The sequence below is a fragment of the Mesoplodon densirostris genome, chromosome 1 (assembly GCF_025265405.1).
Source record: "Mesoplodon densirostris isolate mMesDen1 chromosome 1, mMesDen1 primary haplotype, whole genome shotgun sequence".
Taxonomy (NCBI): Eukaryota; Metazoa; Chordata; class Mammalia; order Artiodactyla; family Ziphiidae; genus Mesoplodon; species Mesoplodon densirostris.
Window position 1 is genome coordinate 132,028,827 of NC_082661.1, and position 72,089 is coordinate 132,100,915.

The window sequence follows — 72,089 nt, forward strand, 5'->3', positions numbered from 1 at the left end:
TGGGGGTATAGATATCTTTTCAAGTTAGTTTTCATTTCCTTCTATAAATATTCAGAAGTGGTATTGTTGGATCATATGGTAGTTCTATTTCTTATTTTTTGAGGAACCTCCATATTGTTTTCCATAGCAGCTGTACCAATTTACATTCCTACCAACATTGCACAAGGGTTCCCTTTTCTCCACATCCTCTTCAACGTTTATCTTTTATTTTTTTGGTAACAGTCAAGAGGTGTGAGGTAATTGCTCAGTGTGGTTTTGATTTTCATTTCTTTGATGATTAGTGTCGTTGAACACCTTTGCATGTATCTGTTGGCCATCTGTCTGTCTTTGGAAAAATGTCATTTCAGATCCTTTGCCCATTTTCATTCATATTGTTTGTATTTTTGCTACTAAGTTGTATAAGTTTTCATATATTTTGGATATTAACCCCTTATCAGATATATGATTTGCAAATATTTTCTCCCATATGATAGGTTGCCTTTTTATTTTGTTGATAGTTTCCTTTTTTGTGCAGAAGCTTTTTAGTTTGATGTAGTCCTACTTGTTTATTTTTGCTTTTGTTACTTTTGCTTTTGGTAGTAAATCCAAAAAACATCATCAAGACCTATGTCAAGGAGTTTAGTGCCTATGTTTTCTTCTAGGAGTTTTGTGGTTTCAGTTCAAACCACAAAAGTCTTTAAACCATTTCAAGCTAATTTTTGTACGTGATGTAAGATAGGGGTCCAGTTTCATTCTTTCACATGTGGTTGTGCAGTTTTTCCAACATGATTTATTGAAGAGCCTGTCTTCTCCACTGTATATTCTTGGCTCCTTTGTTATAAATTAATTGACAGTATATGAGTGGGTTTATGGGTGAGGAGTATTAAGAGGGATGTAAGTTACAACTGGCTCATCATATTCTCTGGATATATTAAATAGTTGCCCCCAAACTCAAAAACAGATATTTATCTCCTGGAATCCAAACAAAAGTCTACCTGTTCTGGTTCTTAGAGAGAATAAGCTCAGCTACTATGACAATCGTGAACTACCCTATGAAGATAAAAGTGAATGGTTAACATCATAGGGCTAAAACTGGGCCTTAAAAATTAAGAAAGAGACAAAGAAATGGCAATTTTATAAGGCAGCAAACCTGTCAAGATTTTGAAAACTCTTTAATCTCCTCATGCATGTAGTAAACTAACAGTGACATCTGAACATGTGCAGAATCTCAGTTAATGAACTAGAGGAATGTACATGGAGAGGTCCTTGGTCAGAGTATGTGTCTACATTTTCATCTCATCACTTATTTTTTTATCAACTACTTGTTCTCAACTTGAGGTAATAATTATCAGGATTATGATGTTCTTTATTTATGTTGGTGAAATTATCCCTAGATAAACTTTATCCATGCTGGCAATCTCAAAATCACATGTTTCATTTTATTTTGCTTGTAATTTAATACTGGTAATAAAACCACACTATTTTCCCATCTTAAGAAATTAGAACAATCTTTCTTAACAATTTGTTCATGGGAATGTAATGAAGATTTCTAGAAAGGTTCTTACCCTCTGATTTTGATAATCTCATGTTTCTAATCAAATTACACTCTTCCGACTTAGAATGGCTATTTAAACTTTGTTTTACTGAAACACAATATTCTTATTGATGTCCAGGCACTTGAGCACTCATATTCAAAAGGTCAGGTAAGAAATAAAAGTACTGACATGACAGGGTAATTTATTTTTTTGCAAGACTTTGTACATGTGGAATGATAAATGAAGATGATGAACGGAACTGACTTGGAAAAAGAACTTATTTCCAATTTGTAATTTGAATTTATCTTTTAATTTAGCTTGACTGCTCTAATCAAAGTCATTGCAACAAATCCATATCTACTCAGTTCTCAAACTGTCACAGCTGAGTAAATAAATAGAGGACAACTTTCTTTCTATAAGATTATTTTTCTGCAGTGGTATGCTATAAGACCTCAGAGTGAGTCCATCTCTGCTAATTGCTAGGAATTGGATATTATCATGTGAAAATTACTTCTTTTATTTCAGGTAACAGGTATTTGGTTGAAACACGTGGATATCATTATAGTAAGAGCAGGCAATATTTGTTGATAAGTACTTCACATGTAATATATACCTTAATCCTTGCAATGAACTTGTGAAGAAAAATCTAATATCACAAATGAGAATATTGAGGCTTAGAAATAGTGAACTTGTTAAAATCAAATCATAGAGCTACTAGGTTGAGAGAATTTTCAAACAATTCTTTCTGACACCAAAGCGTCTAGAACAATTTTTCTCTCCTTTAAAATCTTCAGGTACAAATTCATTAATTATTCAGAATATTTTAGGTTTAAACTTTCTTGGGTACTTTTCTTCTTCCTTTCAATATATTTAGTTTTTACAATTTGCTATTCTATTTCTCACCTATTTAATTTGCGAATTGAATTTAATTGGGCCATGTTATCACTAGGCACCTTGTTATTCCTTTAGGCATAGCAATTCTGTTGCCTTGGGTAATTTGCCTGAGGAGAGCTTTCTGGTCATAAGAGAGCTTCACTTTAACTGAAAGTTAGAAACGGTTTCTGCAGATTTCAACTATATTTGTCTAAAGATGATCCAGGTAAATTTTATTTTTGTTTATATTAACAACAAAAAAGCTGCCACCAAAATTGGGGAAACATTTAGGGAAATGATAATGTAGCATTTTAATGCCAGTAAAAATATTTATAATCCATAAATATTACTTCTTGATACCAACAGTTTTACCCTGTGGTCACTATAAAAACAAACATTTTTTTTGTGAGTAACTTTTACATATTAGATTTATATAAATATACAATGTATTTTTATATATGAATAATCTCTAAAAACGAATGCCATCTATAATAACAATAGACAATCATGCAAATATATTTAGTTCAATAGGAAAAACAGTAGACCTTCATAAAAGAAAAAAGCTTGACCGTAGTATTCAGATCTTCACATGAACGACGTACTCACTAAGCACAGGTAATGAATGTAAAATAAAGCGCTAGAAACGAGACATATTTGAGTGTGTGTATCTGCACAGTGCTTGATTTCCAGTTGTCATTTTAAAGGAGAAAAAATATATTGGAATATACTCTTCTTTTCCCTGAAGAGTAATACATTTTGGTTTGGAACATTCTTTTTCTTTCTCTTATTCTCTTTCTGTCTTTCCTTTGCTTCCCTCTCTCCTTCCTTCCTTTCTTCTTCTATTTCAAAATTTAAGTTAATCTTGATTGGTTAGAATTTTTCAAATCACCACTGGTAGCATTCCCTTTTACACAATTACCCATCAGCCAGATGATAGCCATAGGCGGCGTGACAACCAAGATGGAACTTGCTGTGGGACATGCACAATTCCCAGAAAGAGCTTTCACTCTTTTTTGCTCCCACTCAATTAAAGGGAATGAATGTTATAATCTTTGTAGGTATAATCTTTAGCTTTATATCTGTGTATTTCTTAAATCATTTTTGAACTTTGCAACTGAATATATTGTTAGTGATAGATCATTTGTGATGTGCCTGGATATTGAACATGACTGACACTTGTGGAGAAAATTGCAAGTGTTTGGGAACATCTGCACTAAAGCTCAGGTGCCCCAGGGGGCCATTGTCTGAGGAGTGGAAGAGGGGAGGTGGGTCTAAGTGATGAGATCTAGGTGATCTGATCTGGTTAAATTGATCATTTTAAGTCAGATTCTCTCCCTACAATATCAAATATAGCTAACATTTATTGAGTGCAAATGCTATTCTGAATAATTTACATGCATTGTTTCATTCAGTCCTCATAACTACAGAAAATAAGCATCATCATTCTCCTCTATTTTGTAATGATGCTGAGTAACTTGCCTGAGGTTACAATCAAGGAAGTGGTGAAAGATTTAATGCCAGACCCAGGGCGAAAAAGAAAGCTTTAGACAATATTCAGTGTATACAGGGTAAAACAAAGGGAAAAAAAGAAAGTTCACCTAAGTTTAAAATTTCAAATTAGATTTCTGTGTATTAATTTTATATCTGTTATTAATCATGTTATTCACATGATTATTTCCCAAGACATTTGAAATGTGTGCTATTATCACTGCGCATATATACCAACTACTGCGGGTTTTGAATAAGGTAACTGTCTATAAATAGGGAGATGTAAAAAATAAAATGGTGAAGGGCCTTGCAAAACACAGGAGATTCTGGGTTCAAGTTCCATTTGCTAAATGTGTGATCTCAGGCAGGTAAACTCGAGTCACAGCACATCCTTCTCTTTAAAATGGGGAAATTATTTCACAGTACTCTTTAGGATGATCATATGACACTTTATGGATGGAAATGTTATGTCAATTATGAAGGATTATACTTATGCTGAATATTATTTACACCAAACTACACAAGAACTCTGTAATGACAATGCCCTAATTATACTATCATGGGGCTATGTACATAGAATGTAGTTAGTACATATTTGTAGAAAATAAATGGCCTCTGGGATATACTAAATCTCCCTTCTCAAAGGAAACCATGACAAATTATATAACGTGTGAAAAAGCCTTTGTGAAACAGAATGTTCCCAACTTCTCATTTGCACAGTATACTAATCTAGCTTCAGAAATCCCACATATTAAGAAATTAAATATTTTATTTACTTAAATCCTTTAGGCTCCTCATGTTACTAAATGTAGTTGAACAACAAATAACTACCTTGAATATTTTATTTCAAATCAAGCTATATTTCCAAGAAGAACTGGTAAAATCTAATTTGTCTTTTGTTTTCAATTACATTCTTAAAGTATTAGAGACACCTGTTAACTGTAAACTGACACTGAAATAGGGCAGGTACCTTATATTTGATATTATTATCTTTGAACACGAGATTTCATAACGTCAAATTTCTGAGAAGTTTCCATTTCAATGACTGTTCTTCAGTTCTGTGAGAAAAATAGACTAGAAAAATAGCATGCTTAAATGTGGTTAAAAAACAAACAAAAACCCTCGAAAATCTATTCTGAAAGAAATAGAAGTAAGTAACAAGGAAATATCTAACTGCATTGGTTAAAAATCCTGTTTTCTTTATCAGTGAAGAAATCTTTTATGAATGAAGTAAATTAAAATGATCATCAATTCAATTTTAAATACGCTTCTAACACCTAATGGAACAGGCATATCTGGGAATATGCCGATATTGTTATTCATATTAAGGAGTGAATCTATTAATAAATCTTGCCCTGGCTAATTGTTCTGCAAGGCATTTTCAAATTGCACTGAGCCGGATCTCTCCCCCAACCTCAGAGAGATTTGCTATACATATAGCACATAGGTAGTTCTCATGTGGGAAGGATTTGAGACTAGCCTTTGCTACAGCTATAGGAAGGCCAAGGACTTGAATGTTGTAATGAAAATAGTTAAACCGGTAAAGAAACTGAATAGTCCCATTTTGTCTGTGTCTTTTGGTTTCCTGATCTGTATCCATTTTTCCCATCACACTGCAGACAGGAGAGAGGAAAGCTCAGTACTAATCTATGTAACACTCAACCAGTGTAGCCTGCTTTTACCTCTAAGTACCATAGTACCATGTGGGTTCCATGTTGGTCCCTCTTTCCCTACTGCTAAATTTTAGATGGATTCCCTAGAACTAACCCTACCTTTTCCCAGACGATTAAAATAAATAAATTAATTAATTAAATAAGCCTCATAACATTTCCCATCTACCCCACTTGACTGAAACTGGGCTAGGTTACTCACTACATTTTTTTTTTTTTTTTTTTTTTTTTTGTGGTACGTGGGCCTATCACTGTTGTGGCCTCTCCCGTTACGGAGCACAGGCTCCGGACGCGCAGGCCCAGCGGCCATGGCTCACGGCCCAGCCGCTCCGTGGCATGTGGGATCTTCCCGGACCCGGGGCACGAACCCGCATCCCCTGCATCGGCAGGCGGACTCTCAACCACTGCGCCACCAGGGAAGCCCCCTCACTACATTTTTTACATTTGATTTCTGGCTCCCTTTCTGGGCCCAATATTTTTTAATTTGTTTTTCTGTAACTCACTCCCATTCTAATCCTCATTGCCAACATCTCATCCTTTCCCTGGAAAATTTGGATTTCTGTTAATCTGCTCTCACTTAGGCTTTTTTTTTTTTTTTTTTTTGGGGTACGTGGGCCTCTCACTGTTGTGGCCTCTCCCATTGAGGAGCACAGGCTCCGGATGCGCAGGCTCAGTGGCCATGGTTCACGGGCCCAGCCGCTCTGCGGCATGTGGGATCTTCCCGGACCAGGGCATGAACCCGTGTCCCCTGCATCAGCAGGCGGACTCTCAACCACTGCGCCACCAGGGAATCCCTCATGTAGGCTTTTAATTTCTTCTCACATACGGTTTTCCTGTGGCCAGTGCTGTGACATTTTTAAAATTCTCTGTAACCTTTCTTTGGAGGTAAACCATAAATCATAAATTGTACAGCTCATTGCAGTTTCACAATATAAAGCCACTGATGCAACCAGCACCTAAGCCAGTACGCAAAACATTATTATACCCATAACGTCTTATACCTCCTCACATCAGTCCCTACAACTCTAAGGGTAACGACTTTCTTGACCTCGAACTCCACAGATTAAATTTGCCTGATTTTAAACTGTATAACTGAACCACACATTATGGCTCTTTTGTATTTTGCTCCTTTTATTTAACATCATGTTTTTTTTTTTATTTGTCCAAGTTGTTGTACATATAGTATGTTCATTCTCAAATTTGTCTATTGAATTTATATACATTTTATTTATCTATTCTACTGTTGATGGTCATGTAGGCTATCTTGGTTTTGGTTATGTATGATAAACACTGCTATGAACATTCTTGTACATGTCTTTTGGTGAATACATGTATGTCATAGTATGGTGTATATACATAAGAGTGGAATTGCTAAGTCATAGGTTATGTATCTGTTTAGCTTTAGAAGATACTGCTAAAGTTTAGATTCTCAAGCACTTGTACAGATTGATAAGCTCATCAGCTATTTACTAGGATTCCAAGTGTTCTCCATTTTCATCTCACTGGGCATTTTCTTTTTTTCTTTTATTTTAATTGTAACCATATTGTTGATGTGCTCATTATTATTTTTTATTAATGGTTAATTTACATGTTGTTTTTTTTAAAAGTACATAAAGCACAGAATGCTTTGTTTTTATCAGATGTATATACCTTTGTAACAAACATGTCAATCTCTAAGATCCATTTCTAACATGGCAGCTGTCCAGAACTTTTTAGACACTTATCAGACTGAATAACTCCTACCATTTAGTTCAGTTTTCTTATTTACTTCCATTTTTCTTTTTTTATTGAACTATAATTGATTTACAATATTATAATATATTTGTTTCAGGTGTATGACATAGTGATTCAATAGTTTTATAGATGATACCCCATTTAAAGTTGTAAAACACTGGCTATATTCTCTGTGCTGTACAATATATCCTTATTGCTTATTTATTTTACATATAGTAGTTTGTATCTCTTAATCCCACTTCCCCCTCCCCACTGGTAACCACTGGTTTGTTCTCTATATCTGTGAGTCTGTTTGTTTTGTTATGTACATTCGTTTGTTTTATTTTTTAGATTCCAAATATAAGTGATAACTTAGAGCATTTGTCTTTCTCTGTCCAACTTATTTTACTAAGCATAATATCCTCTAGGTCCATCCACATTGTTGCAAATGGCAGATTTCACTCTTTTTATGGCTGAGTAATATTCCATTGTGTGTATGTATGTGTGTGTATATATATATACACATCACATCTTCTTTATCCATTCTTCTGTTGGTGAACACTTAGATTACTTCCATAACTTGACTATTGTAAATAATGCTACTATGAACATTGGGGTGCATATATCTTTTTGAATTAGTGTTTTTGTTTTCTTTGGACTTCCATTTTTCTTTTTTGAGCTTTTTAATACACCCTATAATCATTTTAACTGTAAAAGTAACATAATTACATAGTCACTCATGTTCAATTTGTGATCCATCAAGCATCTCTGGTCTAGTTTTCTATTCAGTGATTTGGCAGCTAATGCCCTTCCTAGATTTACCAAGTGTACATCTAAATGTGAGTGGACTAGAATACCTAGAGAAGGTGTAACCAAGGGAACAGCAGAGGTGATGCTTGTAATCCCAGCAACTCAGCCCCAGAGAACATGGTTACAGCAGGGAAGGCAATGCACACAACTCAGGCCTCCTGGCTGCAATGGTGCTTGCAGCCACAGGTAACCGGGCAGCAGTGGGAGCAGTGTCTATGACTCTGTCCCTCTAACCATGGAGACACCCACAACTCCAGGCCCTCGCCCCTGCCTCCAGTGGTAGTGCCTGTGAATCCAATACCCCTGAACACAGAAGAGGAACCTGTGACCCCCCCACTTCCCTCCATCTTCCACCACCCCCTGTGGAGAACAAACCCGTGTGTGACTCAGGAGATGGCAGACAGAGCAGAAGCACCCAATATCCTGGAGCCTCAGGCAGCAATGCCAGTGACATCAGCAGCAGCAAGGCACCAAGGACTCCAAAGTAGCGACAATGCCAGCTCTAGGCAACACCCATGACAGAGTTAGCAGAGGGTGGAAAGTGCCTACTCTCAAATATAACCAGTCAGCACAGGTAAGAGAAACGAAATACCTTTGCTATAGTGCCACGTACTGGAAAACAATAGAAAGACATTCACTACTTCGAATGTGCCAGCAGAAGAACAACTCATCAAGCTCCATGAAGATCCACAGTAACATTGTACCACAAAAAGAAAATGACAGTTGTCCAGAAACCAATCTTAAAATCACTAAATATCACAATCTGATAGAGAATTCAAAATAGCTATCATGAAGAAACCCCAACAAGTTACAAGAGTACTCTGAAAGTCAATTCAATGAGCTCAGGATAAAATTAATGAATTAATTAACAGAAAGAATAATTTACCAAGGAGATTTAAACTCTTAAAAGAATCAAACAGAAATTCTGGAGCTGAAGAATTCAATACACTGGAGGTACCACACTCCCTGATTTCAAACTATACAAAGCTATAATAATCAAGACAGCATGGAATTGACTGAAAAACAGATACATAAATCAATGGAACAGAATTGAGAGGCCAGAAATAAACCCACACATATATGGAGAATTAATTTACGACAAAGGAGCAAAGAATGTACAATCTAGAAAGGATGCTCTCTTCAATAAATGGGTACAGGAAAAACATTTTACACAGAAATTTACATTGCAATATTGAATTACACTTTGTTTTATTGAATTATCCATAATGTTTTATTATTCTTACTGTTTTTCTAATTCCAAAATTATCAATATTATATATATGTGTGTGTGTCTATGTTGATATTGATGTTGTAGATATTGTTTAAAGTTGAACATATGCATCTATCTATATAAAGTGGTATTATATATTATACAATATATATAGTGTATATTATGAGATATCAACTTTTTTTCAGTTTATCAAAACATTTTTATTAATGTCTTTTTTTTACTTTTTAAAAAATTTATTGAGGTATAGTTATTTTACAATATTATACAGGTTTCAGGTGTACAGCATAGTAATTCACAATTTTTAAAGCTTATACTCAATTTATAGTTATTATAAAATATTAGCTATATTTTCTGTGCTGTACAATATATCCTTATAGCTTATTTTATACATAGTAGATTGTATCACTTAATCCCCTACCCTTATCTTGTCTCTCCTCCCTTCCCTCTCCCTAAAAAGAATTTTATTTTTAACAGTCTGCACTGACTCCCTGAATGAGCATTAATATGGAAGTTGGTTTATCAAATGATGAACTCAATCTCCCCATTCAATGTAGGAACCTTTCATATTTAAACAATAAGTGGACCAGGTTTTTTTTTGGCCCTGTTCAAGCTAAACGTTATACATGAAGGACCAGGAGATTGGTAATTCTTTGCATAGGGAGTCAAAGTTGAGCTAATTCTTTTTTTTTTCTTTTCATAAGATGGCATTTATTACCGCCAGTAAAATATAACACTAAAGACACTAAGTACAAAATAGGTTAAATATGTCACCTCCCCACCCAATTAAGAGCTGACCCACAAGATCCAAGTGGACGATAGCTCTGAGGAAGCAGAAGGGCCATTCATTCTACAGGAACCAAACTAGACATATCAACTTAAAAACATTACATATATATAATATATATGTTTGTGTATGCAATATTATACTATGGATATGTTCAAGTTTGTAAAACATTACATATGCAGAACATCTCTCTATACACTATATATAATATTATATATATATATGTATAAGTTGAAAGTTTGTCTCCCCAAGTGCAGAGCTGTAACTTGGCAGTGGCTATATGTTTCTTTGAATTTCAATATAGATAACTATAGCATTTGAAAGTTATGGCAGTTTTATTTTCTTTTTTTTTTCCCATAGTGCATCCTCTTTTAAATACAATTTTTAAAAGTTACTTCCCATTTACAGTTATTACAAAATATTGGCTACATTCCCCATGTTGTTATGTGAGTATTAGTATGTGCAAGTATATTTACTAACTTTGTCTTCTGAATAAGACTAAAACCCCAGTAGCACTGAACACACCTAATATATCTTGATTTTTAAGTCCATTCTCTAATAAAATAAACAAGCATTCACTGAAGAAATGGTTGATTTTAAGGTTGGGGCTGTGAAAATAGTAGAAGTTCCTGAAACATTTTGTGGTATCAGAAAGTAAAGAGTGCTTGAAAATGATGGGGTCATATCAAAAGGACATAGGAACTAATATATGAAAAACTTTCCAAAATCTGTGACAATTTGAGCAATAAAATAATGATAATAAATTAGATAGAATCTATAAAAATAAATTTTTGAGTTATAGTGATGTAAGTAAATAAATGAATAAGTAGGAAATTCTTTAAATTCTAATTAATAAATATAGAAGGAATAATTGAATTTTTTAATTGACTGGGTTTTTAATATTACATTTACACAACCATAATAAAGTTATCAAAACTAGGAATTCTTATTAAAACATTGTCAATTATCCTGATGATACCCTTTTTTCTTTCCAATATACAATCCAGGTTTCCCCCTTTTGTTTACTTGTCCAGTCTCCCTACTCTTAAATTTGTGACAGTTCCCACAGTCTTTCTTTGTTTTTTCCTTTATGAAGAGTACTGGCTAATCATTTTTCAGAATATCCCTCAATTTTTTTTCTGGTATTCTCTTGTGATTAGGGTGAGATGATGCATTTGGGGTAAGAATACTACTGAAGCAATCTTGTGTCCTTCACAGTGTGACATAGCAGAGGTACATCATAGAGATAGGTTATTACTAGTGACCATATTTTGATCACTTAGTTAAGATGGTGTCTGCCAGGATTCTCCCTATTTCACCCTTTGTAATTAATAAGTATCTTGAAGGGAGATACTGTGAGACTATGCAAATCATGCTATTCATATGTTTGCACATATTTTTACAATCCTTTACAGTAAATTTCCAATTAATAGTTACAGAAGGAGTAATGGAAATAGAAAATCACTATTAGGCAAACACATAGTAATAACTACTGCAGGGTATACAGAAATCTCTATACTTAATTTGAAACTTTTTATGTCTAAAATGATTATTTAGTTAAAAATTTAAAGTAATTGAAAGATTTTGTTAAAGGAACATAAATGTAAGGCTTAATTGTGCAGACTGGTTGCATAAAAAATGCACAAGCTTTAAAGAGTGAAAAAAGACTTGAGAGAGGAGGCACCAAGTAGGCAAAACCACTAACTAGATTCAAGTCTTAAGTCTATTCTCCAAGCCTCTTCACCATTCTATCATATTTCCTATTTCATTGTTTTAATTCAGAACTTAATTCTACATAACATCTTCTGATTTCTCTTTTGGGTCACTGTTCATTTGTACAGTTGCATTTAATCTGCTCTTCAGTCAAAATTGACTTTTAAATTTTATTTGTTGAATTCTTAATTTCCTGAAATTCACTTTATTTCTTTAGCAAATTTTCACAATTATTCTTTTTAATCTCTTGTTCCTTGCCCATATTTTCGGACTTCACTTTCATAGCCTTAAATATATTGTACAAAATACTTTTATTTTTCATTTCAAATTATTGTGCTAATATTTCTGGTCTCTGTTGCTTTTTCTGGTTCTCAGTCCTGAAGCCTTGTTTCCTTGTGAAAAGGAGCTGTTTATTTCCCTTGAAATTTTATCTGTGGGGACCTTTGAAGCTGAGGTCAAAGTTTCTTCAAAGAGCTTTTTCTAGTTTGAGCTGGAAATCCATACAGAAGCTGACTGTGTTAATTCTAAGGGAAGATTTTTTTCATCCATACAATGCCAAGTCAAAAATAGCAATTTTCCTTGTTGTAAACTTCTGTGTAAAGGAATTATTCATAAAAGTGAGGCCATATCGTGAGAATCTAACATTACATGAACATACGCAGGGCGTGGGGTCTTAGGCAAACCTTCAGACTTTCCTTCTCCCTACTCCTGCCCTATACTGTGTATTCTTCAAAGAAATGACAAGCTTGAACATCAGAATTCCTGCTTTGACTTTGTTTAGGGATTCTGCTGCCTTTTTACTTTCTTGCCAAATCAAAAATGAATTTTAATGGGGCAATTTTATATTTTATCTAGAATTTTAAATGTTACAGTTTGACATAAGTGAAAAAATGCCTATACTTTTAAATGTATGCAAATAAATCCTTCTTCAAAATCTGAGTTCTACCTTAGTTTTCTCATATAATAATAGAACTTAGAAATATTTCTCTACCAAATTACACATGTATGTTATGGTCAATTTCTGAACTGTATTATATATCTCTGCTCTCTCTTTGACTTTGTTTAAGCTGTTTACAGCATATGAATTTTGTCATAGTGAGTAGATAAATTTATCAGTCTTTTTTCTCAAATCACTTCTGGGTTACTTATCCTGTGTAAAAGGACCTTCCTCCTTTAAGATTATAATGTTATCTCAATTTTTCTTTTCGTGGATATATGGTTCTGTCCTATCTTCTTGTTTTCTGACTCTCTTTTGGATTCTGCTTTTTACCAATTACTACCAGAACTTAGCCTAACTGTGCAACACAGCACAACCCTCAATCCTTGGTCCTGGATTTATCTTGGCATCTTCTAAGCAAACCTACTCTGTGTTTTCATTTTAGCAAAACAGATAAGCTCTCAAGGGGTTTGGAATTTCAATATATCTTTTTCAAATTATTGAAATCAGTATAATTTTGTAAATGAATATGACCCTTGATATAACTATGCCACACTTCTTAGAACACAGATACATTAATATTATCTTTTACTTCTAAGTGATACTTTTCAACCTGCTAAATAGACTCTTAAAGACTTAGCTAACTCATAATTCCATCATTCCCTTCCTCCACTAAGCAACCTCCTTCATGGGCTTTGCCCTTCCTCAATTCATCTCTACCTTATATGATCCATCTCCTTTATACTTGTAGAATAAGTATTAGTTAACTGGTTAACTTATTTTCTCCAATAATCTGTGGGATCATTTTGAATTAGAACTGTATCTTACTTGTCTCTTTATGCCCTGCCAATAATATAGAATCTGGTATATAATAAGTGCTAAAAATTGCTTGTTGAAGGTATGAAATATCAAGAATTTGGAGAAGAATTGGAATTGGATTGAAATACGGATGGATGATTGGACACAAAATCTGTACTTCTAAATTTTACCCCTCTCTTGGATTCACAGACATGTCCAGTCTTTAACTTATGCACTGCAGGTAAAAAATTCTTCTGATAGCTACTCTTCCTTTAGTGCTTCATGGTTTTGCTAGTGCCATTATCACACTCTGGTTGCTCAAAATATAAACCAAGCACTTCCTTGTTAACTACTGGTCACTTTTCTCTTCCCATCAGTCATCAAGACTTTCATTCTATGCTCTCCATTCACAAATCGATATTATATTCTCCCTGATACTCTCATCAAATCTTGCTTTCTGAATATTTAATTTTTAACCACTTACATATTCTTTTTTCTCTACAACTCAAATCCTACTTAGAGGCCAGAATAGTTTTATTAAAGGATATATATGATCATTTTCTGAACCTGATTTGAAAATTTGAGTAGACATATTTTTATGGAGACTAAAAGTGAACCCAGAGTATAGCATTCAAGGCTCTCCAAAGTGTCTTATTTTAACTAATATTTTCCTTTTCTGCACAGTTCTTTTGTGATAGCCTCTGCTCCATACATACTGAGCTAATAACTGTATACTTAAATGACCATGACTTACATATTCATCTTTTTCTCCTGCTCTTCTATTCACCTTCAGAACCCTTCTCCTGTAATCTTTGCTTCTGGGCTCAGCTGAAATGTCCCCTCCATCTTGAAGCTTTGTCTGATTTTCTTCACAATACAGTGACAGCATTTTCTGAGGCCCTGAAACTCTGTACCTTTGAACAGTATTTAATATATTCCTTCTATATTATGTGATGTATGTGTTTTATCCACATACTACCATGTGACCAACCTTATGACAAGACCTACATTTTATGTTTCCCCAAATTGTTAATCATCATGTTCCAAAAGATATACCATATTATTTACTAGACTCACTTAAATGGCTTCTTCCATCACATTTTAAAATTGTCATTTAAAAATATCTTTTCTATTTTAACATATTTAAAACAAACTCCTAGAATGTGGCAATCATTTCCTCCAAAATATATAAATATTTCATATCTCCTCCTGAACAAATTTCATATAGTACTGTGCACAGTTAAAAACACTGGCAAAGTTCTCTGCATGTAAGTGCCATTTCCTAACTCTAGAAATTAATTTTTGACTTGATCTATGTCTAAATTGTCACTTCATTTCTGTGCCCAGCAAATAGTCAAACTTTGTAGAGCAATGAGTGAGACAGCTGCTGTCATGGTGTCTGAGAAATGGGTTTCAGCAATTCTACTGCTGCAGCTCAGCTACACTGGCTGTGGATTCTGTGAGAAGGTCCTGGTGTGGCCCTGTGACATGAGCCATTGGCTCAATCTAAAGGTTATTTTGGAGAAACTCACAAAAAGGGTCTACGAAGTAACTGTGTTGGTGTCTCCACAAAATCTCATCACTGATCACAACAAGCCTTCCACACTGAACTTTGAGGTGGTCCCTGTGCCACAGGACAGAGAGACTGCTGAAAATACACTAAATGACTTTTCAGACCTGTCTGTTAACGTCATGCCATCATTGTCACCCTAACAATCAACAAAACAACTGCAAGAATTTTTTCTTCAAATAAGTAGACATTTAACACTTTTGCGTGAGAGTGTTGCCTACAACTAGTCAATCAAGAAGAAACTCCAGGAAACCAACTATAATGTTATGATTATAGACCCTGTGATGCCCTGTGGAGAGCTGATTGCTGAGTTTCTGGGAGTCTCTTTTGTGTACACGTTAAGGCTCTCCTTGGGTAGCACAATGGAGGAATATTGTGGGAAACTTCCAGCTCCGCCTTCCTATGTGCCTGTTGCCATGGTAGGACTAACAGACAAAATGACATTTCCAGAAAGGGTAAAAAATTTAATGCTTTCCATTTTCTTTGACTTCTGGCTCCAACAATATGACTGACACTCAGCTTTGGGACCAGTTTTACAGTAAAGTATTAGGTAAGAGACTCTGCTTTTCATTCTAAAGTAGATATCAGAAGAAACTAAGGAGGTTTAAGAAAAGTCTAGGAAGATGAAAGGAATATATTTTTAAAACTTTCACTTCCACATAAAATTCCACAACTGATAACAATGAACAATTATTCAATAAATAATTGTGAAGGGGAGGCAAGAAATATCTTGCTATGCTTACTCTTTCTTTACAGTCATCTATTTTGTAGGATACCTCAATACTTAAAAGATTGTTACCAAAACAAAATGAAATATAAAACATGCTATTAAATGTCAATCCAGTGGAAGATGTATTTTTGTCAGATGCAGGATATCACAAATAAGTCTAGTACACTGAGTTTTCATAAAGGAGGATATTTGACTTCTTATTGGTAAAGAGAGTGTAATGTTTGTTGAAAGAGGAAGATAATCTTCTTGCCTGGTTCCAGTAATAAACTGAAACCTAAGCTATATTAACAATGGGATTAAATTTGTTATTTAACTTTCTTTGAATTTTGCTCTACAAATTTTGAAAATCATAGATTATTAGATTTAAATTTTATACCATTCTCCTGTTGGACTAGAGTACCTTCTATTCCTATCTCTCTCATAAATTTGGGATGAAATTTCATGAATGAAATATGTGAACTGCTTCATCATAGCTGGTCATACTGAAAAGTTTCCTAGTATGTTTTATGTTTGTTGGGGGAACATAATACAGAAACCTGGAAAATTAAGTAGAAACTTAAAAGAGTTTACAGCTTGAGGTGTTAAAAACAGCATATTTTTCACTTCAGTAGTTACATACATTCTATTTTTAATCACTTGCCTTTTCTAATAAAGAATGGTTTTGCTTTACAATTTTCACAAATCTAGCTCTTATCTGATCCCATCAGCTGAGGCTGGCTTTCACTTCAAATTTTTTTTTTTTTTACTGAAGTATAGTTGATTTACAATGTTGTGTTAATTTCTGCTGTATAGCAAAGTGATTCAGTTATATATATGTATGCATTCTTTTTTATATTCTTTTTCCATTATGGTTTATTTCAGGATACTGAATATAGTTCTCATGCTATACAGTAGGACCTTGTTCTTTATCCATTCTATATATAATAGTGCATCTGTTAACACAGAATTCCCACTCTATCTCTTCCCCACCTCCCTCCCCCTTGGCAACCACAAGTCTGTTCTCTATATCTGTGAATCTGTTTCTGTTTCATAGATAGGTTCATATGTGTCATATTTTAGATTCCACATATAAGTGATATCATATTGTATTTGCCTTTCTCTTTCTGACTTACTTAGGATGATAATCTCTAGTTCCAGCCATGTTGCTGCAAATGGCATTATTTCATTCTTTTTTATGGCTGAGTAGTCTTCCATTGTATATATGTACTACATCTTCTTTATCCATTCATCTGTCGATGGACATTTAGGTTGTTTCCATGTCTTGGCTATTGTGAATAGTGCTGCTATGAATATTGGGATGCATGTATCTTTTCAAATTATGGTTTTCTCTAGATATATGCCCAGGAGTGGGATTGCTGGACCATATGGTTCTAATTTTCATTTTTTGAGGAAACTTCATACTGTTTTCCATAGTGGCTGCACCAACTTACATTGCCACCAACAATGTAGGAGGGTTCCCTTTTCTCCACACCCTCTCCAGCATTTGTTATCACTCCAAATATTTTTGAGAGTCATGAAGAAACATGAACTAACAAACAAAAGATCATACTGGGTATTAGAAATATTTTAACTAATTTAACTTCTTTAATGTAGTAGTTCGCTAGGGATGCTATAACTAAATCTAAAAGACTAGATGGCATAAAAAAACAGAAGTTTATTTTCTCACAGATCTGGAAGCTAGAAGTCCAAGACCAAGGTGTTGTCAAGGCTGGTTTCCCTTGAGGCCTATCTCTCTGGCTTGTAGATGGTCACCTTCTTGCTATGTCCTCTCATGGTCTTTCCTCTGTATATGTACATTCATAGTGTCTCTTCCTCTTCTTATAAGGTGATCTGTCATGTTGGATTAGGGCCCTACTCTTATAACCTCATTTAATTTTAATTACCTCTTTAAAGGACCTATCTTCAAATACAGTCAGACTTCAATATATTAATGTTAGAGGAACATAGTTCAGTCCATAACACTGATTTTTAATAGAAACATTGTTTCACAGAACTAATACTCAAAAGAACCCACTTTAAAAATCCTTAGATTTACACACGATTTTGAATTTACACTGAATTGATTTCACAATAAATAATTTAACAACTGATAAGAACTTCCTGGGTATAGGCAATGTGTGGATTTAAGGTAAATTAGACTAGGGCCTTGGCCTCATTTCTTCCCTCACAAATAAACACAAAACACAGAATTAGAAATATACTCTGATTATTAGAGATGTTGCCCTAGTTCTAATCAATAACTTTCTAGAACATTTGTCATATTATACATAAATAGAGGAGAGGTATAGGATTCTGTATGTATACATATTATGAAACAAATATAATCCTTAGGATCAATGGCAAATTTTTAACTCTAACATCTTTAATAGGTTTTTCTTTTACTGTAAGTACTGTCATTGATTTTCATTGCTGTACTCTCATGTTCTTTATTAAGCAATTCTGAGTGCACTATGAGTATAATTTCATTCCTGATGTCATGATAAAAATAACTAATACAAATTGCTAAATAATTCGAATGGAACAAAAGTATATATAATGAATGATAATTAGCTTCATGTTTCTCCTACATAAGCACTATTAACTTTTCTTGTTTTTACATCAAGATATTGTCTATGTATTATTAAACATAAATATACATTTTTTTTCTTTCTTTTACCATTAGGAATGATGACTAAATATTCATGTTTACCTATTTTTTCACTTAATATAGATTTGACATCTTTCCACACAACATTTTAAAATCTACATTATCCTTTATATTGATTTAGTGATATTCATATGAATAGGTATAACAAATCATTGAACTGGTCTAGTGTGAAAGCTATATACTTCAATTGTTCCAGCTCTCGTGTTACAAAAAAAAAAAAAAAAAAATTGCCCTAAACTTTGGTACTTATATCTCTGCTACAATGTCCTCTAAAATTTTTGAAACATTTAACCTTTATCTTCAGACCTTTTCTTAAGTGGCCAGCAATTATTCCATTTTCTTATGGGCTGTTTATTCTATTGATCTCTAACTGGTCTGGAATTTTAGGGAATCTAAAGCCTTTTTTTCTATGATATGCATTACAAACATATTTTTAAGCCCATCAATTGGCTTAGGAATGTTTAACTAATTTACATCAACATAAAAATATTTTTATAAATTTTAAAAGATTACACAGGAAGTTTCAGATTTTAGAAAATATCATTCCAATAAAAAGTGAAAAAATGTAAGTATACAGTTGATGTAAATAATAAAATAAACTTCTGTGTGCCCTACAAGCAAGTTAAGAAATAGATAGTCATCAGTTTCTTAGAAACATGCTTCTTCCAGTAAAAACCACAAGTCTGACTTTGGTGAACATTTTCTTGGAAATTGGATGTCTACCATTATATGTGATTTCCTCAACACTATTGTTTAGTTTATTTAAATATTATACAAATACAAGCATAGATGTGCTACTTATGCTCAATACTCTTAAAGATGCAATCATGTTTTGTTTTTTTTTTAAGTTCTATAGATAATGTTCTGTTGTGTGACTACATCATGACATTCTGTGGATGGACAACTATCTATTTACAATTTTTTAAAATATAATGCTGCTATTATGAACATTTTTGTATATGTCCTCTGTTGTAATAACAGAGCAATAGTATCAATAGGATGTAAATTGTATATATATATATATATATATATAATTTTTTCCCCTACTAGGTATTTTCAGACTTTTCTCAAAAAATTATACTCCAACCAAGACTATACAAAATTTTACCTTAACCAACACAGCATTTTAGTACTCACAGTACCACATCCTTACTTAGCATATGATTGAATGACTTTTATTAACAGTCATCAGCAACTGTCACCATGTTCTAATTTTATAATTCCTCAAAATATTGATTTTTTTTAAGTTTGGTCAATATGGTAAGTCTGAAAATGCATCTTAGGTTTTATTTAGATTTCTATTACTAAGATTAAGTAACTTTTCATATTTTATAGGCCATTTTTATTTCTTTTTCAGTGATTATCCTTCTCATGTCTTTTGCCCATTTTTTCTAGTGGGTTTGCTTGTGCTTTCATTATGGATTCAATAAATTCCTTGTATACTCTATATAAGCCTTTGTTAGTTTCATGTATTGCAAACATCTTCTTGGCAGTTTATGATGTGCTTCTCATTCTCCTAAATATCATATGAAGACCTTCAGGTTTTAAACTTAATGGAGTCAAATTAATTAACCATTTCTTTATGCACTTGAGGAAATCCTTTCTTACTCTGAAAGCATAAAGATTGCCTTTTATATTGTCTCCAAAGAAGCTATGGTCTTGCTTTGCTTTTGAAGATTTTAATTTACTTACTAATTTATTTTTGTGTATTTTGTAGGTTGGGCTCAATTTCTTTTCTTTTTTTTATTTTTGTTTATTTATTTATTGCTGTACGTGGGCCTCTCACTGTTGTGGCCTCTCCCATTGCGGAGCACAGGCTCCGGACACGCAGGCTCAGCGGCCATGGCTCACGGGCCTAGCCGCTCCGCGTCATGTGGGATCTTCCCGGACCAGGGCACGAACCCACGTCCCCTGCATCGGCAGACGGACTCTCAACCACTGAGCCACCAGGGAAGCTCGCAGTTTATTTTCTTTTCACCTTCCTTCCTTTGTTGTTCCTCCTACTTCCTTCTTTCCTGCCTCCTTCCCTCTCTTCTTCTCGCCTCTCCTTTCTTTCTTCTTACCCTTGCCCAGGGATATGGAGTTGTACCATTACTATTTATTCAAGGCTTCTTCTTTTCCCTAGTTAACTACAATGTTTGCTTTATCATTCAGAAATTTCACTACTTAAGTGGTTTTTCTTCTATTCATTATCTTTCTTTTTTGTACTTGTTCTTTTCTCTAGCTTTATTAAGACATAATTGACATATAACATTGTGTAAGTTTAAAGCGCACACCATGATGACTTGATACACACAGAAGTATAGCGAAATGTTTACTACAGTATTGTTAGTTAGCACATCCATCACCCCACCTATTTACTATTTTTGTGGTGAGAACATTTAATATCTACTCTCTTAGCAGCTTTCAAGTATATAGTACAGTATTGTTAACCATAGTCATCATGCTGACTATTAGATCCCCAGAACTTATTCATCTTATAACTGAAAGTTCATACCCTTTGACCAACATCTCCCTAAGCCTCCCACACCCATCCCTGACAATCACCAATCCACTTCCCATTTCTTTGAATTTAGCCTTTTTTTTTAAGATTCCACATTTCAGTGAGATCATATAGTATTTGTTTTTCTCTGACTTATTTCACTTAGAATGTTTCATTCATTTTGTCACAAATGTCAAGATTTTCTTCTTTTTCATGGCTGAATAATATTCCATTATGTATGTGTGTGTGTGTGTGTGTGTGTGTGTGTGTGTGTGTGTATACCACATTCTCTTTACCCACCCATCAAAAATTAGACTTATGGACTGTGGCTGGGAGGGGTTGGAACTAAGTGTATGGCCCTTTCAGTATCTCTGAGAGCACAGACAGGAGTGTCTCCTACTGGGTCCCTGTGTGGCAGATCTGCTAATGGACTGTAACTGTGATGGAGTTGCAGCTAAGTAGGGAACTCTCTGGGACCTCTGGGGACACAGCCTTGAGCGTATTTTGCTAGGTCTGCAAGTTAGCAGAATTTTTCACAGATTGTGGCTAGAAGGGGCTAGAGCCAAGTTAGGGACCCTTCAGAATCTCCAGGTTGTAGGTCAAAGTGTCTCCCTCTGGGACCCTGAAACCTCAGGACAGCAGGCAGACTGTGGCTGTGAGCAGGCTGGAGTTAAGTATAGGAGCCTTTCAGGATCTCCTGGGGTGCAGACAGGAGTGTCTCCTGCCTGGTTGCTGTGCCAGCAAGGCTACTTGAGGACTGTGGCTGGGAGGGGCTGCAGCCCAGTTACAGGGCCCTTTCAGAATCTACAGTCTGACCAAGTTTAGCAAACTTGCCTCCAGGGATCCCATAGGTGCTCGAGCCAGTCCATGAGCCACTTCAGAACCCACAGCTGAGACTGAGGTTTGTGTGTTTATTACTCGACATGCAGGTGGGCATGACTCTTCTTGGGTTCCTTGGCCTATGGTGTTGGTGACAGAACCAAAGAGAAACAGGCTGTAGTTGAGTTCTCAGGGGTACAGAGCTTTTTCCATGTCTGCAACCAGAATCACACTCTATGGGTCAGTCACCTGATTGCAAACTTGCCTTCTCAAAAGGTCTTTGTCTGTCTTGTACTGCACCTGGATTTCACAATCTCCTATCTGTATCCTGAATCTCCCACAAAGGCACATTTGTCTGTGGATAAATGCCAAATCATTGTTGTTGAGGAGTAGGGGGATACATGAGAGACATCTTATTTGGTCATCCTGCTCAAAATACCTGGAAGGGTGATACCCTCTCCCCTTGTATCTCTTCTAAAGCACCTTGGTTATCCTTAGCTCTTTGCTCTTCTATTATAGATTTTAAAAATTCAATGTAAAATTCTACAAAAATTATTGTTTCATGAACCTTGGGATTTTGAGATTTTAATAAGAATTACAAGGAATCTGTAGATTGATTTGGAGAGAATGGACATCTTTGTGAATTTTGATTTTCCTATCAATGAACATGATAGCTCTATTTATTTTTCTACAATGGGTTTTAATAAGAATTTATAATTCTAATCAGACATAGTTTATACAACTCTTATACAATTATTCAACAATTAGAAGTTGAGGTATATATTTTACTTATATTTTCTTTTATTCATACACACAAATTGCAGTTGCCATTTCACAATATTTTGTATCCATTGAAATTATCAAACTCTATTCTAATAATGTATCTGTATATTCTTTTGGAATATACAGAGAGTTTCAGCTTATCTGAACACTCAAGAGCAGAGACTCAGGATTGGAAATCACCACAGGAACCAATCCCTGGGTAGGAACACCTGAACTATAATTGGTGAATTGCTGGAGGTTCAGTGTGGACAAATCTGAGAGTTAAAAAATCCAGTGGGACTCAGTCATAGGGGAGTCCCCACAGTATTGTGAGATTTACTTCCAGGAGCTCAACCAATTTTCCATAGTAAATATCAAAGAAAAATCCCTTAATGCCAGTTAAGGGAGGGGAAAATGAATCATTTTGAAAGAAGCTAGAGCACTCTGTTCTTCCTAAAAAGGTCTGTTCTCAGGGTAAACTAGTTAACCAGTGCACAATGTGTTGGGGATATTATCAGAGCCTAACTGACCTGCAGAAGAAAAATACCCAACTCCAGGTCCCTCTAGACTACCACATGGAAAGGGGATATACCCAACTCTAGACCATCCTTCCCCAAATAAAGTGGGAGAAAAAATTGAGAAAGAGTTGTGACGAGTCCAGAGGCATTGACTCAGTAAAATACTGAGACCAATCTTAGGGCTGTAGACTGCTTCTCTCCCCAAAATTCACCACCACATTTAAAAGGCCTATTTACAATAGTTTATTTTACCCAGTACATCATGACTGGCTATGAAGAAAAATTACAAGGCATACCAAAAGGCAGAAACATAGTTTGAGTAGTCAGAACAATCATCAGAACCAGAGATGGCAAGAATGTTGTAATTTTCAAAACAAGGACCTAAAACAACTCTGATTAACATGCTAAAGGCTCTAAATGGATAAAGTGGACAGCATGTAAAAACAGATGAACTGTGTAAGCAGAGAGATGCAAATCCTAAGAAAAACCAAAAAAGGAGAGACAAAAAATTGTAACAAAAATGAATTCAAAGATGAAATTATACTAATTCTTTATAGTCATTTTTAGAGGATAAAAGCTGAGGGAATAAGTTCTAACTCATTTTATGAGGATAGCATTACCTAAATGTCAAAACCAGACAAAGACATTACAAGGGAAGAAAGCCACAGATCAATATTTCTCATAAACATAGAGGCAGAGGTCCTCAACAAAATGTTAGAAAATTCTGCTCGGTGAAAGACAATGTCAAGAGAATGAAAAGACAAGGCACAGACTGGGAGATAATATTTGCAAAAGACAGGTCTGATAAAGAGCTGTTATCCAAAATGTTTTTTAAAAACACTTAAAACTCCACAAGAAGAAATCATGAAACCTGATTAAAAAGTAGACCAAAGACAATAACAGATACTGCACAAAGGAGATATATATAGTTGGCAAATAAGCATATAAAAAGATGCTCCATGTCATTTGTTTTGAGGGAAATGCAAATTAAAATAATAATGAGATACCACTACACATCTATCAGAATGGCCAAAATGCAAAACACTGACAACACCAAAAGATGGAAAGTTGTGGAACAGGGACTCTCCTATTGCTAGTGGGAAAGTAAAATGGTACAGCCACTTGGGAAACACTTTGATGGCTTCTTATAAAAGTAAACATACTCTTACCATACTACTACACTCCTTGGTATTTAACTAAAGGAGTTAAAAACATGTTTACATGAAAATGTGCACGTGGATATTTATAGAAGCTTTAGTCATAATTGGCAAAACTTGGAAGCAATCACATTGCCCTTCAGTAGGTGAATGGATAAACTTGGAAGCAACCAAGGTGCAGATCCAAAAAAGGAATATTATTCAGCTCTAAAAAATGAGTTATTGAGCCACAAAGAGACGTGTAACAATGGAAGAACCTTAAGTCCCTATTATTAAGGAAAAAATCCAATCTGAAAAGTTTACCTACTGTACGATTCAAACTCTGACATTCTGGAAAAGGCAAAACTGTGGAGACCATAAAAAAAAAAAAATCAGTGGTTGCTAGGGGGTTAGATGGGGATGGGGGATTTATAGGCAGAGCATGAAAGAATTTTGGGGTAGTGAAAATACTCTGTATGATACCATAATGATTGATCATGTCTTTATTATTTGTCCAAAACCACAGAATTTATAATACTAGGAGTTAATTATAATGTAAACAACAGACTTTGGATGATTATAATGTTTCAGTGTGCGTTCACCAATTGCAACAAATGTACGATTCTGTTGGGGGATGTTGATATTGAGGGAGTCTATGCATGTGTGAAGACAAGGGTACATGGGAAATATCTCCACTTTCCCCTCAGTTTTGCTGTGATACAAAAATTGCTCTAAAAAAGTAAAGTATTAATTTTCTAAAAGTGATACAGAAATTATGCATATTAGTTTCCTCACATGCCTTTGAAAGAAATGAATAAAGTAAAGAACCTAGAAGAGTTATTTCTAGGTTGATATCTGTGGCTTGCATGACTTACCACTGAGAGATTGGTAACTGTCCTCTGCTGAATTCCCTCCATCCAACTCACCTACATTAAGGCTTTTGCCATACATTCAGGCTACCTCTAAGTATTCTTTGAAATTGAAAGGCATCTCAGTAGACTCACCATGTAGGATTAAAGTAATAGATTCAAACAATAACAATATTTATATGGTAATTTTAAATTTAATGGCTATTTATCAATTATTTATATAATTTTCCACTGTGTTCATAACTCATTTTGTGTAATAATATAACTATAGGAAAAAGATTGGTGGTAAAGTTTAATTCCATATTTTTGTTTTACAAGTCCTCAGCATAACATTTAGAATGTCTTATGAAAGTATTTAACAACTTTTGCATACTTTTGCTCAGTTTTGTTCTCACATTTGATTGGCTTTGTATTTCATACTGCACATAACTGTTTCAAGTATAGAAGTTTAGTGAATACTTTAAGCTAGGTCTTTCTTAAAATGTGGTCTACAGGTTTACACAATAATTTCACCTAAGTACTTAGTAATCAAGGCAGGATGTCACACGCATGGAACAAGACATCTAAAGAACAATAACATATTGGGGGGAAACTGTGAGGCAGTGTTCTCATCCAGTCTCTGGCAATTTCACGCTGAGTGTCCTTGGAATTTGCTTCTTTATTATCAAATTAAATCATTGTCTATATAACTTCAGACATATATCCAAGCACTACAAAGTAGTATGATTCTAAAAAGAGGCTATCCAACCTGGGGTATACATGATCACCAATTCTGAATAGAATCCTTAAGAAAGGAAGATTCTCATCTGAATTTTTCTTTACTTAGATGCAAAACACGTTTTCTGTGTATATGAATGATTGACTTGGTAATTTGCAAATACTCTTTCTTTTCCACAAATCTCCTAAAATGAATACTTAGAATCTGTTCCTTTCAAAAAACATCATTTAAAGGTAACACTAAAATAAGTGTGTGATATTAATAATGCATGCATGTGTACTCTACATTCCAAAAGGGGTTGTATTAGGTAGAAATTACTCAGGGATTTCCCACTGAGAAAATAATGGCAAATCATTATTTGCCATTAGTGATGAGATTTGACTCAGCAAGATAAGGTAAACTGATATTGGTGGGATTCTTCAACAATACGAGTGAACCAGGAATTGTAACAAGCTGAAAGGTAGAAATACAGTCCTGACTGGAAATTAGAAAGCCACTGAGAGTTGATCTGGTGTTAATATGTTGTGGCTAATCTGTCATCTGTCCTTTAATTGGAGAAAAACAGTGAGTATTAAATCCATCAGTACTTGGAGTTGTGGCTAAAATTTTTGATCAAATGTATTTCCTGAAAGAACTTATTTTTGTAAAAGAATTTTATTTTTATTTGATTTTATTGATTTTATTTTTATTTTAAATATTACTGTTCTTTCACTACTCAAACATTCTTTCTCCCCCCTTCCCACCTCCCACCTTCCTCTCTTCTTTCCTATCCTCTTTCCTTTCTTCCTTCCCTCCCTTTCTTCCTCCTTCCTTATTACTTTAAATTCCCTTTCCTTTTAACATCTAGACGTGATAAGTAATCTAGAGAAACTAGAATTATTTTTTTCCTTAATAGCACATCAGAAAATTAATGGCGCAATTTTTCCCCAGCAAATATTTATGCTAATAACTTCTAGACAACTTTCTTCATTTTCTCCAGGAAGACCCACTACGTTATGTGAGACTATGGGGAAAGCGGAAATTTGGCTTATCAGGACATATTGGGATTTTGAATTTCCTCGTCCATACTTACCTAATTTTGAGTTTGTAGGAGGATTGCATTGTAAGCCTGCCAAACCATTACCTAAGGTAAGTCTATTACAGTGGAGGGCTTTTTTGTATCTTATGATAAAATCCTGATTTTCCCTTAAAGCTTACAGTGTCAATAACAGAGCTATGCTGCTGGATGTCTTCAGTTTGCTACACCAAATCTAATTTCAAAATCATAGGGGTCTTTTATGAATGATATTACTTCTTTTTTTTTTACTTTACTTTGATATTTAAGCAGAGAATGAAGTCTGCCATGTGACATGTTAAAAATATCATTGTGTCCATAGTATAGATATTGGATTGAAGAACAGGAAGCTAGAGCCTTGGAAATCACTAAGAAGACTGCTGTAGTCTTCCTAACAAGCATGATAGAGTTATGAATAGGGACATTTACTATGATCATTTGAGTGATAAAGATGCTTTCGTGAGTCTTGGGCAGACTCTTACTGACAGGCTTTGGTCAGTAAGAAGAAGTTAAGTGCTTATGGAAGATATGGAATCAGACAGGGCCTCTTGGAGAGCAATGAGATTTACTGAGTCAGGAAACTGTTAGTTGAAAAAGTTTTTTTGAGATGGCAGTGATGAGTTCAATTTCAAATTCACTTTAAGAAGTCTAAAGAGTTTTCAGGTGGAGATTTCTAGGAATCATCTGTTAATACAAGTTTTCAGTCTCAGCAGAGAGCATTAGAAATAAATTGGGAGTCATCAACATAAAGTAGAAATCATAAAACTGAGAAACCCAAACGCTGAATTGGTTCTTTATGACCATGATATCAGGGGATTTTTTGGAGTAAAAGAGAAAATCATATACCCATATTCCAATGTTATCAAAGAATAAATATGGACTGCCATAAATATTGGAAGCAAACAATATTGAGAAACAAAGGAAAATAATAGGTAAATACAGTAAGAATATTGTATTTAAATATCTTTATCAATAGGCAGTGAAGAGACAGATATTCATTTGCTTGGGTTGTGGGTAAACAAACATAATCTCTGTAGAAGATAGCAGGTTAAATGGTGTTCCCAGGAGAGGTCTTGATTTCTGTTTAGGGTAAGATGGATATTGAAGTTTAAAACTTTACTTCAGGATTCTGAATATGCTTTTCATACCAACTAAGGTATAGCTGAAGACAAGCTCTATTGAGTGTTATTACTGGAGATAGTAAACCAATATCTAAAATAAATAAAGGTACAGAAAGAGATAGGACATATCCCATGGCTCATTAGGTAATACCTTGCCACACTACTATGTTTATCCTTCCAACCCCACTTTTCACATGCAGACAATTTCACAAAAATGACTCAGACATGTTTCACAAGGTAGGAAAATTATTCCATCCCAAACCCAATTATTAATATAGATATTTGGGCAATACCAATCTTGGCTTATATCTCTGATGAAAGAATTATGCCAGTCACTGGATACACAGAATAGAAAAGAAATGAGAGTTAAATCAAGAATCCAAATCAAACAGGTAAGTGTGTAAAACTTAATATACCTGTGTGTATATGTGCATATGTGTTTGTGTGTGTGTCATGTTTTTTTTATTCAATCACTATCTGTTTAGGGAGTTGAATCAAAATGGTAAAATACCAATTCTTGGAACATCAGATATTCTCTTAACATTAACTAAGTAAAAATAGCAGTCTACTTTCATTTATGGCATTGTCCTTCCCCTTGTAATTTTACTAGCCTTAAACTGAGAAACATAGTCATTGCAGGGTGACCACAAATAGTTACAAAAAGATGACATATCTCTAGAGGGTGACATTTACATTGATTATGTGAAACACCCCAATCCCAGACTTTGCTATGCTTAGTTTGCACAACTGTAAGTGATGATCAAGAGAATTTTATTTGCAGAGAATCTGTGCTAAGGCTCAAATTTTGGGCACGCAGTTAGTGTCACACTCCTGTGGGAAGGCAGAGAAGCACTGTTTCATATGTGTTATCATGATTGTAGCAGGAATTTAACTGCATTATCATCTTTTCAAATGTATTACTATATATACCATTTCTTAAAAAATCTTTTTTAGTCCTATTAATCAGGGAAATAATAAACATGAGAAAAATATTCTGAACGCCTAACAGGAAGTTAGATCAAGTTATTCATAATTTATTGGATGTAAACTGGCATGCTAAAAATTTTTAAAGCCTCATTCAGAACTCTTCTTTGAGTTTCCTTCCAAGGTATATTTTTACAAGTTTGCAAACAGCTCTGTTGGTTCATAAAGTTAAACCTTGTGAGTAACAGTTCCATGTACCATGAGAACATCTGCCTCTTATCGCCTATTCATTTTGTATAATGGTTTGGTCCCATGTCCTTATGTGTAATCACTCATTATATAAGCCATAGTTTTCAGAAATACATTTCCTCTGAAAGAGACTAGATGGTTCTATGTGGCAGAAGACAGAATCCGTCTAACAATGTCCCTGACACTTCTCTTGAGTCTGCCTATTTAGAAATGTAAGAGAGCCTTTTCCCCCCTGTGATTCTGCACTTGTGTAAGAGAGAGAATTTTATCTCTGCAGGAAATGGAAGAATTTGTCCAAAGTTCAGGCAAAGATGGTATTGTGGTGTTTTCTTTGGGGTCAATGGTCAAAAACCTCACAGAAGAAAAAGCCAATCTCATTGTCTCAGCCCTTGCCCAGATTCCACAGAAGGTTAGTACAAACTCCAGTCATGGTAGGCAGCCACTCTGCCAACTGGAAAGAGTGTGTGGCTAATAGTACTCTTTCTAGATGAAAGTTGTAACTCATCATACACTGAGCAGAACTGGCACCACCTTTAAGCAAAAATGTCTCAAAACATTAAAATGTATTTTGGGCACATTTTACCATTTGCCTATTGAGACTTCTCATTACTATGAAAATACATCTTTTTATGAAGTCACTTATTTTCAATGAAATACTGATGAAAATGTTAAGATTCTAATAACTTTTTTACTCTTTGAAACCTTATGACTTGCACTGACTCTTCCCAAAAGTTCTAAAGTGTGTTAGCTTCAAGGTGCAGGAAAAGAGAGATTACACATAGAGTAGAGTAGAATCATATTCAAGAATATACTTTATGTTTCTAGGCTTTATTAGGATTCAATTAAAATATAGTTGGTTTAGAAATAGAAGCCTAATCTTTCTAAGATAAATTTTCTACAGTTAAAACAATTAAAGATCCTAATGTTATTGTCAAACAGTATATATTTTTAATTTATGACATTCAATTAACTTTAACTTTGTTAATTCTATATTTCTACTCTTTATATACTTCCATTCACAAAATACCCTGTCTCTTTATATTTTTAAATTAAAGTACATAAAACTCTATAATTGTAAGTGTACTATTTAGGCCTGTTAAAACTCTGGAGTTTTATTTTTAAACTTTTCTGTTAAAGAGTTCGCCATCTATTAGTATTTAATCTGAAAATCGTCATACAGAAAAGAAAAAAAAAGAAAGAAAAAATTATGTAACTAAAGGTTAGCATCCTAACAAGATACTTCATTAAATAATAGAGTATAAACAAATCCTCTATCTCATTCCCCCTCAAAAACCGAAAAGGAAGCCTAAGCAAGACCTGAAGCACCTCGGAGCTCCGGCCTCCTGTTCTCGTCCACCACCACCCCCGCACTGCCCTCCTCTTCATCCCACCCACCCCCTTCTCCTTTCAAGGGTGTCCTGGACGGCTGCAACCTACTGGTCGATTTAATAGACAGCGCCCCGCTACCGCTCCTGTCCTGGTCCGTCTCCTCCTCCCCACTCTCGCTCTCGCCTCCTCTTCCAGTCGGGGCGCCCAGACGTGGCGTAACGCAGCACCTGACGCCCTGCGCGCCGCGCTCCCGGCTCCTTCCCGCCACAGCCCAGGGTCACCGCGAGGGCAAAGGGCGCCCGAGGGGTCAGCGCCCAGGCTCGACGCGCCCCGAAGCCAGGTGCCGTGAGAAGCAGCTCTTTGGTAAAGCTCGAGAGAAAAAGGAGAGGTTCGGAGTGAGACTGCTGGAACCACCGGACGCCCGAGTTTGCCCAGTGCGCAGTGGCTGCGCGCACCATCCACAAGATACATCAGAAGTTCATCTACACGTGGAACAACTCCTACAGAACACCTACTGAACACTGACAGAAGACCTCAGACCCCCCAAAAGGCAAGAAACTCCCCACATACCTGGGTAGGACAAAAGAAAAAAGAATAAACAGAGGGCCTCCCTGGTGGCGCAAGTGGTTGGGAGTCCGCCTGCCGATGCAGGGGATACGGGTTCGTGCCCCGGTCTGGGAGGATCCCATATGCCGCGGAGCGGCTGGGCCCGTGAGCCATGGCCGCTGGGCCTGCGCGTCCGGAGCCTGTGCTCCGCAACGGGAGAGGCCACAACAGTGAGAGGCCCACATACCGCAAAAAGAAAAAAAAAAAAAAAAAAAAAAAAAAAAAAAAAAAAAAAGAATAAACAGAGACAAAAGGAGAGGGATGGGACCTGCACCAGTGGGAGGGAGCCGTGAAGGAGGAAAGGTTTCCACACACTAGGAAGCCCCATCACAGGCGGAGATTGCGGGTGGCGGAAGGGGAAAGCTTCGGAGTAGCGGAGGAGAGCGCAGCAACAGGGGTGCAGAGGGCAAAGCGGAGAGATTCCCGCACAGTGGATCGGTGACAACAGGCACTCACCAGCCCGAGAGGCTTGTCTGCTCGGCCGCAGGCGGGTGGGGCTGGGAGCTGAGGCTCAGGCTTCGGTCGGAGCACAGGGAGAGGACTGGGGTTGGCAGCGTGAACACAGCCTGAAGGGGTTAGTGCACCACGGTTAGCCCGGAGGGAGTCCGGGGGAAAAAGTCTGGAGCTGCCGAAGAGGCAAGAGACTTATTCTTCCCTCTTTGTTTCCTGGTGCGCGATGAGAGGGGATTAAGAGCGCTGCTTAAAGGAGCTCCAGAGATGGGCGCGAGCCGCGGCTAAAGGCACGGACCCCACAGACGGGCATGGGACGCTGGGGCTGCTGCTGCCGCTGCCAAGAGGCCTGTGTGCGAGCGCAGGTCACTGCCCATGCCCCCTTTCCGGGGAGCCTGTGCAGCCCGCAACTGCTGGGGTCCCGGGATCCAGGGACGGCTTCTGCGGGAAAGCGCACGGAGCCCCTCGGGCTGGTGCAACGTCACGCTGGCCTCGGCCACCGCAGGCTTGCCCCGCACTCGGTGCCCCTCCCTCCCCTCGGCCTGAGTGAGCCAGAGCCCCCGAATCAGCGGCTCCTTTAAACCCGTCCTGTCTGAGCGAAGGACAGACGCCCTCCGGCAACCTACACGGAGAGGCGGGGCCGAGTCCAAAGCTGAGACCCGGGAGCTGTGAGAACAAAGAGACAGGGAAATCTCTCTGTGCAGCCTCGGAAGCAGCGGATTGAAGCTCCACAATCAACTTGATATACCCTGTATCTGTGGAATACTTGAGTGGACAGCGAATCGTCCCAAATTGAGGAGGTGGACTTTAAGAACAAGATTTAAGATATTTTCCCCTTTTTTCTCTTTTTACAATGAACTATCCCAAAATGAGGAGGTGGACTTTGAGAGCAAGATTTAAGACTCTTTGCCCTTTTCCTCTTTTTACAACGAATTATCCCAAATTGAGGAGGTGGACGTTGAGAGCAAGATTTTCGAATTTTTCCCCCTGCTCTCTTTTTGTGAATGTGTATGTGTATGCGTCTGTGTAAGATTTTCTCCGTATAGCTTTGCTTCCACCATAGGTCCCAGGGTTCTATCCGTCCATTTTTTTCAATAATTACTTTTTTATTTTTAATAACGCTACTATATTTTATACTTTACTCTATTTTACTTTACCTGCTCTTTCTTTTTTTCCTACTTTCCCTTCCTCCCTCCCTCCATCCCTTCTTCCTTTCACTCTTTCTTTTTCTTTGATTCCTCCCTCCCTCCCTCCTTTCTTTCTTTCCATCCTTCCTCCCTCCCTCCCTCCTTCCTTCCTTCCTTCCTTTCTTTCCTTCTTCCTTTCTTTCTCTCTCTCTCGTTCTTTCTTCTCCTAATACTTTCTTTCTACTTTTTCTCCCTTTTATTCTGATCCAGGTAGATGAAAGGCTCTTGGTGCTGCAGCCAGGAGTCAGTGCTGTGCCTCTGAAGTGGGAGAGCCAACTTCAGGACACGGGTCCACAAGAGACCTCCCAGCTCCACATAATATCAAGCAGCGAAAATCTCCCAGAGATCTCCATCTCAACACCAGCACCCAGCTTCAGTCAACGACCAGCAAGCTACAGTGCTGGTCACCCTATGCCAAGCAACTAGCAAGGCAGGAACACAACCCCACCCATTAGCAGAGAGGCTGCCTAAAAACATAATAAGGCCACAGGCACCCCAAAACACACAACCAGACATGGACCTGTCCACCAGAAACACAAGATCGAGCCTCAACCACCAGAACACAGGCACTAGTCCCCCCCACCAGGAAGCCTACAAAACCTACTGAAACAACCTTAGCCACTGGGGACAGACACCAAAAACAACGTGAACTACGAATCTGCAGCCTGCAAAAAGGAGACCCCAAACACAGGAAGATAAGCAAAATGAGAAGACAGAAAAACACACAGCAGGTGAAGGAGCAAGATAAAAACCTACCAGACCTAACAAATGTAGAGGTAATAGGCAGTCTACCTGAAAAAGAATTCAGAATAATGATAGTAAAGTTGATCCATGATTCTATTTCCAAGATCCAAAATCTTGGAAATAGAATAGACAAAATGCAAGAAAATGTTAACAAGGACCTAGAAGAACTAAAGATGAAACAAGCATCAATTAAAAACACAATAAATGAAATGAAAAATACTCTAGATGGGATCAATAGCAGAATAACTGAGGCAGAAGAACGGATAAGTGAGGTGGAAGATAAAATAGTGGAAATAACTGATGCAGAGCAAAATAAAGAAAAAAAGAATGAAAAGAACCGAGGACAGTCTCAGAGACTTCTGGGACAACATTAAATGCACCAACATTCGAATTATAGAGGTTCCAGAAGAATAAGAGAAAAAGAAAGGGACTGAGAAAATATTTGAAGAGATTATAGTTGAAAACTTCCCTAATATGGGAAAGGAAATAGTTAATGAAGTCCAGGAGGCACAGAGAGTCCCATACAGAATAAATCCAAGGAGAAATAAGCCAAGACACATATTAATCAAACTGTCAAAAATTAAACACAAAGAAATCATATTAAAAGCAGCAAGGGAGGGCCTCCCTGGTGGCGCAGTGGTTGAGAGTCCGCCTGCCGATGCAGGGGATACGGGTTCGTGCCCCGGTCTGGGAGGATCCCATATGCCGCGGAGCGGCTGGGCCCGTGAGCCATGGCCGCTGGGCCTGCGCATCCGGAGCCTGTGCTCCGCAACGGGAGAGGCCACAACAGTGAGAGGCCCGCATACCGCAAAAAGAAAAAAAAAAAAAAAAAAAAAAAGCAGCCAGGGAAAAACAACAAATAACACACAAGGGAATCCCCATCAGGTTAACAGCTGACCTCTCAGCAGAAACTCTACAAGCTAGAAGGGAGTGGCAGGACAAAATTAAAGTGATGAAGGAGAAAAACCTGCAACCAAGATTACTCTACCTAGCAAGGATCTCTTTCAGATTTGATGGAGAAATTAAAATCTTTACAGACAAGCAAAAGCTGAGAGAGTTCAGCACCACCAAACCAGCTTTACAACAAATGCTAAAGGAACTTCTCTAGGCAAGAAACACAACAGAAGGAAAATACCTACAATAACGAACCCAAAACAATTAAGGAAATGGGAATAGGAACATACATATCAATAATTACCTTAAATGTAAATGGACTGAATGCTCCCACCAAAAGACACAGGTTGGCTGAATGGATACAAAAACAAGAACTATATATATGCTGTCTACAAGAAACCGACTTCAGACCAAGAGACACATACAGACTGAAAGCAAGGGGATGGAAAAAGATATTCCATGCAAATGGAAACCAAAAAAAGCTGGAGTAGCAATTCTCATATCAGACAAAATAGACTTTAAAATAAAGACTATTAGAAGAGACAAAGAAGGACACTATATAACGATAAAGGGATCGATCCAAGAAGAAGATATAACAATTGTAAATATGTATGCACCCAACATAGGAGCACCTCAATACATAAGGCAAATACTAACAGCCATAAAAGGGGAAATCGACAGTAACACACTCATAGTAGGGGACTTTAACACCCCACTTTCACCAATGGACAGACCATCCAAAATGAAAATAAATAAGGAAACACAAGCTTTAAATGATACATTAAACAAGATGGACTTAGTTGATATTTATAGGACATTCCATCCAAAAACAACAGAATACACATTTTTCTCAAGTGCTCATGGAACATTCTCCAGGATAGATCATATCTTGGGTCACAAATCAAGCCCTGGTAAACTTAAGAAAATTGAAATTGTATCAAGCATCTTTTCCGACCACAATGCTATGAGACTAGACATCAATTACAGGAAGAGATCTGTAAAAAATACAAACACATGGAGGCTAAACAATACACTACTCAATAACGAAGTGATCACTGAAGAAATCAAAGAGGAAATTAAAAAATACATAGAAACAAAGGACAATGGAGACACGATGACCCAAAACCTATGGGACGCAGCAAAAGCAGTTCTATGGGGGAAGTTTATAGCAGTAAAATCCCACCTTAAGAAACAGGAAACATCTCGAGTAAACAACCTGACCCTGCACCTAAAACAATTAGAAAAAGAAGAACAAAAATCCCCCAAAGTTAGCAGAAGGAAAGAAATCATAAAGATCAGATCAGAAATAAATTAAAAAGAAATGAAGGAAATAATAGCAAATATCAATAAAACTAAAAGCTGGTTCTTTGAGAAGATAAACAAAATTGATAAACCATTAGCCAGACTCATCAAGAAAAAAAGGGAGAAGACTCAAATCAATAGAATTAGAAATGAAAAAGAAGAATTAACAAATGACACTGCAGAAATACAAAAGATCATGAGAGATTACTACAAGCAACTCTATGCCAATAAAATGGACAACCTGGAAAAAATGGACAAATTCTTAGAAATGCACAAGCTGCTAAGACTGAATCAGGAAGAAATAGAAAATATGAATAGACCAATCACAAGCACTGAAATTGAAACTGTGATTAAAAATCTTCCAACAAACAAAAGCCCAGGACCAGATGGCTTCACAGGCAAATTCTATCAAACATTTAGAGAAGAGCTAACACCTATCCTTCTCAAACACTTCCAAAATATAGCAGAGGGAGGAACACTCCCAAACTCATTCTACGAGGCCACCATCACCTTGATACCAAAACCAGACAAGGATGTCACAAAGAAAGAAAACTACAGGCCAATATCACTGATGAACATAGAAGCAAAAATCTTCAACAAAATACTAGCAAACAGAATCCAACAGCACATTAAAAGGATCATACACCATGATCAAGTGGGGCTTATTCAAGGAATGCAAGGATTCTTCAATATATGCAAATCAATCAATGTGATACACCATATTAACAGATTGAAGGAGAAAAACCATATGATCATCTCAAAGGATGCAGAGAAAGCTTTCAACAAAATTCAACACTGATTTATGATAAAAACCCTGCAGAAAGTAGGCATAGAGGGAACTTTCCTCAACATAATAAAGGCCATATATGACAAACCCACAGCCAACATTGTCCTCAATGGTGAAAAACTGAAACCATTTCCACTAAGATCAGGAACCAGACAAGGCTGCGCACTCTCACCACTCTTATTCAACATAGTTTTGGAAGTTTTAGCCACAGCAATCAGAGAAGAAAAGGAAATAAAAGGAATCCAAATTAGGAAAAGAAGAAGTAAAGATGTCACTGTTTGCAGATGACATGATACTATACATAGAGAATCCTAAAGATTCTACCAGAAAACTACTAGATCTAATCAATGAATTTGGTAAAGTAGCAGGATACAAAATTAATACACAGAAATCTCTGGCATTCCTGTACATTAATGATGAAAAATCTGAAAATGAAATCAAGAAAACACTCCCATTTACCATTGCAACAAAAAGAATAAAATATCTAGGAATAAACCTACCTAAGGAGACAAAACACCTGTATGCAGAAAATTATAAGACACTGATGAAAGAAATTAAAGATGATACATATAGATGGAGAGATATACCATGCTCCTGGATTGGAAGAATCAATATTGTGAAAATGACTCTACTACCCAAAGCAATCTACAGATTCAATGCAATCCCTATCAAACTACCACTGGCATTTTTCACAGAACTAGAACAAAAAATTTCAAAATTTGTTTGGAAAAACAAAAGACCCCGAATAGCCAAAGCAATCTTGAGAACGAAAAACGGATCTGGAGGAATCAGGCTCCCTGACTTCAGACTATACTACAAAGCTACAGTCATCAAGACAGTGTGGTACTGGCACAAAAACAGAAAGATAGATCAATGGAACAGGATAGAGAGCCCAGAGGTAAACCCACGCACATATGGTCAACTTATCTTTGATAAAGGAGGCAGGAATGTACAGTGGCGAAAGGACAGCCTCTTCAATAAGTGGTGCTGGGAAAACTGGACAGGGACATGTAAAAGTATGAGATTAGATCATTCCCTAACACCATACACAAAAATAAGCTCAAAATGGATTAAAGACCTAAATGTAAGGCCAGAAACTATCAAACTCTTAGAGGAAAACATAGGCAGAACACTCTATGACATAAGTCACAGCAAGATCCTTTTGGACCCACCTCCTCGAGAAATGGAAATAAAAACAAAGATAAACAAATGGGACCTAATGAAACTTCAAAGCTTTTGCACAGCAAAGGAAACCATAAACAAGACCAAAAGACAACCCTCAGAATGGGAGAAAATATTTGCGAATGAAGCAACTGACAAAGGATTAATCTCTAAAATTTATAAGCAGCTCATGCAGCTCAATAGCAAAAAAACAAACAACCCAATCCAAAAATGGGCAGAAGACTTAAGTAGGCATTTCTCCAAGGAAGATATACAGACTGCCAACAAACACATGAAAGAATGCTCAACATCATTAATCATTAGAGAAATGCAAATCAAAACTACAATGAGATATCATCTCACACCAGTCAGGATGGCCATCATCAAGAAATCTAGAAACAATAAATGCTGGAGAGGGTGTGGAGAAAAGGGTACACCCTTGCACTGCTGGTGGGAATGTGAATTGGTACAGCCACTATGGAGAACAGTATGGAGGTTCCTTAAAAAACTAAAAATAGAACTACCATATGACCCAGAAATCCCACTACTTGGCATATATCCTGAGAAAACCATAATTCAAAAAGAGACATGTTCCAAAATGTTCATAGCAGCTCTATTCACAATAGCCCAGAGATGGAAACAACCTAAGTGTCCATCATCGGATGAATGGATAAAGAAGATGTGGCACATATATACAATGGAATATTACTCAGCCTTATAAAGAAATGAAACTAAGCTATTTGTAATGATGTGGATAGACCTGGAGTCTGTCCTACAGAGTGAAGTAAGTCAGAAAGAGAAAGACAAATACCGTATGCTAACACATATATATGGAATTTAAGAAAAAAAATGTCATGAAGAACCTAGTGGTAAAACAGGAATAAAGACACAGACCTACTTGATAATGGACTTGAAGATATGGGGAGGCGGAAAGGTAAGCTGTGACAAAGCGAAAGAGAGGCATGGACATATATACAGTACCAAACGTAAGGTAGATAGATAGTGGGAAGCAGCTTCATAGCACAGGGAGGTCAGCTCGGGGCTTTGTGACCGCCTGGAGGGGTGGGATAGGGAGGGTGGGAGGGAGGGAGACGCAAGAGGGAAGGGATGTGGGAACAGATGTATATGTATGACAGATTCACATTGTTATAAAGCAGAAACTAATAATAAAAAATAATAAATAAATAAAAAACTAAAAAGGGAGAAAGAGAGAAAAAGAGAGCAAGAAAGGAAGGAAGGAAGAAAGAAAGAAGGAAAAAGAAAGGGAGGAAGGAAGGGAGGGAGGGCAGAAAGGCAACAAATCATTCAAAAAGCAGCCAAAAATTTTTTAAAGCTAATTATATTTTTGGAAAACATTACATTTGAAACTTAAGAACTAGGATGACCTCATGACAAGTAAAGTTACGTAGTATTCATGTTCATTTTAATGCTTTTTAACCCTCATATTCTTCCTAAACTAGTCCTATTTATTTTCTATTTCTTCACTCATAATCTCACTTCCAAAAGCTTTTAAGTGATAATACTATATTTAAAAGACTATTAGTACAAGCCCTTTCAAAAAAGGTAAGGGCAAACAGTTTTACCTTATCTCTCAATGTTTGCAAACTCCCTCTTTTGTATGTTCCTCTCAACTATCACATAAAGGAGGATGGGCTCAGAAAGGGCTGGTTTGTGCACCACCTGCCGGCCATTGAGTGCAGAACAGGATGCTTAGAACTCAGAATTTGGAGGACATGTGCACCCCTCACACCCACCTGGCTGGGATGTTAAGTCATTCAATATGTCAATGTCCCAGACTCTTTGCTGATGACACTGGTGATGCTCTGCTCCAGTCATGCCTGGTTTCCTGCCTGGGACGTGCCTCACTCCTTGGAGACATAACCTGGGGAACAAGAGAGTCAGCCTTTTATGCTACCTGAAAAAAAAAAAAAAAAAAAAAAAACCTCTATCCTGTCCCTAGAAAAGAGCTTCTGGTTTCCACCATCAGATTCTCCACTGGATCTTCAGCCTGTTAGGCACAGAGGACTGCAGCTCTGCTTAGAATAAAATCTTCCTTGATAAACTACTATGCAACCTGGATCAGTTTCACAAATAATTGAAACAGAAGATGAAAGTGAAAAATGTTTGGACTTGTCTCCATTTGGGAATTGAGGCCCAGAGTTGATTCCAAGAAAGCAGGAGCTATTTGAAGCATGTGGAATACAACTGTCATGCCTTGGAACTTGTCAGGGAGGGAAGCAAACTGCACTTTTCTCTCATTTATCAATTCCTCTCAAAATACAAAGAAATAAGGAAGAACATTGTGCTCATGATCCTCTCTATTCAATTATATTTTTATGCAAGAAAAGTAATCTGCACTCATACCAGCTATAAAACATCTGAAAAAAAAATAATGGTTATAGATTTAAATATGATACATTATATCTTGAATATCCAACAAATTATTTAGAACACAATCTATGTTTCTTAAATTAATAAAACTTACAAATTATAATTTTTATCCTTTCAGAACATCAAGTGGTATTTGCTGTTTTCAGATTTTAGTATACTTTTTCTTGAAAAACTTTCTTCACAATATTCTTTTGTTTATGACTTAAAGTTAACTGCTGTAACAGATATACGTGAACATCAGTTGTTTGAACTTTTTATGAACTTCTGTATACTTCATGTAATACCTCAACACAGGCTTTCAAATAGTCAAAAAAAAAAAAAACCTAAGATGGACTATATGATTTCTACATAACTCTATGGCCTTAAAATGCCTTAATTTTGTGTTTTTACTTGCAAAATTAAAGCATTGTCTTCCACAGGTTTTATGGAGATACAAAGGAAAGAAACCAGCCACATTAGGAGCTAATACTCAGCTCTATGATTGGATACCACAGAATGATCTTCTTGGTAAGACCAAGAAAAAAAAGCTGTACAGTTGGATGATGAGCAAGTAACTGTTTAACAGCAAGTAAATTCAATAAACATTTTAAATATTTAAATTTCCACATTTTACTTGCAGTTTTAAAGCAGATATAATTAAAGAATTGGCCATTAATTTTATAGATTGATGCTTACTCTGGTTCATAAAAGAGAATCTTCAGTTAAGACTCTCATCACTCTCCAAGTTTCAATTTCAGTTCTGATATATGGCCTCCTCAGTAAATCTTTCTAGACAATGCAGAGGAAGTTAATTTCACCTTTTTCAGGGATCACGATTTTCTGAGATAGCAATTCCCCATGTTCTTGGCTTTTGTAGAAAACACTACCTTCTTCATTGAGTTATCCAATAGTTTTTTCCCCATCTCTCTCTGAAATTCTGTTAATGTATTATGTATCATGAAATCCTCACCTGCTTCTCATCCAATCCCCAAACTAGGTCATCCCAAAGCAAAAGGTTTTATCACTCATGGTGGAACCAATGGGATCTATGAAGCTATCTATCATGGTGTGCCTATGGTGGGAGTTCCCATGTTTGCTGATCAGCCTGACAACATTGCTCACATGAAGGCCAAAGGAGCGGCTGTGGAGGTGAACATAAACACAGTGACAAGTGGAGATTTGCTCAATGCCTTGAGAACAGTCATTAATGAACCTTTGTAAGTACGACTACTTTTAAAGGCTTGTCATTAATTATGCTACCCATCATACTCAAAAATGTCCAATGTTTCATGCATTTCTAACTAGTGTAGTTTCAAATAACAACTATAACATGACCATTTAAAAACCATTTTATTATTTCATTTCCCAAATTCCTGAAGTGATTATCTGAGATGAAAAAACAAAGATTTCAAATATTATATTAATGTTTTTTCAAAATAAATAATGGTGATTACACAAATTCTTAGATATTTTTCTGGATAATCTGCTTTTTTAATAAATAATATATATGTTTATTTAAATGTTATAACCATTCAGTAAGTACAAAAATGAAAGGGATAATTCACCCAATATTGATCATTCAAAAATAATCATTGTTAACACTCGGTGTATACCATTAATCAGTATATGCATATATACAGGGAGTAGTTAAAGTAGTTAATATTTTTATAAATATCAATTGATACTATATATGTATTTTTAAACTAAATTTTATCTGATTTAGCTAAAGATAAAATAAATTTGTAAACTACATTTATAAACTATATGAACTTTAGATATAGATCATTATATCTTAATATTTTTCTCTGAAAGGTCTCACCAAGGTTAAGAATTAATATATGTATACACAGTGTTTATTTTTAACAATGTGTTTTAATTTTAGCCACTAACAGTTGAAATTGGAAGTTATTTCATCTCTAATATATGTTACTTAAATTTTTAATTTGTCAATATTTCTGGCACTTATTTTCCTCACAGTAATTTAATCTTTTCACATATTTTAAGAGAATCAATGTTCACCATTGAATCAGAGATTCTTCAAAATATTTTTAATTCATTCTTAACTGAATGCTTCATATGGAATTTTCTTTCATCAAAGAGTCATGGACTCCCTGAAATCACAGTTTACAATATTTGCTCATTGCCTTGATGGGAGAATGACACCTATCTGAATATAACACACTCAGATCTCACTTTCTTTCTTTTTGAACTGTGCAGGGTTACTTATGATCTTCTGGCTTTAAATACTGCTGTAGGGTTCTGAGGACTTTCTGATCAGTATTACTTTTTAAGAGTTTCTTGTTCAGCCTGGAAATAGATAGTATTTTTTAAATTCAGAAACTTAAACATGTCATATCCTTATCATTTGTTTTCTACATTTTCCTGGGATTATAGTGTGTTCTTTTACCACTGTTAACCTAGGATGAAAATTATCTAATTTTTCTTTTCAGAAATTAATTTATTTTGTTTATTAAAATGTCTTTTAGTTCCATTTTTTATCTCTATTTCAGGGACATCAGATTTTAATATTCTCTATGTTAAAATATTTGAGTTTGTTTTCTTTCTCTATTATTTTCTAATTGTTCTAATCATTTTTTGCTGTTCTTAATTTACTGAGATTCCTTCAAATAGTCCATATATTAGTAAATTCACTTTTTCATGAACATTGCTTACAGTTTGTAATTTTCTTATTAATCCTTTAAAGTTCTATTTTTAACAACTAATTTCAATAGCTCACCTTGTCTTTTGTTACCTCCTCTTGTTTCATAATCTGATCCTGGAGATCTTGTTCATAACTCTCACATTCTTAATCTACTCAAACTTTCCTCTTCTTTTGAATTATGTATTATGCCTAATTACATTCTAAGTCTATCATTTTTATGTTTTTTCCCCAATATTGTGTAAGTTGCTGTCATGTTTTTCATCCTCCTTTCACTATTTGCTCCACATTTGTATAGATACCTTATTTTTAAATTTGTTTCCAGTTTATCTCAGACTCAATTATTTTTATTCAGAGGCAAAACTTGAAGGATAGTTGTAATATTCCATTCACATTACTGAAACCTGAAATTTAGGAGGTAGGAGAGAAGGTCAACTTAAATGGAATTTTTTGCAGCTTTTTTTAGTGGAACTAGTCTATGAAAAACCATCTGTTAAAGCCCTAGCAGCAAGGTTTTCTAGACAAAGTGGTCAATGTATTCATTTCCAAAAGGGAAGACACTCAATATCTGCCTTGAACTCATCCTAAAAAGTCAGCCCTTGTGGTCCGTTTTTCCCTCCCACTCACATTGCAGTCAAAAGAGTTTTGTTAAGATACATATTCAAATCATAAATTTCAGAATATTATAGATATCATCAGGATCTGGAAAGGGAGGTTAGGAGTTTCAGCAAGGCTTACTCTGATCTTTTGTTTCTCATAAATGATTATCTTGATGTCTAATCTATTAGGCTATTACCTAATAATTGGTATAATTGCTGATAATTTGGTTAATTTTACTAAATATCAGAGTAGGTAAATTCTGTAATTTTTAAAAATTCTTCTTCATTTTATAGAAGGCTTACTAAATTTTCTTGTTGATTTGAAAACTATTGATGTGAAAAAATTATACTCTTAGAATTTCCCAGGAAAATACCTGAAATTATTTATTTTAAAAATACCTTAACTTTAACCCTAAACTTAATTCTAAGTCTGAAATTATCTGGGAACAAAAGTGTTTAGTGTAGAGTATATATATAATATATTTGTATTCCATTTTCTTATTCCTTAAAGGAATTAAGGAACATGAAGTTTACATTTAAATACATAAACCATAGCAATTTCATAATATTTTAACATAAGAGTCATAAAACAGTGTACAACAAATATTAAGTAATCATCTTAATGAGCATAGTCATATTTTATCCTATCTCATTTGTAGGAAAGCTTACTGTATTTTTATTTGTATTCACATGTAAAGTGTGTCTGTCAAGTATATGCATATTTCAAATTTTAAATCTCTATCTACAAATGGAGAAAATCTTGAATAAAAATATGATTTGAACAGGTAGTCTCTTATAACCACTGTAGTCTACCTAAAATGTATTAGGATGAAACTTGTGTAACTACTCTTTTACCTATATTTCAATCCGGTTGAAAGAGAGTATGAAAACAACAACAAAAAACAAAACAAACAAAAAAACAAAACAAAAAGAGAGTATGACTATTCTTTCTCACTGTGCACAAAAAAAGAACACAAGTAAATTACCTCTTGCTGCTGGATGTTGTGTATCACGTTCACTGGTGAATGATGATTACATTTCTTCTTCTCTGATCCCAACAATGTCCAACTTGCACTAGGACATCTCTTCACATCTCTACCTTCTGTCATCTTCATGTCTGCAGGTTGGAACTTTTATCTCTAATGCAAAACCAAAGATAAACATACTAATTCTGGCTCAGCCACCAAGAAATCTCCAGTGAAGACACAACATGTCTTTTGAAGACATACTTATAACCATTGTTTTTTGAGAGACTATTAGAGTTGTTAACTATTGCTCTTGTGATGCCACATTGATTATGGGCTTTATGCTAGTGAGATATTTCTATTTATCTTAAAAGCTCAAAACTCATGTCCTTGCCATTTCTAAAATTACCTTAGTATCTTCATCCAATCTTGGCACTGCCAATATATAGACACTGTCTTTTGCATCACAAAAGCACAGGTGTGTGCAATGGAGGAATTATCACAGTGTCGATCTCAGACATTGCAAAAATGTCTCACTACTGTTGACTATCAGTTTCTGTGTCTGTCATCATTAATTAGTCTGACATTAGAGGCCATGCTTATGGACTCTCTAATGGGTATTTTCTCTCAAAATAGGGTTATTCAGAGTCTTGGTCTGGAACTGTCCTGGAAACTATAATTCACACAATACAAAAATTCCTTCTTGGAAAAATGAGGCTATACATTTACAACTGACTTATTCCATCTTTTTTATATGTTTGCATTTTACCACACTCCGTTAAGAATATATTTCTTCCACACCCCTCTTTCACAACTCTTAACATGTTATGTGACCAGCAAAGTTCACGTTACAGCAAGAATTAAAATGTTTTTCTCAACACACCTATGGTTTTTGGCTTGCATAGCACATATCATGTATTGTATACTTACTTTTAATGAAAGCAAAAGCTCTATAATTTCTATGTTTTTGTTTGTTTTTGCCTACTAGTTATAAAGAGAATGCTATGAGGTTATCACGGATTCAGCATGATCAGCCTGTAAAGCCCCTGGACCGAGCAGTCTTCTGGATCGAGTTTGTCATGAGCCACAAAGGAGCCAAGCACCTGCGGCCAGCTGCCCACGACCTCACCTGGTTCCAGTACCACTCTTTGGATGTGATTGGGTTCTTGCTGGCCTGTGTGGCAACTGCTGTATTCTTGGTCACAAAATGTTATTTGTTTTCTTGTCTAAAATTTGTTAAAACAGGAAAGAAGAAAAAGAGATAATAGATCTTTCTAAGTTTGGTAAAGGTTTGTATGGGCAATTCTGTTCATTCTAGCCACAATGGCCTTAATGAAAACATAACATCTTCATCCTGTTTTCAAAATTCCCATTCTTCTCTGCCTTAAGCTAGAGATAAGGTCTAGAATTCAACAATAGCATTAACTGGTGGGCATGTCCCCTTCTACTTTTGTCTTTTTCCAGGTGGCTTTACCCTCTTCCTCAAACATTCCTGACAAAGGTTCACTAATAATTTTATGTTTATTCTATTAATAATATCATTTTTTTCTTTCCTTTTAACCTTAAGTGATATGCTGACTGACAATATGCTGAATCCTGGGGAACACACAAAAGGTAAGCCAAAGTTGATAGATGCAGGGACCACAGAGGAAAAAATTCACAAGTTCCTCTAGAACATACAAATTAGGAAACCATCACAGGAGACTAGTATATCATAAGAGTAATGATTTCATTTGTCATAAAAAAAAGTCTTTCTGCTTCCCCAGTGTTACTGGGGTCAGAGCATGAATTGATAATCATTGTGATGGCACATCACACCAGGAAAGGTCTACAAATTTCCATTAAATACATAGATAATCATACCCACATTCCTGCCTTTAGTCAGCAAGTATTCGTGTGTGCCCTTTAGTGCAAGAGACTGAGCACTGTCTTCAAACAAGAGATCGATTGAATCATTGATTTTTTTCTCAGGGACAGAGAATGTAAGCAATATTTTAAGGGGGAACAGATAATTTTTAGAATATAGGAAAATTTTAAAATAATTTTATGAAAATTTTAATTTACAGTACAATTGATAACCTTAAAGTTAAATGTCAATTCATTATATTTAAAAATCATTAATGCTCATAATCTACAATTGCTATTTATAATCAAAGGTGTAGTTTTCTGTCAAAAACAAATATTTACCTGAAAGATACAATTATTATGTTAGTTTTCAGTCTCTATCTCCTACAAATTTAAATTCATCAATAATTGTTATGCCAAGGATATGTTAGCAGACCTGTTTGACCAAAGATATGTTGTAGTAAACATGCATCAATGCAAACAAAGCACTAAAGCAAAATGTTCATATTGGATTCAGTTTTGCATTAATTTAACAAATAGATTAAAGATTTTACTTTCTTTACCCATCATAAACTTAATGACATGTCTAATTAAAGTTTTAATTTCAGTATTTGATATATAATTGAAGAAATAAATGACATCTATCAGCTTACTGAACTTTTTGAAATTCTTATTTATTTCAATATGGTATATCAAAAATTACTTCCAATTTAAAAATAATTGTATCACCAGAACATACAGGTATTTCCTCTAGAATATGTACATAACTGAATATGCAAATAAATTCTACAAATTTTTTTGTGAAGGCTGAAAATGTGTTTGTTAAATGTTTTCTTTCTAAAAGAGTGATTCATACGGATACGTTTTGACTTTTACAATTATGTTTCGAGAAGAGCTGTTTGTGTTTGTTCTATGCTCAATTTATTTTTGGTAATTAGAATGTAGCAAACAGCTAAGATCTAATGAGAGGTGGGCTGGCCATCCCTGGCCCTGAACACTGCCCAAGTGCAGGCACCCATTTGGTTTGACTTACTTCAGATCCATAGCTGTTGCTCACCTGATTTCTCCCTTTCTGCCCTCTGGTCATCTACAGGTTTCTTACTTTGCCTGAGGATCATCAGAAGTCATCTGGCAAAAATTCCTGGGTGATACCAACTGCATTAGCTAGAATAACTGCAGCATATATTTGGATTTTTTAAAAAAAGGTTAAGAACAGACTTTCCTTAGCAATCATTCATAAAACTGTTCATTCTAAGATAATAAGGCAGAAACCAAGTCCCATCAGCCAGGTACTTTTACATAAATCTTACTTTCTCAGACCTTAGTTATGACCAAGAGACTGAACTTAATATTTTTACTTACTTTGTTCATAAATATTCCGCATGCCACTTATCCTCTTGTCAGGGTTCTTTACCTGGTAGGATGATCCAAATCTTTCTCCACTCCAAATCAATGTGAAAATATGTCTTGTCTGACTGGTTTACCACAGCTTTCCACTGACTTTTACTATTGGACATCAGAGTATTGAGATGGATACTAGTCATAATTTTGCCTACACTTATCATGTGTCAGCAACCTAGTTTATCTTTGGTATTTTGGATAAATTACCACAGCCAGGAGAGTAAACCCTTCTCTAAGTGAATTCTGATGCAGAGGAGCTCAAAATAATTAAGAAGTATGCATGCTTCCAATCTAAGTAAATTATGTCTATATGCCTGGGTGGAATCACTGCTCTCTTGAGAAATACAACCTCCAAACTGCCTGTCTCCAAGTTGTAGTAATGAAAAACAAACTTGTCTAAGGGAAATAGGGAAGCATACTTGTTAGAGGATCCATTCCCACTTTCAACCCCTTGATATCGTAACCCATGTATTCAAACTGAAATACAGAATATATCGTATATCAGGCCATAATTTAAAGCATACACTGCCTTCTTTAAGACAGAACCTAAAATATACAAGGTATTAGCCCCCAGCTAAAACTCTGAAAAGCTTTCATTACCTAATGCGGTACCTGGTAAAATCAGCAAATTCCATGGATATTAGACTTTGTGGAATTTCCTCAGCTGTAAATATGTTTCCTGCTCATACACAATGTTGATATCATTACCATGATTTTTTTTAAGATGTTGGGGATAGGAGTTTATTAATTAATTTATTTATTTTTGCTGTGTTGGGTCTTCGTTTCTGTACGAGGGCTTTCTCTAGTTGTGGCAAGCGGGGGCCACTATTCATCGCGGTGCGCGGGCCTATCACTATCGCGGCCTCTCTTGTTGCGGAGCACAGGCTCCGGACGCGCAGGCTCAGTAGTTGTGGCTCACGGGCTTAGTTATTCTGCGGCATGTGGCATCTTCCCAGACCAGGGCTCGAACCCGTGTCCCCTGCATTAGCAGGCAGATTCTCAACCACTGCGTCACCAGGGAAGCCCATTACCGTGATTGTTATTAAGACTATGTCCCTGGCTTGTGATGCTGGCAGAAATACTATAGAGAGGTTTTAAAAGCATTAATAGGCTCCACAAAAGTCTAAGCCACCTGCAGAGACAATTTACTTGTTTTCCTGGAACTGCTTTGGCCTGTTCTCATATATACTATATCTATTTAATTGTAGAATGTTGCTGCTAATGTTCAGTTATATTTTTGTTATTGCAAAATAATAGTCATCATAAGTAACATGGTCACTTTTGTACCCATGATCAGGTATTCATTCTCAACCAGAGCTCAATAACAAGCCAGAGACTGTTTCTTCTAATGGAGAAGAGACATCAGAAAAAATAGGTCATATTAGTGCTCCAGAATCCTAGGACTTCTATTTTTCTGACACTTATCAAATGCTTATTTAACTCTCTGCTATCTGCTATAAGCACAGCAGGTACACTTGGATATTCTTTCTTTTTTTTTTTTAATTGTGGTAGAAAAAAGATGATATCTACCTTCTTAGGTTTTTATATGTACAATACAGTATTGTTAGCTATATGCACAATGTTGTAAGACAGATCTCTAAAACTTGTGCATCTTGCAGAACTGAACTCATACTTCTTGAATAGCTACTCCCATTGTCCCTTCCCTCCAGTTGCTGGCATCCACCACTCTACTTTCTGCTTCTATGGGTTTGATTATTTAAGATACCTCATATAAATGGAATTACACAGTATTTTATTCTTCTATGACTGGCTTATTTCACTTAGCATAATGACCTCAAGTTTCTTCCCTGTTGTAGCATGTGACAGGATTTCCTTCATTTTTGATGCTGAATAATATTCCATTGTATGTATATACCACATTTTCCTTATCCATTCATCTGTGGGTTTACATTTAGTTTGCTTCTATATCTTAGTTATTGTGAATAATGCTGCAATGAACATGTAAGTGCAGATATCTCTTTGAGATAGTGATTTCAATTATTTTGGATAAATACCCAGAAGAGAAATTGCTGCATCATATGGTAATTCAATTTTTACTGTTTGGGGGAATCCCCTTACTGTTTCTAATAGTGGACACACCATTTTACATTCTCACCAACAGTGCATAAAGATTCCAACTTCTGCAGATCCCTGCCAATACTTGTTATTTTCTGTTTGTTTGTTTGTTTTATAATCGTCATCCTAAGAGGCTTGAGGTGATATCAAACTGGTTTTTATTTGCATTTTCCTAATTATTAGTGATGTTGAACATCTTTTCATATACACATACATGTTCACCATTTGTATATTATCTTTGCAGAAATATTTATTCAAGTCTTTTGCCTATTTTGTAATTAAGTTTTGTGGGGAATTTTGCTATTGAGTTGTAGGAGTTCCTTATATATTTTGGATATTAACTCCTTATCAGATATGTGACTTGCAAATCATTTTTCCATTTCATTAAATTGCCTTTTAAATCTTCTAATGGTTTCCTTTGTTTTGCAGAAGTTTTTAGTGAGATGTAATCTTACTTGCCTATTTTTGCCTTTTTTTTTCCTGTGCTTTTGGTGTTGTATCCAATAAATCATGGTCAATACCAATGTCATGAAACTTTTCCTCTGTTTTCCTCTTGGGGGTTTGCAATTTCAGGTCTTACATTTAAGAATTTAGTGCATTTTGAGATAATCTTTGTGCATGATGTAAGATAAGAGTCCAATCTCATTTTTTTGCATGTATATATCCAGTTTCCACAACACTATTTTTTAAAGACACTACCCTTTCCCCACCGTGTATTCTTGGTGCCTTGTCAAAAATCAGCTGACCATATATGTGTGGGTTTATTTTTGGACTCTTTATTCTGTTTCATTGGCCTTTATGTCCGTCTTTAAGTCAAAACCATACTATTTGCAATATGTTTGAAATCAGGTAGTGTGATGCCTCCAGCTTTGTAATTCTTTCTTAAAATTGTTTTAGATATTTGGGGCCTTTTGTGGTTCCAAATCAATTTTAGAATTTTTTTCTATTTCTGTAAAAATTTGTATTTGGATTTTGACAAGGATTTCATTGAATCTGTAGATCGTTTAGGGTAGTATGGACATTTAATAATGTTAGTACTTCCAATGCATGAGCACAGGATGTCTTTCCACTTATTTGTGTCCTCTTTAATTTCCTTTATCAATGTTTTGTAGTCTTAACTATACAGGTCTTTCACGTCTTTGGCTAAGTTTATGCCTAAGTATATTTGGCTAAGTATATTCCTTTCAATGTTGTTATAAATGGGACTGTTTTTTTTAATTTCCTTTTCAGATAGTTAATTGTTAGTGTGTAGGAAACAACTTTTTTTAATATATTTATTTACTTACTTTTGGCTGCGTTGGGTCTTCGTTGCTACGTGTGGGCTTTTCTCTAGTTGCGGCGAATGGGGGTCACTCTTTGTTGTGGTGCCCGGCCTTCTCACTGTGGTGGCTTCTCTTGCTGCAGAGCACGGGGTCTAGGCACACAGGCTTCAGCAGTTGTGGCACGTGGGCTCAGTAGTTGTGGCTCGAGGGCTCTAGAGCACAGGCTCAGTAGCTGTGGCTCACGGGCTTAGTTGCTCCATGGCATGTGGGATCTTCCCATGTTCCCTGCATTGGCAGGCGGATTCTTAACCATTGTGCCACCAGGGAAGTCCAGGGAACATTTTTTATATTGATTTTGTAATCTGAAAACTTACTGAATCAGTTGATTTGTTCTAACAGTTTTTGTGGAATCTTCAGTGTTTTCCACATAGAAGACCATGCCTTCTATGAATAGATTTTATTTATTCCTTTTCAATTTGAATGGATTTTATATCTATTTCTTTCCTGATTGCTCTGGCTAGAACATCCAGTACTAATTAGTAGCTGCACTCGATATTCAATATTCAAAATAGAATTCTGAAAAAGGCTGAGTTGGAGCATAAAGATTCAAATCCTTCCTCCTGCTCCTGCTCTCTCTTTTCCCAAGAGGAAAAGAACATATATCTTTTTTTCTTTCTATTTTTTTAAAAACATCTTTATTGGAGTATAATTGCTTTACAATGCTGTGTTAGTTTCTGCTTTATAACAAAGTGAATCAGTTATACATATACATATGTCCCCATATCTCTTCCCTCTTGAATCTCCCTCCATCCCACCCTCCCTATCCCACCCCTCTAGGTGGTCACGCAGCACTGAGCTGATCTCCCTGTGCTATGCGGCTGCTTCCCACTAGCTAGCTATTTTATGTTTGGTAGTGTATATATGTCCATGCCACTCTCTCACTTTGTCCCAGCTTACCCTTCCCCCTCCCCGTATCCTCAAGTCCATTCTCTAGTAGGTCTGTGTCTTAAAACCAGTCGTTGAGTAAAAGACCAAAAGAGACCCCTGGGAGCCACTCTTTGTTTCCTGTTAAAGCAGAAAAGGGTGACAGGAAGAGGCATAGGCTTTGAATTTAAGGTCTCTTAGTCCTGCCCATTAACAACTTGGCCTAATCAACATACGGTTATGACCAATTGGATTAACAGCTACTTTCTCAGAGGTGGGGAGGAAGAGGAGAGGCAAAAACTGGAAAGCATGGGGGTAGTCAGGGTTAACACAGAGAAAATTACAGAAGCGCTCTCTGGTAAAATCCTATAGTTATTTTTATGACAGTATAAATCCATCTGAGCTCCCTCACTAGTTGTGAACTACTTGCCACCTTCAGGCATGATCTAAACTGCCCCAAAACAGCCCACACATTTTTTATCTTCTACAGCCTGGAATCAGGCTAACTGCCTTGACAAGTAATAGACAGCCACCTGCCTTAAAAAACAAAATTGCCCCACTAACCTAGGATTCCTTGGGATTTCATCCCTTTGAGAAGTGAGAATTTCAGCATCCATGAATTCTTTGGGCTGGATATAGCATATTCAATACTTTCTAAATTAGTGTTTTCCATTGTATAAACTGCAGTTAGATCTCCTGAAAGCATAAACTGCTAATTTGCCTATTTTAGCATATAATGGTCAGTGAAAATTAATGTGACATTGTCTTTGTTTAAACTTTATCACTTGTATTATTCTTCAGTTCCTAGCTTTTTATAAAAACGTGTAAAACTGTGCATGGATAACTCCACTCTTAGGAACTTTAAGGGAAAAAAAAAACTGAGATAATATCTTGAAAAAATCATACTTAAAAGATTATAGGAGATTGGTTCAAGATGACAGAGTAGAAGGACTTGTTCTCATCTCCTCTTACGAGAGCACTGGAATCACAACTTACTGCTGAACAATCATCGACAGGAAGACATTGGAACTCACCAAAAAAGATACCCGACATCCAAAGACAAAGGAGAAGCCACAATGAGATTGTAGGAGGGGTGCAGTCTCAATAAAATCAAATCCCATAACTGCTGAGTAGGTGACTCACACTGGAGAGCACTTATACCACAGAAGTACACCCACTGGAGTGTAAGTTCTGAGTCCCACATTAGGCTTCCCAACCTGGGGGTCCGGCCACAGAAGGAGGAATTCCTAGATAATCAGACTTTGAAGGCTAGCAGTATTTGATTGCAGGACTTTGACAGGACTGCGGGAAACAGAGACTCCACTCTTGGAGGACACACACAAAGTAGTGTGCACATTGGGAAGCAGAGGAAGGAGCAGTAACCCAATAGGAGACTGAACTAGACTTACCTGCTAGTGTTGGAAGGTGTCCTGCAGAGGTGGTGAGTGGCAGTGTCTCACTGTGAGGACAAGGACACTGGCAGCAGAAGTTCTGGGAAGTACTGCTTGGTGTGAGCTCCCCAGAGCCTGCCATTAGCCCCACCAAAGAGGCCAGGTAGTCTCCATTGTCGGGTCACTGCATGGCAAACAATGAACAGGGAGGGAACCCAGCCCCATCCATCAACAGACAAGTGGATTAAAGTTTTATTGAGCTCTGCCCACCAGAGCAACAGCCAACTCTACCTACCACCAGTCCCTCCCATCAAGAAACTTGCACAAGCCTCTTAGATAGCCTCATCCACCAGAGGGCAGACAGCAGAAGCAAGAAGAACTACAACACTGCAGCCTGTGGAATAAAAACCACATTCACAGAAAGATAGACAAGATGAAAAAGCAGAGGGCTATGTACCAGATGAAGGAAAAAGATAAAACCCCAGAAAAAAACAATTAAATGAAGTGGAGATAGGCAACCTTCCAAAGAAAGAATTTAAAATAATGATAGTAAAGATGATCCAGGACCTCTGGAAAAGAATGGAGACAAAGATAGAGAAGATGCAAGAAATGTTTAACAAAGACCTAGAAGACTTAAAGAACAAACAAACAGAGATGAACAATACAATAATTAAAATGAAAACTACACTAGAAGGAATCAATAGCAGAATACCTGAGGCAGAAGAACAGATAAGTGACCTGGAAGACAGAATAGTGGAATTCACTGCTGCAGAACAAAGAAAAAAGAATGAAAAGAAATGAAGACAGCCTAAGAGACCTCTGGGACAACATTAAATGCAACAACATTCACATTATACAGGTCCCAGAAGGAGAAGAGAGAGAGAGGAAGGACCAGAGAAAATATTTGAATAGATTATAGTCAAAAAGTTCCCTAACATGGGAAAGGAAATAGTCACCCAAGTCCAGGAAGCACAGTGAGTCCCATACAGGATAAACCCAAGGAGAAACATGCTGAGACACATAGTAACCATATTGGCAAAAATTAAAGACAAAGAGAAATTATTGAAAGCAGCAAGGGAAAAATGACAAATAATATACAAGGGAACTCCCATAAGGTTAACAGCTGATTTCTCAGCAGAAACTCTACAAGCCAGAAGGGAGTGGCATGATATACTTAAAGTGATGAAAGGGAAGAACCTACAACCAAGATTATTCTACCTGGTAATGATCTCATTCAGATTCAATGGAGAAATCAAAAACTTTACAGACAAGCAAAAGCTAAGAGAATTCAGCACCACCAAACCAGCTCTACAAGAAATGCTAAAGGAACTTCTCTAAGTGGAAAACACAAGAGAAGAAAAGGACCTATGAAAACAAACCCAAAACAATTAAGAAAATGGTAATAGGAACATACATATTGATAATTACCTTAAATGTGAATGGATTAAATGCTCCAACCAAAAGACACAGGCATGCTGAGTGGATACAAAAACAAGACGCATATATATGCTGTCTAAAAGAGACACTCTTCAGACCTAGGGATGCATGCAGACTGAAAGTAAGGGGACAGAAAGAGATATTCAATACATATGGAAATCAAAAGAAAGCTGGAGTAGCAATACTCATATCACATAAAATAGACTTTAAAATTAAGAATGTTATAAGAGACAGGAAGGACACTACATAATGATCAAGGGATCAATCCAAGAAGAAGATATAACAATTATAAATATATATGCACCCAACATAGGAACACCTCAATACATAAGGCAACTGCTAACAGCTATAAAAGAGGAAATCTACAGTAACGCAATAAGAGGGGGGGATTTTAACACCTCACTTACACCAATGGACAGATCTTCCAAAATGAAAATAAATAAGGAAACAGAAGCTTTAAATGATGCAATAGACCATGTAGATTTAATTGATATTTATAGGACATTCTATCCAAAAACATCAGATTACACTCTCTTCTCAAGTACGCACAGAAAATTCTCCAGGGTAGATCACATATTGGGTCACAACTGAAGCCTCAGTAAATTTAAGAAAATTGAAATCATATCAAACATCTTTTCTGACCACAATGCTATGATATTAGAAATGAATTACAGGGATAAAAACGTAAAAACACAAACACATGGAGGCTAAAAAATATGTTACTAACTAACCAAGAGATCACTGAAGAAATAAAAGAGGAAATCAAAAAATACCTAGAGACAAATGACAATGAAAACACGATGATCCAAAACCTACGTGATGCAGCAAAAGCAGTCCTAAGAGGGAAGTTTATAGCTATACAAGCCTACCTCCAGAACCAAGAAAAGTCTCAAATAAACAATCTAACCTTACACCTAAAGGAACTAGAGAAAGAAGAACAAACAAAACCCAAAGTTAGCAGAAGGAAAGAAATCATCAAGATCAGAGCAGAAATAAATGAAATAAAAACAAAGAACACAATAGCAAAGATCAATAAAACTAAAAGCTGGTTCTTTGAGAAGATAAACAAAATTGATAAACCATTAGCAACACTCATCAAGAAAAAGAGGGAGAGGACTCAAATCAATAAAATTAGAAATGAAAAAGGAGAAGTTACAACAGACACTGCAGTAATACAAGGCATCCTAAGAGACTACTACAAGCAACTCTATGCCAGTAAAATGGACAACCTGGAAGAAATGGACAAATTCTTAGAAAAGTATAACCTTCCAAGACTGAACCAGGAAGAAACAGAAAATATGAACAGACCAATCACAAGTAATGAAATTGAAACTGTGATTTAAAATCTTCCAGCAAACTAAAGTCCAGGACCAGATGTCTTCACAGGTGAATTCTATCAAACATTTAGAGAAGAGATAGCACCCATCCTTCTCAAACCCTTCCAAAAAAATTGCAGAGGAAGGAAAACTCCCAAACTCATTCTATGAGGCCACCATCACCTTGATACCAAAACCAGACAAAGATACTACAAAAAAAAAAAGAAAATTACAGACCAGCATCACTGATGAATATAGATGCAAATATCCTCAATAAAATACTAGCAAACCGAATCCAACAACACATTAAAAGGATCATACACCATGATCAAGTGGGATTTAGCCCTACCTCAGCATAATAAAGGCCATATATGACAAACCCACAGCAAACATCATTCTCAATGGTGAAAAACTGAAAGCATTTCCTCTAAGATCAGGAAGAAGACAAGGATGTCCACTCTCACCACTATTATTCAACATAGCTTTGGAAGTCCTGGCCACAGCAATCAGAGGAGAAAAAGAAATAAAAGGAATCCAAATTGGAAAAGAAGAAGTAAAACTCACTGTTTGCAGAGGAAATGATACTATACATAGAGAATCCTAAAAATGCCACCAGAAAACTACTAGAGCTAATCAGTGAATTTGGTAAAGTTGCAGGATACAAAATTAATGCACAGAAATCTCTTGCATTCCTATACAATAACAATGAAATATCAGAAAGAGAAATTAAGGAAACACTCCCATTCACCACTGCAACAAAAAGAATAAAATACCTAGGAATAAACCTACCTAGGGAGACAAAAGACCTATATGCAGAGAACTATAAGACACTGATGAAAGAAATTAAAGATGATACCAACAGATGGAGAGATATACCATGTTCTTGGATTGGAAGAATCAACATTGTGAAAATGACTATACTACCCAAAGCAATATACAGATTCAATGCAATTCCTATCAAATTACCAATGGCATTTTTTATGGAAGTAGAACAAAAAATCTTAAAATTTGTATGGAGACACAAAAGACCCTGAATAGCCAAAGTGGTTTTGAGGGAAAAAAATGGAGATGGAGGAATCAGACTCCCTGACTTCACACTATACTACAAAGCTACAGTACTCAAGACAATATGGTACTGGCACAAAAACAGAAATATAGATCAATGGTACAGGATAAAAAGCCCAGAGATAAACCCACGTACCTGTGCTCAACTACTCTATGCCAAAGGGAGCAAGGATATACAATAAGTGGTGCTGAGAAAACTGGACAGCTACATGGAAAAGAATGAAATTAGAACACTCCCAAACACCATACACAAAAATAAACTCTAAATGGATTACAGACCTAAGTGTAAGACCGGACACTATAAATCTCTTGGAGGAAAACATAGGAAGAACGCTCTTTGACATAAATCACAGCAAGATCTTTTTGATCCACCTCCTAGAGTAATGGAAATAAAAACAAAAATAAACAAATGGGACATAATGAAACTTCAAAGCTTTTGCACAACAGAGGAAACCATAAACAAGATGAAAAGACAACCCTCAGAATGGGAGAAAATATTTGCAAACTAATCAATGGGCAAAGGATTAATTTCCCAAATATATAAACAGCTCATGCAGCTCAATATTAAAGAAACAAACAACCCAATCCAAAAATGGGCAGAAGACCTAAATAGACATTTCTCCAAAGAAGACATAGAGATGGCCAAGATGCACATGAAAAGCTGCTCAACATCATTAATTATTAGGGAACTGTAAATCCAAACTACAATGAGGTATCACCTCACACCTGTTAGAATGGGCATCATCAGAAAATCTACAAACAACAAATGCTGGGGAGGGTGTGGACAAAAGGAACCCTCTTCCACTATTGGTGGGAATGTAAATTGATACAGCCACTATGGAGAACAGTATGGAGGTTCCTTAAAAAACGAAAAATAGAATTACCATATGATCCAGCAATCCCACTACTGGACATATACCCAGAGAAAACCATAGTTCAAAAAGACACATGCACCCCAATGTTCATTGCAACACTATTTACAATAGCCAGGTCATGGAAGCAACCTAGATGCCCATCAACAGACAAATGGATAAAGAAGTTGTGGTACATATATTAAATGGAATATTACTCGTCCATAAAAAGGAACAAAATTGGGTCATTTGTTGAGACGTGGATGGATCTAGAGACTGTCATACAGAGTGAAGTAAGTAAGAAAGAGAAAAACAAATATCATATATTGACGCATGTATGTGGAACCTAGAAAAATGGTATAGATGAACCGGTTTGCAGGGCAGAAGCTGAGACACAGATGTAGAGAACAAACATATGGACACCAAGGGGGGGAAGCTGCAGAGGGGTGGGGATGGTGGTGTGATGAATTGGGTGATTGGGATTGACATGTATACACTGATGTGTATAAAATTGATTACTAATAAGAACCTGCTGTATAAAAAATAAATTAAATAAAATTCTACAATTAAAAACAAAAAAACAACTAATACTAAACTTCATTTGGGTTATTTGTATGGAAATATGTTAATATAACTATTTCAGACATTACATGAAATTCCTAAAAATCTTATATATTCTGGTATAATGTTATAAGTCATAATTCTACTTATTATTTTAAAATGTATTTCTCAGAAATAACTAAATTTCCTTGTCAATTGCATTATTATGAACTTTCATCAAATCTTTAACCGTGGTCATTTTTAAGTCTTTTGTCATTTACAGACAGTTCTGTGTGTACTCTGATGCTTTTGCAAAAATGTTCCTATAAAAGGGTTTCATCTTCAAGGAATTCATGGAAAAGACTCTGACAAGCACAGGTTTCTGGTAACTGACTATACTGCTGAACTGAATGAATAAGCATTTTCTGAACTCTAATGGAAAACTGATGAATTCATAAAAGTGCTAACAAAAGATCAATATTAAAAAAAGATTAATTACATGGGACTGAATGAACTGATGAGGATGATTATAATTTTTGTGACTTGCTGTTTGAATTTGAAAAAAAAAAAAAAGAACTGTTAATGATGAAAACTTACTATGCCATGGCTTAGTATGGCCTGACTTGGAAATTTAGTTTCAGAGGCTTTTGTGAATATACCCAAGAAAGAGGACCTAAATGTATCTTATTCCCACAGGTCACCAATAAATATTTGCTTAACGGAGAAAAAATTAATATATAGTATAGGAGAGAACCTGACAGATGCTTAAATTATTGAGTGATAGCAATGCCCAAACTCATCTGTGATTAAACACTATGTAGTATCCTCCTAAGGATAAACTTATTACAAATAAGAAGTGAAAATTCAATTATGGAGATGCTTTCAGTTTCAGCTCTGATATGCAAAAAGCTTGGAATTTTTCACTGTATCTTGACCTTACAAGATAATGCTGTACAAAATGAAAATCAGTGACTTTTCTCAGACGTGATTAATAAAACATGTAACTATGAAAGAAAAAAAATAGGTGTAAAGTGGTACCTCATGGTTTTAATTTGCATTTCCCTAATGACTAATAATGTTAAGCATCTTTTCTTGTGCCTTATTTACCACCATATATCTTCCTTACTGATGTATTTGTTCAACTCCTCTGCCTCTTTTACAAATGATATTTTTGTTTTCTAATTGAGTTCTAAGAGAGTTATTTATGTATTCTTGATACAAGTCCTTTATCAGACATATGATTTGCAAATATTTTCTCTCAGTCTGTGGCTTGTCTCTCATTCTTTTAAAAGTGTCTTTCAAAGAGAAGTTTTAACTTTGATAAAGTCCAGTTGATCAGTTTTGCCTTTTCTGAACTATGCTTTTGGTGTCATATTTAAGAAATTTTTGCCCAACTCAAGGTCATGAAAGTTTTCTCCTAGGAGTTTTATAGTTATAGATTTTGCATTTGATTTTATGATCCATTTTAAGTTAATTTTTGTATATGATACAAGGTATGATTTGAAGTTTTTTTTTGGTTTGTTTATTTTTTTGTTTTTTTTGGCACATGCCTATTCTGTTATGCCAGCACCACTTGTTGAAAAGGCTATCCTTTCTCCACTAAATTGTCTTTACACCTTTGTCAAAAATCAATTGTCCATATATGTGTGCCATATGTGTGTGGGTTAGTTTCTGGACTTGCTATTCTATTCTGCTGATCTATTTGTCTGTCTTTGCACCAGTACCATACTCTCTTGATTATTTAGCTTTACAATAACTCCTGAAATCAGGTAATGTTAGTCCTTCAACTTTGTTTTCCTTTTTAAAGTTTGATATACAACTTTGGCTATTCTAGGTCCTTTTCCTTTCCATATGAATTTAAAAATCAGATCATCAATGTCTATCCAAAAAAAAAAATCTTGCTGAACTTTAAAAACAAAACAAAACAAAAGCCTGCAAGGGACTTCCCTGGTGGTGCAGTGGTTAAGAATCCACCTGCCAATACAGGGGACATGGGTTTGAGCTCTGGTCCAGGAAGACCCCACATGCTGTGGAGCAACAAGCCCATGCATGACAACTACTGAGCCTGCACACCACAACTCCTGAAGCCACGCACATAGAGCCTGTGCTCTGCAGCAGCAGAAGCCACCACAGTGAAAAGCCCGTGCACCACAATGGAGAATAGCCCCTGCTGACTGCAACTAGAGAGAGCCCACACACAGCAACAAAGATCCAACACAGACAAAAATAAATTCAAAAAAAACCCTGCAAACTTGAAGATAGATCAATAAGATAATACAACTCAAAGAACAGAGAGAAAAAAGAATGAAGAAAAATGAACTGAGGGGTTGAGAATTGTGGGACATAATTAAGCACAGTAACATACACAAAATGAGAGTGTCAGAGAAAAAGGAGCAGAGCAAAATATTTTTAAAAATAATGCCTGAAAACATCCCATATATGATGAAAAGCATTAACCTATGTATCCCAATTGTTCAACCAAGTCCAAGTACGATAAACATAAGAGAGCCATACACAGACCTAATGAAATGTTGAAAGCTAAAGACAGAAAATCTTGAAGCACTAAAAGAAGAGTAATTTATCCATACAAGGGAACTCCAATAAGACATCACTTATATCTCATCAGAAACAGTGGAAGCTCTATGGCAGTGGGATGACATATTCAAAGCGCTGAAAGACAAAACTGTCAACCAAAAGTTCTATATCAAACAAAACTATCTTTCAAAAATGAGGGCAAAATACAGATATTCCTCTCCCTCCACTCTCCCCCAAAAAATTCATTGCTGGGAAATAAGCCTTAAAGGAAAAACTAAAAGAAAGTCTTCAAACTGAAGGAAGTAAACCCAGATTGCAATTCTAATCACCATGATAAAACAGAGAGAACTGGTGAGATAAGTAATTATATGACGGTATAAATGCATATATCTTCTTTCTTCTCTTAATAAATATAAAAAGCAAGCATGTAAAACATGTATATAGTTGTAGTCCTAGGCATTGACGTATAGTTAATATATTTGGGGGTGTGAGTGGGATGCAGCAGTGTTACAGGCCCTGAGATGACAGGGTTCTACAATGGTTTATGTCCAGGGGTCCAGGGTCCTGTAGCTGCACAGCCTGGAAATGGTGGGCCAAGATTCCAATTCTGGCCCTAGTAGAAGTCACAGAGCAGCAGCAGTGTGTGCCCAGCAATGGCCTGTTAAAGTCACAAGTCAGGACCCATGGGTTGGGGTGCAGAGCCCCAGCAGTGTGGCCATGGTAATTGTGGATCAGGACCCCGACCCAGGGTGAGGTACAAAGTAGCAGCATTTTAGCCCCAGGAATGATAGGTTAAAGCCGTGACTTAGGCTCCAGGAATGGTGAGTAACTCAGCAGCTCAGCCTAGGTAATGACCAGTCAAAGCCACAACTAGGAATACACAGTGAAATCCAAGAAATAGCAGCATTGCCCCAGTTATGGCAAGACAAAGTACTGACTTAATACCTCTGGGCAGGGCACGGAGCAGGAGCTCCAGTCTCATAGATAGTCAGGCATTGCGGCAACTCAACCAGGGAAAGCAAGGTACCGGAGTGATGGGGCCCCAAGTGTCAGATCTCACCACAGCAACATTTCCAGCTTCAGGAAAGACACAGAAGCAGGGAATCTGGGCAGCTCTGTGTCTGCTGTAATCAGTGTTGGTGAAGACTGTGGAAGTCCTCAGTAGCAAATACTGCAAACCTCTATGATGGTGAAGCTTGCTGAGATTCTCCTGCTCTTCTTCTCCCCATGGGGTGAAATCCATTTGAAGGAATTTCTGTGGGTGCCAAGCTGCTCTGAACTGGAGGATGAGGTGATGGAGGTAAAATCTTTCCCAAGCTTTTTACAGGGCCATCCTCAGTTTTTGCAATCGGCAGGGTTTCTGCTGCTTCTTTATTGTAATCCAGAGCTTTCCCAAAGTAATTTACATTGGTTTGTAGTTGCTCATTTATTGTTTTTGTTGCTTTTGTGGGCGATACAAGTGTTGGGACCTCCTAACCCTCCATCCTGTTGATGTTACATTATCTCTAATTCTGTGTCAAGGGGACTACAGACACAAAAGCCTCTCACTTGCCACTGTTGTTACACTATTTTTCTCTTTTACATAACTGATTTGCGTGTGCAAGGTCATCAACTTTTAGATGCATAATAGCACTGTTGAAATAATATTAAACACCAGTATAAACATGAAGTGTTCTATGCTTTGCCCTTTCACTTGATTTCCACAGCTGTGACTATTCATATAATGTAGTTATTTGAGGCACAGGAGTTATAATTTAAAATCCTGATTGAGTTCTCCTTGGATATAAGCATGAGCAATGGCAAAAGGATAATGTAATTTTTGAAAAGTATTGCATATGAACAAGATGTCTGTGAAATGCCTCTCACTTCTGCTGCTACTACAGCTGACTTGCTACTTTAGCTCTGGAAGTTGTGGAAAGGTGCTGGCACAGCCAATGAAATACAGTCATTGGATGAATATGAAGACAATCCTGGATGAACTTGTCATGAGGGGTCGTAAGGTGACTGTTCTGACAACTCCAGCTTCCATTCCTATTGATCCCAACAAACCATCTGCTATTAAGTTTGAGACTTTCCCTATGTCTTTAACTAAAGATAATTTGAAGCATGCCATCAAGCATTTGGTAGAGAAATGGACATATCTGGCAAAAAATTCGTTGCGGACATATTTTTCATCATTGAGAAGTTTATTTTGGGAACTTTCTGATATGCTTATGAATATCTGTAAAGATGTTGTTTTGAACAAGAAGCTGATGACAAAACTACATGATTCAAGGTTTGATGTTGTTCTTGCAGATGCTGTTGGACCCTGTGGTGAGCTGCTGGCTGAGGTACTTAAAGTACCTTCAGTGTACAGTCTCCGCTTCTCTCCTGGCTATTCAGCTGAAAAGTATAGTGGAAGACTTCCATTCCCAGCATCCTACGTACCTGCTACGTTTTCAGAATTAAGTGATCACATGACATTCACGGAGAGGGTCAAAAATATGATACATGCACTTTATTTTGACTTTTGGTTCCAGACATTTAATGAGAAGAAATGGAATCAGCTTTACAGCCAAGTACTAGGTAAATCATATTTTTAGTTGGTAGAATGAAGTCCTAACTTTCCTAGTGCCTTGGAAGGTGAGTTTGTATAAAGTAACAGAATTTTGTCTCTTATAAGTGAAACAATGAAATGAAAATATAAAATGATTTCATAAATATTATCAAAATATTAAATTATAGGGTAAGGTATAACCCTGTTTCCCATTACTCATACAGATTCTCCTCCAGGAAGTCATAAAACACAAACTGAAGCACTAAGGTCTTCTCCAAGCAATTATATATCCATATTACTAACTTCTTTTTTTAACTTAAAAACAATCTCTAGAAACCTCATAAGATGCCTTGATAAATGAAGACAGGTAGATTGAAGAGTTACACACATATTTGTAGCACAAGTATCTAGGTAGCATTTAGAAATTGTTTCTACTTGTGTAGCTCGGTTTCTGTATTACATGATATGATATGATATAATATGATACAATATGATGTACACTATACACATACATATATATTTGCGTTATTAGAGAACACTTTCACACATCTTTGGCTATATCATTCCAAGCTCCTTTCCAAAAACTACCTACTATATTCACATGGCAATATTATCATTTGATCTAACTCTTTTTGTTTTGGTTTATCCTTCCAGGAAGACCGACTACATTATTAAAGACAATGGGGAAAGCTGAAATGTGGCTCATTCGAACATACTGGGATTTTGAATTTCCTCTCCCACTGCTACCAAATTTTGAATTTGTTGGAGGCCTCCACTGCAAACTAGCCAACCCCCTGCCTAAGGTTACCTATTCCTATTTATTTTGTTTTGCTTACTTTGCATTTTCAATAGGAATAATCCTGTGTTCTTTATTTAGAATATTTAATTACAGTGAGAGAGATGTGGGATGCTAGATAAAGTGACTTGCCAATTAGAAACTCATATATTTATTTCTATACCAATGCAAGTATCAGAATTTCATTATCAATGCCAATGCAGGGGACATGGGTTCAAGCCCTGGTCTGGGAAGATCCCACATGCCACGGAGCAGCTAAGCCCATGTGCCACAACTACTGAGTTTGTGCTCTAGAGCCTGTGAGCCACAAGTACTGAAGCCCGCATGCCCAGAGCCCATGCTCCACAACAAGAGAAGCCACTGCAATGAGAAGTGTGCATGCTGCAAAGAGTAGCCCCTGCTCACCACAACTAGAGAAAGCCCATGCACAGCAAGGAAGAACCAATGCAGCCAAAAATAAATAAAAGAAGATGTGGTACATATATACAATGGAATATTACTCAGCCATAAAAAAAGAACAAAATAATGCCATTTGCACCAACAAAGGCTAAGATAAGTGAAAGTTCTATGCTATCTAACCCTAGTTTTTGAAAGATTTCCCCATTCTCATTGCAGGAAAGTGATAGTGTTAGTAAGAAGGGAGGTTAAGAGGAGAGAAATAAGGACAAAGAAAAGATGAATAGTAGGATAATGATAATAATTAGTAACAGTAGCTGTTGCTATTAAGTTGCAAAACAAGATTTAAATACGTCAATGATTGTGAAGATTTCATTATATAAAGAAACTATTCCTTCAAGCTACTAAATTTTCCATTCATTATTAGGTTCTCAGAAAATTTCTGTAATTTTTAAAGAATTAAGACATTTGTCAAAATGCTTCAAGAATCTTAAAAATGCTATAGCCTTTGATAATATACTCCTAAGAAACCATGCAGAGAAAATTAATCAAGATGTGCAAAAACAATATTTTGGGCAGTAATTCATAAAAGACAACACTGGAAGTAATGTAAATATTCAAAATTAAGCAATAATTAAATAAATTATCGTGTGCACATCACACCATTACAATTGTTTTCTCAAATAATTTTTTGTTACACTAAATCAACTATAGTATGAGGTTTAGTTGGAAAATAATAGCTATAATAAGATCACAATTTTCTTGTAGGATAAAAAAATATAAATTAGAATTACAATTTTCAAAATATATGTCACAATGTATATTTAGTTATAGGAGTAAATAAGATTAGAATGAAAGCACGAATTTTAGCATAATGCCATCAAAGTCCATTCATGTTGTCAAACAATGGCAAGATGTCCTTCTTTCTCATAGATGAATAACATTCAGTTCTGTGTGTGTGTGCATGTGTGTGTGTGTATTATATATATCACATCTTTATTATGTTGAAGTATGTTCCTTCTACACCCAATATGTTGAGGGTTTTTATCAGGAAAGGATGTTCTATCTTGCCAAATGTTATTCTACATTTATTGAGATGATCAAGTTATTTTAAATTTCATTCTATTAATGCAATGTATTACACTTACTGATTTGGGTACTTTGAACCATCCTGGCATCCCAGGGATAAATCCCATTTGGTCATGGTATATAATCCTTTTAATATGTTCTTGAATTTGACTTGCTGATATTTGGATGAGAATTTTTGCATCTATATTCATCCTGGATAATGGCTTATATTCAAGGTAATACTGGCCTTGTAGAATGAGTTTGGAAGTGTTCCCTCTCTCTTCTTTAATTTTTTTGGAAGAGTTTTTGAAGAACTGGCATTAATTATTCTTTAAATATTTCATAGAATATGTCAGTGAAGCCATCTGGTCCTGGGGTTTTCTGTTGAGAGGTTTTTGAAACTCATTCAATACCTTTACTTATTATAACTGTCCAGATTTTCTAATTCTTCCTGATTCAGTCTTGATAGATTGCGTGTTTCTAGGAATTTATTCATTCTTCTTGGTAATGTAATTTTTTGGCATATAATTCTACACAGTAGTCTCTTACGAGCCTATGTATTTCTGTAGCATCAGTTATAATGTCTCCACTTTCATTTCTAATTTTATTTATGTCTTCTTCCTTCCTTAGTTAATCTAGCTAAAGATTGTCATTTTGTTATTTTTTTAAAAGACAGAGAAAGACAAATACTAGATAATATCCATTTTATGTGGAATATAAAAAAGTCAAACTTGTAAAAACAGAGAGTAATATGGTGATTACCAGGAGCTGAGGGGTAGGAGAATAGGAGAGATGTCTTTTAAGGGTACAGATCGGCATCTCATAGAAAAATAAGTCCTAGAGATCTGAGGTACAGTACAGTGAATATGGACAACCATATTATATTATAATCATCAAACTTGCTAAGAGACTACATCTTAATTATTCCAACCACAAAAAGAAATGATAATTATGTGACATGATAGAGGTGCGAACTACCATGAAAAATGACAATCCTATTACAATATACTGAATATAAATGTATCAAATCAATACATTATACAACTTAAATTACATAATGTTTTATGTCAAATATATTTCATCTTCAAAATGTACATATCTCAATTTAAAAACACCTTATTGGCAATAAATACTAATCATCTTGAGCCTTCAGTGAATCATAATCTTTTTGCAATAGTAACATCAAATATCACTGATCAGAGGAAGATCAAATGGTGGTGGAGCAAGATGATTTGGAGCTCACCTCCCCCCACAAACACATCAAAAATACATCTGCATGTGGAACAATTCTCATGGAAAACTAACTGGAAAGTGGCAGAACTCCTACAAACCAAGGCTGTAAGTAAGATACACACATAATTGAGTAGGACAGGAAAAAAAGAACCAGTTTGGGACCAATACCCCTGGGAGGGTACTAAGAGGAAAAGAGAGATTGCACAGATGGACACTCACCCTGGGAAGTGAATGGGTCAAGTCACAGACTGGGCATCCCAGTTCTAGGGTCCTACAGGAAGGAGACAAGTTCCCTTGGCTGCTTGGAGAGCTGCTGGGACAGATAGAAAGTCTGGAGAAGCCTAGACTCCACTTGTGTGGAATGCAAGGGTGCTGGCTTGCCAACAGACAGAGCGGAGAGAGGTCAGCCCTAGTGGCTGCTGCCTCACTGGGCTCCCCAGTCCAAGCCAAGCAAACACTCCTACCCCACAGCTTGGCCCTGGATCTAGGGAGATTCCCCACCAACTGGGAAAAGATTCAATCTTGGGATGCAGAGGTGACCTGGGGCCTGGGGTGTTTGCAGGTGGGATGGCGGAGGCCGTTGTTGGTGCTTAGTAAGACAGCACCCCATAAGCAGCCCAGACTTCTGATGGCAGCACAGCTGCCTGAACTCCTGTGACCACAAGTACACAATCCCAGATGAGCAAATGCTCCAGCCTTGCCCACTTGATGCCACAACCTAGCACTAGATCTGGAGTGACCACAACAGGGGAAGAGATGTGAATGTGAGCTGTGTCTGAGGTAGCCACAGATGCCTACACAAGCAGTGCATCAGACCACTGTAAGAACAGGAGCCCCACTTGCTTCAGTACTCCCCTGCTTTGGGGAAAAGACCCCAGTGCAGGGAGGAGGAAAAACACACACTTAAATGGAACACACAACCAGCTCGAGCCAGATTCTCAACATTCTGCTCCAGCACCTTGGGAGCAGACTCCACCTGTGAAAGGGTAGAGATGGCCACTGAACAGAGTGGAAGTTCCACCTCACACCCTGCACAGGCTCAGGCTTCTCCACCACCAGCCACAACCCCTACACCAAGGTGATAGCTACCATACCAGCACACCCTAAGGAAATGTGTGACTGGAATCCACATCAAACACAGCCCTCCCACCAAAGGCACACAAGGTCTACATAAGGATGCTTCCACATAAGAACACCACTTCAGGACCACAAGAGGTAACTGTTTCACCTATATTCACAGAGACAGGGCAAGTAAAATGAAAAGGCAGAGAACTACTCTCAATTGAAAGAGCAAGACAAAAGCCCTGAAAAAAAAATAATGAACTGAGATAATCAGTCTACTAGACAATGAATTCAAACTGTTGATAATAAAAATGCTAACTGAATTAGGAAAGAGAATTCATCTAAGCACAGATCATTTTAACAGGGAACTAGAAAATATAAAGAAGACACAAACAAAAATAGATGATTCAATATCTGAGATAAAAAGCACTTTAGAAGCAATGAATAAAATACTAAATGATACAGAAGAATGTATAAGTAATTTAGAAAATAGAATGAAAATCACCCAATCAGAACATCAGAACAAAAGACAAATAAATAAAAATAAAGTAACATATGAGGTCTTTGGGATAACATAAAACATGCCAACATTTGCATTTTAGGGGTTCCAGAAGACGAAAGAGAGAGAAAAGTTATCGAGATGTATTTGAAGAAATTATGGCTGAAAAATTCCCAAATCTAAAGAAGGAAACAGACATCCAGGTATAGAAAGCACAGAGGATCTGAAACAACATGAACTCAGACAGACCCAGAATAAGACATATCATAATTAATGACAAGAGTTAAAAATAAAGAGAGAATTCTAAAGGCAGCAAGAGAAAGACAAAGAGTCATATACAAAAGAATCACTATAAGGTTATTATCTGATTTCTCTGCAGAAACTTTCAGGCCAGAAGGGGGGCAGAATGATCTATTCAAATTCCTGAAAGGGAAAAATTTGCAACCTAGGATACTCTACCCAGCAAGACTGTCATTTAAAATAGGAGAGATAAAGAACTTCTCAAACAAGCAATAACTAAAAAAAATTGGCAATAATAAACCTACCCAAAAAGAAATGTTGATGGGTCTTCTGTAAATGAAAAAGAAGTAAGAATCTATAGGAAAGTGATAATCACAGTAGAAATGGCAAATATAAAGTAAGGATTGAAGATCACTTTTTTTCCTGAAGAGCATTTAAATAAGCCAGTACATAGATTAAAAGACAAAAAAATATTGCAAAAGCAACTATAACTACCATAAACAGTAAAGGGATAAACATGAAGATGTAAAATATAATATCAAAAATACAAAATATGAGGGAGAGGAATAAAAAATTAATCTCTTAGAATGTGTTTAAACTTAAATGACTATTAGTTTAAAGAAAGTAGATATAATTATGGGTTAACATATATGAACCCCACGATAACCACAAATCAAAAATGTACAATAGATACACAAAAATCAAAAAGATGGATCCCAAGCATACTATGAAATAAGATCGTCAAACCACAACAGAAAAATTAAAAGAAGAAATGAACAGAAACTACAAAACAACTGGAAAACAGTTTTAGAATGGCAGTGTCATTAATAACTATCAAAAATTCCTTTACATGTCAATGGACTAAATGCTCCAACCAAAAGACATAGGGCAGCTGACTGGATAACAAAGAACAAGAGGGCTTCCCTGGTGGTGCAGTGGTTGAGAGTTCACCTGCCGATGCAAGGGACACGGGTTTGTGCCCCGGTCTGGGAAGATCCCACATGCCGCGGAGCGGCTGGGCCCATGAGCCATGGCTGCTGAGCCTGTGAATCTGGAGCCTGTGCTCCACAACAGGAGAGGCCACAACAGTGAGAGGTCTGTGTACCACCAAAAAAAAAAAAAAAAAAAAAGAACAAGAGCCTTCAGTATGGTGCCTTACAAGAGACTCACTTCAGGGCAAAACACATACAGACTGAAATTGAGGAGATAGGAAAAGATATTTTATGTAAATGAAAACAACAAGAAAGCAGAGGTAGCAATACTCGTAACAGACAAAATAAACTTTGAAAGGCCATAATGAAAGACAAAGAAGGGCATTATAGAATAATAAAGGGAAAACAAAAAGAGGATATTACACTTGTTAACATATACACACCCAATACAGGAGCACCTAAATATATATATAGCAAATACTAACAGACACAAAACGAGGACTTGACAATAGTACTATAATAGCAGGAGATTTTAAACCCCCTCTGACATCAATGGGCCAATCATCCAGACAAATATCAATAAAGCAACAGTGGCCTTAAATGGCACAATAGACCAGTCGAATTTACTTGGTATCTACAGGACATTACTTCCAAAAAAAATAAGAAATACACATTCTTTTCCAGTGCACATGGAATGCTCTCCAATATAGATCACATACTAGGTCGCAAAACAAGCAGCAACAAACTTATGAGGATAGAAACTATACCAAGCAGTTTTCTGACCACAGTAGCATGAAACTAGAAATCAGCTAAAGAAAGAAAATCTGGAAAAGAACAAACATATGGAGATTAAACCGCATGTTACTACCAAAAATGTGGGTCAACAATGAAATCAAAGAGGAAAAAGGAAAACACCTCAAGACAAATAAAAATGGAAGCACAGCTTTCCAAAATCTAGGGGTTGCAACAAAAAGCAGTTCTAAGAGGGAAGTTCATAGTGATGCAGGCCTTCCTCAAGAAATAAGAAAAATCTCAAGCAACCTAATCTATCAACTAAAGGAATTAGAAGAAGAAAAAAGAAAGCTGAAAGTTGAAAGAAGGAAGGAAGTAGTAATGATCAGAAACAAATGAAATAGACATCAAAAAACAATAGAAAAATCAAACCAAGAACTGGTTTTTTGAAAAGATAAACAAAATTGATTAATCTTTAGCCAAGCCCACTAAGAAAGAGAGGACCCAAAAAAACAAAAGAAGAAATAAAAGAGGAGAAATAACAACCAATTCCACAGAAATTCAAAAAATCATAAGAGAATACTATGAACAATTATATGCCAACAAATTGGACAACCTAGAAGAAATGGACAAGTTTCTAGGAGCATATAGCCTGCCAAGACTGAGTCAAAAAGAAACAGACAATTTGAACAGACTGATCACTAGAAGTGAAATTGAATTTGAAATTTAAAAAGATTCCCAGGAAACAAAAGTCCAGGACCAGATGGCTTCACTGGGGAATTCTACCAAACATATAAAAAAGAATTTATACTTATCCTTCTCAAACTATTTCAAAAAAGTGAAGAGAAGGGAACACTCCCAAATTCATTCTACAAGACCACAATTGCCCTGATACCAAAACCAGTCAAAGACAAAAAAAGAAAATTATAGGTGGATATCATTAATGAATATAGATGCAAAAATCCTTAAAAAATATTAGCTAATGAAAAATATTAGCAAACTGAATCCAACAATACATAAAAAGAATCACACACCATGATCAAATTGGATTCATTCCAGGGTCACAAGGATGATTCAACATATGCAAATCAATCAATGTGATATACCACATTAACAAAAGGAAAGATAAAAATCACATGAATATCTCAATAGATGCACAAAAACCAACTGATAAAATTCATCCATTCATGACAAAAACTTTCATCAAAGTGGGTATAGAGGGAACATATTTCAACATAATAAAGGCCATTTATGAGAAACTCACAACAAATATATTACTCAACAGTGATCAGCTGAAAACCTTATCTCTAAATTCAGGAACAAGACAAGGATGCCACTCTCACTGCCTCTATTTAACATAGTATTTGAAGTCCTAACCACAGCAATCAGATACAAAAAGGAAACAAAAAGTATCCAAATTGGAAGGGAAGAGGTAAAACTGTCACTATTTGCAGATGACATGATAGTCTATATAGAGAACACTAAAGTCTCCACACAAAAACTATTAGAATTAATAAATAATTTCAGCAAGGATGCAGGATACAAGATCAATACAAAGAAATCTGTTGCATTTCTATAAACTAATAATGAAATATCAGAACAAGAAAGTAAGATAAAAATCCTGTTTAAAATCACATAAAAAATAATAAAATACCTAGGAATAGACTTAATCAAGGAGGGGAAAGACCTACAGGCTGAAAACTCTAAAACACTGATGAAAGTAATTGAAGATGATTCAAAGAAATGGAAAGATATCCTGTGCTCTTGGG

The 72,089-nt window shown here is 36.1% G+C and overlaps 2 protein-coding genes across 2 annotated transcripts; both read left to right on the forward strand.

The window, feature by feature from the left end:
• The first annotated feature begins 14,923 nt into the window (after positions 1-14,923).
• Positions 14,924-45,448, forward strand: LOC132484230 (UDP-glucuronosyltransferase 2A3-like). Its single transcript, XM_060090520.1, is given in 7 exon segments — positions 14,924-15,607; positions 15,609-15,651; positions 26,762-26,910; positions 29,408-29,539; positions 40,401-40,488; positions 40,958-41,177; positions 45,172-45,448. Coding segments are annotated over 7 exon segments (1,593 nt in total).
• Positions 45,449-62,661: 17,213 nt separating this feature from the next.
• Positions 62,662-67,449, forward strand: LOC132488540 (UDP-glucuronosyltransferase 2B4-like). The gene is made up of 3 exons (XM_060096840.1): positions 62,662-63,391; positions 64,017-64,165; positions 67,243-67,449. The coding sequence occupies exons 1-3, from the start codon at positions 62,662-62,664 to the stop codon at positions 67,447-67,449; spliced, it is 1,086 nt and encodes a 361-aa protein (XP_059952823.1).
• The last annotated feature ends 4,640 nt before the right edge of the window (positions 67,450-72,089 follow it).

Bases quoted from the DNA above. Each gene is read 5' to 3' on its own strand.
- LOC132488540 (XM_060096840.1), top strand. From the start codon at position 62,662: ATGAACAAGATGTCTGTGAAATGCCTCTCACTTCTGCTGCTACTACAG. The intron at 63,392-64,016 runs GTAAATCATATT...TTATCCTTCCAG, and splicing joins GCTTTACAGCCAAGTACTAG to GAAGACCGACTACATTATTA. The intron at 64,166-67,242 runs GTTACCTATTCC...GCTTGCCAACAG, and splicing joins TAGCCAACCCCCTGCCTAAG to ACAGAGCGGAGAGAGGTCAG.